We start from the raw sequence: 72,089 nt of genomic DNA, 5'->3' as shown, positions 1-72,089 counted from the left end.
GAAACCAAAATGTCCCTTGCATTTCAAATAGTTCCACATGGTGGCCCGGGTTGACTATTTGAAGTGCAATAATATACTGTACTCTCCAAGTAAAGATCACTTGCTGTGGCTGCAAGCTAAGTTTATCTCTCCAGTGTCAGGTTCTACACGCACATTATAATGTGGGCAAGCATATAGAATACAACAGGCTGGATTTTCGCAGATTCAGGAAACTCCACGGACCTGTAAAAATAGCGCCTGGGAGCCAATTCCGGCGCCCCCAATTTTCATTAACGGTGGAACAGGGTGCAGACTGGTGCAGATCATGAGGTAATGCCTTACATTCCTGGCCTGGCTGCCGCCATTGTAGGAAGGGGAGCCTAGCAGGTAATATGGTGGAAAAGCAATGGCAGAGGTTTTTGGGAGTATTCCGGAAACACAAGTTAGCCCAAGGAGGAGGAAGCATGCTAAGGGAGGACAAGGCAACCATGGCTGATAAGGGAAGTCAAGGACAGCCTAAAAGCAAAAGAAAAACCATACAACGTGGCGAGGAATGGTGAGAATCCAGAGGATTTAAAGGGAAGCCTTTAAAAGCAAGCAGAAAACAACTAAAAATGCAATAAGTGGGGGGGGGGGGGTGGAGAAGATGAAATATGAGTGTAAGCTAGCTAGTAATATAAAAGAAGATTGCAATAAATGTTTTTGATATATAAAAGGCAAGAGAAAGACAAGAAACAAAATTGGACCACTGGAAAATGAGGTTGGAGAAGTAGTAATGGGGAACAAAGAAATGGCAGAGGAACTACCTCAGGGTAATGTCCAAGACCCAACCATCTTCAGCTGCTTCATCAATGACCTCCCTTCCATCAGAAGGTCAGAAGTGGGGATTTTTGCGGATGACTGCACAATGTTCAGCACCATTCGCGACTCCTCAGATAATGAAACAGTCCGTGTCCAAATGCAGCAAGACCTGGACAATATCCAGGCTTGGTCTGACAAGTGGCAAGTTATATTCATGCCACACAAGTGTCAGGCAATGACCATCTCCTACAAGGGTGGATCTAACCCCCCTTCACATTCAATGGCAATACCATCGCTGAATTCCCCGCAATCAACATCCTGGGGGTTACCATTGATCAGAAACTGAACTGGACTAGACACATTAATACTGTCACCAGCAGGGCAGGTCAAATGCTAGGAATCCTACGGCAAGTAACTCACCTCCTGACCCCCCAAAGCCTGTCTACTATCTACAAGGCACAAGCCAGGAGTGTAATGGAATAGTCTCCACTTGCTTGGATGAGTGCAGCTCCAACAACACTCAAGAAGCTCGACACCATCCAGGACAAATCAGCCCACTCGATTGCTCCTCCTTCCCCAAATATGCAAACCCTCCACCACCGACGAACAGTGGCTGCCTTATGTACCATCTACAAGATGCACTGCAGTAACTCACCAAGGTTCCTGAGACAGCACTTTCCAAACCCACGACCACTACCATCTAGAGGGACAAGAGCAGCAGATACCTGTGAACCCCACCACCTAGAGGTTACCCTCCAAGTCACTCGCCATGCTGACTTGGAAATATATTGCCATTCCTTCGCTGTCACTGGAACAACATCCTGGAACACACGCCCTAACAGCACAGTGGGTGTACCTACAGCTGAAGGACTGCAGCAGTTCAAGAAGGCAACTCACCACCATCTTCTGAAGGGCGACTAGGGATGGACAATAAATGCTGGCCTAACCAGTGATGCCCACATCCCATAAATCAATTTTTTAAAACTGAAGTAATGCTTTGCATCAGTTTTATAGTGCAAGGCACCAGTGGAATACCAGAAGTTCAAGAGAGTCAGGGTAAAATGTGAATGTAGTGGCCATCACTTAAGGAGAAGGTTTTGGGGGAACTGAAAGGTCTGAAGGTGGATAAATCACATGGACCAGATGCCCACACCCCAGGGTTCTGAAGGAGATAGCTGAGGAGACTGTGAAGGCATTTGTGATGATCTTTCAGGAATCACTGGAGTCAGGGAAGGTCCCAGAGGACTGAAAAATGGCTAATGTAACACCACTGTTTAAGAAGGGAGAGAGGCAGAAGATGGGAAATTTTGAGGAGGTAATGAGGAAGCTAGAAAAAGGAGAGCTAGTAGATGTGATCTATTTGGATTTCCAGAAGGCCTTTGACAAGGTGCTGTACAGGAGGCGGCTAAATAAGATAAGAGCCCATGGAGTTAGGGGAAAGGTATTGGTATGTAGAGGATTGGCTGACTAGCAGAATGTAGAGAATGGGGAGAAAGGCACCTTTTTAAGGATGGCAGCTGGAGACTCGTGATGTTCCGCAGGGGTCAGTGTTGAGACCACAACTATTCACAATATTCATTAACGATCTGGATGAAGGAATTGAGGACATTGTTGCTAAGTTTGCAGATGATACAAATATATGTAGAGGGACATGTAATGTTGAGGAAGAGGGAAGGCTGCAGAAGGACTTGGACAGGCTAGGAGAGAGGACAAAGAAGTGGCATAGAATGCTTACAGTGCAGAATGAGGCCATTTGGCCCATCAAGTCGGTACCCTTTGAAAGAGCACCCTATCGAGGCCATCCTATCCCCGTAACCCAGTAACACCACCTAACCTTTCGGACAATTTAGCACCTAGTCCACCTAACCTGTACATCTTTGTACGGGCTACATGGAATACAATGTTCCAAAGTGTCAGGCAATGCACTTTGGAAGAATAGAGACGTAAACTATTTTCTAAATAGGGAAAGGCTTCGGAAATCAGAAGCACAAAAAGAATTAGGAGTCCTTGTTCAGGATTCTCTTACGGTTAATATGCAGGTTCAGTTGACAATTAGGAAAGCAAATGCAATGTTAACGTCATTTTGAGTGGGCTAGAACACAAGTGCAGGGATGTACTGCTGAGGCTGTAAAAGGCTCTAGTCAGACTCCATTTGGAATGTTGTGAGCAGTTTTGGGCCCCGTATCTAAGGGAGAATGTGCTGGCCCTGTAGGGGGTCCCAAGGAGGTTCAGAAGAATGATCCTGGGATTAAAGAGCTTGTCAGATGAGGAGCAATTGAGGACTCTGGGTCTGTACTGAGAGGCCTAGATCGAGTGGACGTGGAGAGGATGTTCCCACTGGTAGGAGAGACTAGAATCTAAGGGCACAGCCTCAGACTGAAGGGATGATCCTTAAACCTGAGATGAGGAGGCTTTTCTTCAGCCAGAAGGTGGTGAATCTGTGCGACTCATTTCTGCTTGGGGCTGTGGAGGCCAGGTCACTGAGTGTCTTTAAGAAAGAGACAGATAGGTTTTTGATTAATAAGGGGATCAGGGATTACGGGAGAAGGCAGGAAAATGGGAATGAGAAATGTATCAGCAATGATGATATGGCAGAGCAGACTCGACGGGCCAAATGGCCTAATTCTGCTCCTAAATCTTATGGTCTTATGGGATAGACATCTTGTTGCCCCCAGCAATTTTCATGGAGTCAGGCTGCTTTTCAAAGAGTGGTGGATTGCCTCAGAGGTGTTGTTAACTACATTCTGAATGAGGGAACATTTTGAAAGACAGTTTTGCCGTAGTGGAACTCCACAAATTCTGCGTCGGCATCGACACTTAGTGTCAGAGATGTGGGGTGGGATTCTCCCAAATCCCCCGATGGCCCGACGGCGGCATATAAAAATGGCGCACACCACTCCGGCGTCGGGCCAACCGGAAGTTGCAGAATCCTCTGCATTTCCGGGGGATAGGCGGCAGCAGAGGGGTTGGCACCACGCCAGCCGACGGCAAAGAGCCGTCGCGAGTTAGCGCATGCGCAGACCGGCGGGCGTATTCTTGCACATGCGCAGGGGGGTGTCTTCTCTGCGCCGGCCATGGCGAAGCCCTACAGAGGCCAGCACAGAAGGAAGGAGTGCCCCCATGGCACACACCCGCCCGCAGATCGGTGGGCCCCGATCGTAGGCCAGGCCTCCATGGGACCCCAGGACCGGATCCCCCCCGTGACACCCCGAGGACCGCAGCAGCCGGACTACTAGCCAGGTCCCGCCGTGTGGGACCATGTCCAATCCACACTGGCGGGACTGGCCAGAAACCGACGGCCACTCGGCCCATCGGGGCACGTAGAATTGCCGGGGGGGGGCGCTGCCAATGGCCCCCGACCGGCGTGGCATGATCCCCGCCCCCGTCTTAAAACCGGCGCCGGAGAATACGGCAGCCGGCATCGGAGCGGCAGGGCAGGATTCATGGCGCCCCCCCGGGGATTCTCCGACCCCACGGGGGGTCGGAGAATCCCACTGGTAGACTCCCGCCCTATGTACTCCCGCCAGAACTGAATTGTTGCTGGTTCTTCCTCATGCTAGGAGCGCTGCCCAAAAGCCATTCATTCTCCCCTGCCCTGCAAATTTATGCATGGCAGGGATGGCAAGGAATTTTGTCATGAATGGCAGCCCAATAGTGAGCCCCCCCCCGCAACCACGGGAATTCCCGGGTCATCGCCTCCCCCACCCCCACAGCTTGCATGCATGAGGTGGGGTGATCTGAGCCCTCACCACCAGAGACCTCCACCGGAGACCTCCGCAAGACCCCCCAACAGACCCACCATCAGAACCCATATCAGACCCCCCCAACCAGATCCACCTATTAGAGACTCTCACTAGAGCCCCCTCATCAGACCCCCCCCCCCCCCAACAGCAACCTCTACTAGTGATCCGCACCAGAGACCCCCATTTTTATAAACCGCAATGTTTATAAATATCATAGAATTTACAGTGCAGAAGGAGGCCATTCGGCCCATCGAGTCTGCACCGGCTCTTGGAAAGAGCACCCTACCCAAGGTCAACACTGCCACCCTATCCCCATAACCCAGTAGCCCCACCCAACACAAAGGGCAATTTTGGACACTAAGGGCAATTTATCATGGCCAATCCACCTAACCCGCACATCTTTGGACTGTGGGAGGAAACCGAAGCACCCGGAGGAAACCCACGCACACACGGGGAGGATGTGCAGACTCCGCACAGACAGTGACCCAAGCCGGAATCGAACCTGTCCAGCCATATCCAGCTATGATTGACAGGTCATGACCACATAAAACGTAGTTACGTGCTTTCTGCTGAGAAAAAGAGGAAGTGAAAACACTTAACTCCTAGATGTTTAAAAACATTGTTATAAGGTTCAAAGGCTATTTGAGATGCATTCAAGCGTGAAGGAACTAAAAATTACCAACCAGACATGTGGCTGTCTGGAAGCTGTTAATTAAAGTCGACTGAAAGCTATTTCTCTTTGAACTGAATAAAAGCCTTGCAGATCAAAGGATTTGTGATTTGGTTTTCTATGAAGTATCAGCAGCTGCTTTCTACATATCTGTCGGAGGCAGCACGTATAAGGACAGGTAAGTGAAAAAACTATGATTTCTCTTCACTGTTTCTGCCCCAACTGCTCTTTAGCTCCCAGGCAGGGGTGTCTGAAGGGGGGTAGGGTGGGGGAGTTTGTCCCAGTTAAGGGGGTCTCCATTATGGGGCTCTCTGTTGTGGGAGAGGTCTCTGTTATTAAGGTTAAGGTTCTCTGATATGGGGGGTTCTTTTATTGGGTGGGTTCTCTGTTATGGGGTGTTCTCTGATATGGAGGATCTCTGTTATGGGGGTCTCTAATATGGGGGCCTCTGGTGGGATCTCTGGTGGGAGATCTCTGGTGGGGGCCTTTGGTGGGGTCTCTTGTGCAGGGAGGATATCTAGTGGGGCCTCTCATCGACATCAATGGTGGGGTCTGTGGTGGGGGTTTCTGATGGGGGGACTGATGGGGAACTGATGGGTGGGAAGGATTTGCATTGTTAGGGAGCGAGGGTCCTCCGTTGGGACTTTGGAGGCACCTACCTTAAATACTTACCCCCTTGGCCCATCACGAGGTTCACCATGTCAAGCAAATGCTTGAATGAATCCATACCCACATGAATCCCGGCTCAGGGTGCCAGAGCATCATAGAGGCATGGAGAATCTGGTGGCCAGCCTGTTAATTGGATGTAAATCAATCATTTTGATCTTTTCTCAACCTCTTGCTTATGTGGGGCTTGAACCTTGATGCCACCATCAGCGGGGGACCTGAGTATCACAAGCGGTCACTGCCGACCCCATTTTTCCCCGATATGGGATTCTCCGCCCCATCGGGAACTGCGCTGCCGGTGGCGGGTGATGGAAAATCCAGCCCATAAAGAAGCAAATTTTCAAGGAAAATGCAGAGGGTGCATAAACTGCAGGGTACTTTTAATGGGAGCCTTTCATTAGCCAATATAAACTGGGATAGCAATGCTCTAAGGGATAGGGAAGGTGAGGAGTTTTTGAAGCGTGATCATATGAATTTTCATGATCAGTCTGCTTCGAGAATTACAAGGAAAGAGGCTTTGCTGAATCAGGTTCTTGTGAATGAGTGAGGTGAAGGGGTTCTGAGGTGAATATTGTTATGGGTCAGGGTTTAGAGAACCCCAAAGTGTATCATGGAGTTCACCTGACCCACAACTTTTAATAGATTGTGGTATGGGGAGCACACGGCCCACTCTAGAGGTGTTGTACAGCAGAAATGGAAAAGTATTTTTAAAAACAAAACAATGTTTATTCTATGAACTCAAGTTAACCTTTTTAAAACAAACAATGAATATCTTAGCAACCATTAATTCAAACATAACCCCCAAAGAATACAACACTAAGTAACCTGTATGCTGTTCTTTTAACATCCAAAAGATTTAACAACCTTTAAACAGAAGCACATCAGGGTTTACATTCAATGCTGAAAACATTTAAATTTCTGAATTCACCAAATGATCAAGAGATAGTCCTTCATGGCAGAGAGATCAACAGTACAGCTGCTTTGGCGGACTTCAGCTGCAACACACTGCAAAACGAAACCAAAAAGACAGACACACCCAAGCTTTTCTCTAAGTGGAACTAAAAAGCAGAACCAGAGCTCAGCTCCACCCACATTCTGACATTACTGCAGTAACATGAGCAGCTAACCATTTCTTAAAGCAACATTCTCATGACAATATATTGCCATGGAGTTCACCTTTGCACAAGTCAGAGATGAAACAGTGTGTATGGCCCAACATAGGTACATTTAGCTATAGAGACATCACGACAAGGACAAGTCTCTGTTATATTTTGCATTGCTCACCATTGATAAGTATATTGCGGGAGCTACTTACAACCCTGTCATTTTACGACCATATTCTCTCTGCTACGCCTTAGGAATCTTGAGTATTGATTCGGATGCCTATTTTTGGTTTCAGTAGGCCACAGGAAGCCTTCAGAAGGTACTGTCAATAACTATAAATGTGTTTCTTATTACTGTCAGCAACATAGATGATAATAGGACTTGAATTAGAAAAAAAGAGACTGGATTTGGAACTGTGAGTGGCCAAGGTTTAAATGGAGACTATTTTTGTTACAATTGAAGTCTCTAATGAGAATTATAAGCAGACTTTAATCATTGCATTTTTATTCTGTCCTCCATGCATTTAACAGATTTACTACAACTGGACATTAAGCAATTCCTTCAGATGTTTTCCCCTTAAATTGCACGATTAACAAGAATTACTGGCCAGATGTGGATTAGTGATTGGCTGCATTCCAAGAGAAAGGAGGGGAGGGGGGAGCCTAACCAACTCCTAAATTTACACATTAGTTACAATAGCTTAAAATTCTAAGCACTGAAAAACTTCTAGGTTGTCAAGTGAATCAAATTTCCAACACACTCCATAATGTTGCACAGAGCCACACAGAGTAGGAAGTTCAATTTTGATCCATGCTCCATGTAATCTCAGTCAGGGTGGTGAGATCGATGTTGTAATTCGTTTCATCACCATGGACTCGGGAGGGCAAAATAGCATGAGTGTTTTGATGGCCTTTGGCCCAGAAGCTGTAACAGTAAGGAAAAGCTGAATTATATTAAACGTTTGGAGAATTTGTAATTGTTTTTAAAAATATTTGGGAATTAAGGGGTGGGATTCTCCAATCCCCCCGCAGGGGCGGGAATCGCGCCGAGCCGGTCGGGGGCCGTTGGCAGCTGGCAGCGCCCACCCCCGGCGATTCGCCGGCACGCGATGGGCCGAGTGGCCGTCCGTCTCTGGCCGTTCCCGCCGGCATAAATCACAACAGGTCCTTACCGGCGGGACCTGGCTCCACGGGTGGCCTGCAGAGTCCTCGGGGGGGCGCGGGGGGATCTGGTCCCGGGGGGTGCCCCCACGGTGACCTGGCCCGCGATTGGGGCCCACCGATCCGCGGCCATCCTGTGCCGTGGGGGCACGCTTTCCCTCTGCACCATCTGCTGTCAACTTCCGCCTAGGCCGATGCGGAAAAGAACCCCCCTGCGCATGCGTTGGGATGATGCCAGCACATGCTGGCGCTCCCGCGCATGCGCCAACTCGAGCCGGCCGGCGGAGGCCCTACGCCGCCGGTTGGCGTGGCGCCAAGCCATTCCGCGCCAGCTGACACGGCGCCAAACACTCCGCCGCCGGCCTAGCCCCTCAAGGTGCTGAGGATTCCGCACCTTGGGGCGGCCCAACGCCGGAGTGCTTCACGCCACTCCTCGGCAGCGGAGTGGCCCGCCCCGCCGGTTTGCGGAGAATCCCGCCCAAGGACTTCTAAGAGTTTGTATCACTTGTAAAGGGATCAATTATAATTTTTCGGATAATAAGAAATACTTTGACCTGGTGACCCTTAACCTGGAAGCAGTGCCAACAGGAAGTAAGTTAAAATACAGAGGCCATGTGGTACGCGCAGACGGAAGTGCTGGGGAGAGGAGGCAGTTAACTAAGCCAAGTCAAAGAGCTGGATTCTTGAGTGATCTGAAAGCACGTTTAGAACCACTGCCGCACTTCTGAAAATGCACAAAGTCAGCCATACCATGTGAAGCTTTGCAGCAATTCTGGTAGATTCACATCACCATGACCATTGAGAGCTGGTTGTTGAGAAAGTTACAGAAAGAAGTGCTCAGTTGTGTGGGGGATTGGCCTACAAGAAGGCTGCTGCCTGCCGAGAATCTTCAAAGCCCTCGAAGGAAAGAGACAAATTATTTTGCATGAAGGACATCAGTATGGCATCACTAAAATGGAAATGTAGCTTGTGACCCAGTCTTAGTTTCACTTTTGCTTTGAGCAGAGCAAACACACTTGCTGTCTCTGATATTTTCAAGCGTTATGTCTATGTGTAATTCCTAGTCTTAATAAATAAACCCGCAACATGTTTGCCCAATCCCTTATGAGAGGTTGGTGCCTTGTGTTCCTCCCTAGGATGATCCGAATTTTGAAGAAATTTGTGGCTAAACATTTTAGCCACTTAGGTGGACTGCACTGCCTATAATTCTGTGAGATGATCTTTGTGATCTCTGCTATTCTGTGTGTAAGTTATAGTTCATACTGACTGTGATTTGCCTGTTAAATTATGTTTAATTTACATTGATCCTGATTTGTGTTGAAGTAAAAGTCTCAAAGGCTGAAATTTTGCTTGGGGACTTCTTCAATTGGGGGATAATTCAGTAAATTTGGTTTATGGATTCACACAGGGATCATGATCTTGTTGATGTGGAACAAGAACAAAATTAAACTCAGCTGCACTGCCTCACAGAGTTGAAAAGTCTGCCAAAACTCATAGTTGAGGCTGATCGATGAAAATGGATAAATGGTTGGGGCGTTTTGGGGGGGTGGGGAGGAGGAGGGGAGGTTGCAGTCTGAGCCTATCCCAGCAGTAGAAAGTACCTTTCAGAGAAAGGAGGGGAAAACTTGGGCTGGGGAGCAGTGGGGAACTATTAAATAGTTTAATTTTTAATTATTTGCATTTTTATAGGATCCTCGTGGGCAGCAGTTTTAAAGCAATTACATTGGAGGAGCCAACAGATAGCTGCGCGTTGTGGGTTTGTTCCTCAAACCTAGGAATGGAGTCAATTTCCATTGCGTGTCTATGCTGATGTAGCAATTATACTACTTTGTTTTCATCCACAAGCTGAAACTGTTTGAACTAAGCATTCAGTTTTTTTGCATTTCCAAAAATTACACTGTTCGAAGTTATGCCAACATAGAACAATTCACAGCACAATGCATACTATGTTATTGTCATCCGAAAGGCATTTATCTATTCAGTTTAGACTCCACAATATTCTTTCAAGGGCTCATGAGGTTAAAGCTACACCAGGAAAATGCCAGCATATTAACAGCCTGCCACCATCCAATTTCAAGCCCTGTATGTTCACTGTGATCCTCATAAGTGGGGTTGAAAGGAATTATTTTAATTATATTTTAAAGACCTCTGTCCTGAGTCTACCTGTTTGGAGCCTCTCCTCTCTACCCAGTCAGTGTAGCTCGGATACTATGATTGACATGGTGGCCACTGGACCCTCCGCCACATGTGCCTCACACTGTGGCTGAGCAGGAACTAGATGAGTACTGACATGAAACACATTGGGCTGCATTCGCCGTCGGGGGATATCCTCCGCTTCGCCGGCAGCGTACTCACACCCGCGGATTTTCCGACGGCACGGTGGTTCCCACAATCGGAAACTCTACTGGCCAGCTGCCGGGGCAGAGGATCCCACTGCCAGAGGGGGCGCGTCTCACCAGAAAACGGGTGCGGCGCGATGGAGAATCCAGGCGATTGTGTGCGGCAGCTTTAACCCATTTCCACAATTTCACTGACAATACATGGTGCATTGTATACAGCACAGCTTGACAAGTGGTGAGTGTTTGCGGAGGATTTGTATGGTGCTCTGGTCATTGATATTTACGGTTCCTCTGTTGACTTGAGACATAACTTTTTAAAGGCTCTTTGCCATTAGCAATAGATCAAGACTGTCTCGCAGTCCAATGTCAAGGGGTTGCAACTTTTCTCTAAATCATCCAAATTTGGCGCACAGTCTCCATTCAGACCAGTGAATGGGACTTTACTGCAGACATGCACTAGAAGGTAGTAAATGCCAGGAAATCTAAGGGTTTGCTCAGGCTTGGGAACATACAAATCGAAGAAATATACAGTGGATGCTGGAAATCTGAAGTAAAAGCAGAAAATGCTGGAAAAACACAGCAAGTCTCGCAGCATCGGTGGAGAGAGAAACCGAGTTAATGGTTTGGATTTGCTCCCCCTGCACAGTCTGTTCTGCAGGGGCGGGAGGTGGCTCACCAGTGGCCGGTGGCAGGATCTTCTGGCCCCGCGGGTTGTATACTTACCTGTGTACCCCAGCGGTTTCCCTTTACCTGGCTCCCATTTTTAAAAACCAATTGTAAACCTCGCCAATGTGACAGATGAATTACTTTTTTTTTTTAATTTAGAGGAGCCAATTTATTTTTTTCAATTCAGGGGCAATTTAGCATGGCCAATCCACCTACCCTGCATGTCTTTGGGTTGTGGGCGTGAAACCCACGCAAACACGTGGAGAATGTGCAAACTCCACATGGACAGTGACCCAGAGCTGGGATCGAACCTGGGACCTCGGCGCTGTGAGGCAGCATTGCTAACCACTATGCCACCTTGCTGCCTGACAGATGAATGCTGAATGTGGAGAGATGATACAGTGGAGAAGCCCCTGTATAATGTATCAATGTATCCTCCTGGGTGGGAACCTCATTACATCACTGGCCTGGAAGGATGAGGAGGGGGGAACATGAAATCGAGATCCTGCCAGCAACATTCTCATATTCCAGCTCTCCCTGAATCTTGCATCCTTGCTGCCATTTGTGTTGGCCTCAAACATGGGTGCAAATCCACCCCCCCTCCCGCCCCCGCCCCACTCCACCATTGCCTATGGGTGTATTATCAGGGTCCTTCCTGTGTATTCCCTTATTTCCCCTTTCTTGTACTTTTGCCATTACATTTTTTATCCATGGGTGATTAATGGCCATCATGGGCAGCACGGTAGCACAAGTGGATAGCAGGGTACCAGGTTTGATTCCCCGCTGGGTCGCTGCCTGTGCGGAGTCTGCACGTTCTCCCCGAGTCTGCGTGGGTTTCCTCTGGGTGCTCTAGGGTGGAAGTGAGGGCTTAAGTGGGTCGGTGCAGACACGATGGGCCGAATGGCTTCCTTCTGCACTGTATGTTCTATGTGTCTTTCTGGAAAACAGCCTGTACCTTTAATTCAAACAGAAGTACCTAAATGCAGGAGTCACTGTGCTAGTCTGCGCTTGTTTGAACAGGCGACCATTGACTTGCTGGCTCCAGTGAGTTAGATGGGCTGGGACTTGGTTTGATTGATTGGCTGGGGGCCAATGAATAGGCCCAAAAGGATGGATTTTGCCCGGTAATGGTTGGTGATTGGATCTTATCCCAGTGGAATGGATATGAGACCTCAGGAGGTTTCAGTTTTGTTCCTGACAACACGATGAACAGACCCAACTAATTCTCTCCAGATATATCCAGATAATTCTCTCTGGAAAGATCCAGCTAGACCGTTCCAGAAAACCTGCTCTGAGGAATGTCTCTCTCTCTCTCTCCAGTAGCCCGTGTGTGTTAGATTCCTGGAGCTACAGAGACCTGAAGACAAACCACGAACTGAAAGCATAGTTTGATGAAAAGTAAGGGGGTCTCTCCAGGTACGTTGTGAGTACTGTGGGGGCGATTCTCCGGGCCGGAGAATCGCCGCAACTGCGCCCCGACGACCCCACGCCGGTGCGCGATTCTCTGAGGTGCGGAGAATCGGCGCCATTTGGCGCGGCGCCGGCCACGGGCCGTTGGAATTGGTGGGGCCGCCGATTCTCCGGCCTGGATGGGCCGAGCGGCCGCGCCGATACGACAGAGTCCTGCCGGCGCCGTTCACCCCTGGTCGCTGCCGGCGGGAACTCTGCGGGAACGGTCCGGGGCAGCCTGTGGGGTGGGGAGGGGGCTCCTTCACCGGGGGGGGCTCCGATGGGGTCTGGCCCACGATCGGGGCCCACTGATTGGTGGACCGGACTCTCCCCCCCGGGGCCTACTGTCTGGCGCGGCCGGTCCCTGAACACCGACCCCATGTTGGGTCGGGGCCGGCGCGCGTAAGAGGTCCCCCGCGCATGCGCAGGTTGGCACGGCCCAACTGCGCATGTGCGGGTTGGTGCAGCGCCCATTTGGCACCGCGTGAGGAGGCTGGAGCGGTGTGAACTGTGGGGGCCAGAATCCGTCATACCCGGGCCCAGTTCGCACCGTCATGAAATGCAACGGCGTTCATGATGACGCGAACACTTGGGCTCAATATTGGAGAATCGCCCTCTGTATCTTTAAACTACAGATAACCTGACTGGATAAACGACAAAGAAGACTAGTACAGGCTGCAACAAAGACTTTAATCTGCAAGCTTGTTGTGAAGAAAAGTGTGCTCAGAACCATCACCTAAAACAAAGACTTCTCTTTTCACCTACGATTTTACCCCTTTCCAGCCCTGTGTGTGTGTCTGTCTTGTGTGTGTAGAGGGTGGGAGCAAGTTAAAGTGGGAATTAGGTATTAGTTAGTGGTTAACCAACTGTATCTGCTGTGTATTTCATTATCGTTCTTGTTATAAATAAGTAGTAATTGTGTTTACATTTACAAACCTGGTGACTGTAATTATCGGGCAGCCAAGGGCCAAAGACTTTGGGTATTTTTATACAAATTATTGGTTAATTCACTTGTGCCGTGACTCCGGGACAAGTGGGGCTGGAATTGACCGTGCACTTGCCCAGGGTTTCATAACAGTGTGTACATGTGTGTGTGCGTGTATGTGTATCCCCTAATGTGTGAGTAGGAACGAGTTATTACCTGAACTGCCTATGGTGGAGCTTCACATATAAACCGGTCAGAATAACACACACGAGTATGGCAGGATTTACCCGGTAACCCACCGCCTGTTTCGTAGCGGCAGAGGCGGCCTGACATTGGCCGGCAGTGGCGGGTTCTTCTGGTCCTGCTGTTGTCAACGGGGTTTCCTGTTGAATGCATCCCTCGTCGCTGGGCAACCCACTGTGGGGCGGCTCCTTCAGCAGGACTAGAAGTTCCTGTCGGACTGAACGGCAGGAAATCTCCAGCCAAAAATAAACACAGTTTTAAACATTTAATCAAATGGACAACAGGGGCGAAATTCTCCGGAAACGGCGCGATGTCCGCCGACTGGCGCCCAAAACGGCGCCAATCAGACGGGCATTGCGCCGCCCCAAAGGTGCGGAATGCTCCGCATCTTTGGGGCCGAGCCCCAACCTTGAGGGGCTAGGCCGACGCCGGAGGAATTTCCGCCCCGCCAGCTGGCGGAAACGGCCTTTGTTGCCCCGCCAGCTGGCGCGGAAATGACATCTCCGGGCGGCGCATGCGCGGGAGCGTCAGCAGCCGCTGACAGTTTCCCGCGCATGCGCAGTGGGGAGAGTCTCTTCCACCTCCGCCATGGTGGAGACCGTGGCGGAGGCGGAAGGGAAAGAGTGCCCCCACGGCACAGGACCGCCCGTGGATCGGTGGGCCCCGATCGCGGGCCAGGCCACCATGGGGGCACCCCCCCGGGGTCAGATCGCCCCGCGCCCCCCCCCCCCCCCAGGACCCCGGAGCCCACCCACGCCGCCTTGTCCCGCAGGTAAAGTAGGTGATTTAATTTACGCCGGCGGAATTGGCAATTTATCGGCGGGACTTAGGCCCATCCGGGCCGGAGAATCGAGGGGGGGGGCCCGCCAACCGGCACGGCGCGATTCCCGCCCCTGACGAATCTCCGGTGCCGGAGACTTCGGCAACCGGCGGGGGCGGGATTCACGCCAGCCCCCGGCGATTCTCCGACCCGGCGGGGGGTCGGAGAATGTCGCCCCATTTCTTTGTTACATGGAGCGTTAGCCATTAACAAACCTATACTTCAATGCTTTATTTATGCCGACGTTAGATTATTCACACTGAATAAAATGTTGCAACAGCAAAAAATTGTAGTGCAGCAGGTTGACGCTGTCCATATTTGCTGCTTTGAGAACAAACAGGTTTGTTTATGCTACCATTACCCTCAGAGTTAATGTGTTACCGAAGTGACACTGTCTGAAATGGCCTAGCTATATTAATACTGTGTCTACCACGGCAGGTCAAAGGTTGGAATCCAATGGCGGGTAACTCACCTCCTGACCCCATCAAAGCCTATCCACCAACTACAAGGCCCCAGCCAGGAGTGTAATGGAATACTCTCCACTTGCTTAGATGAGTACAGGTCGAACAACACTCAAAACGCTCAACACCATCCAGAACAGATCAGCCCGCTCAATTGCTCTCTTTCCACAAACATTGAAACCTTCCACCACCAACGAACAGTGGTAGCCATGTCTACCATCTCCAAGATGCACTGCAGTAACTCATCAAGGTTCCTTAGACTGCATCTTCCAAACCTACGACCACTACCATCTAGAGGGACAAGAGCAGCAGATACCTGGGAACCCCACTGCCTGGAGGTTCCCCTCCAAGTCACTCACCACCCTGACTTGGAAATATATCGCCGTTCCTTCACTGTCACTGACGCAACATTCTGGAACTCCCTCCCTAACAGCACAATGGGTGTACCCACGCCTCAAGGACTGCAGCGGTTCATAAAGGCAACTCACCACCACCGTCTGAAGCGTAATTTGGGATGGGCAGGAAATGCTGGCCTAACCTGTGTTGCCCACATCCCGTAAATGAATTTTTAAAATGTTTTAAATGCCCAGTGTCAGTCACCCATCTCCCCAGAGGGAGGGAAAGACATCCCTGTGCTCCAGCCCTGGCTCCTTGTATGTTCTATGTTCTATGTCCGTGGCCTATAAGAACAGCCATAGAGGTCAGAAAAGAACCACTGAACACGGTAGCACAAATGGAGGCCATGTTAGCCATCATGTCTATGAAAAGGAGAGAAATTCAATCAACAACTACACAAAGAAAAAGCTGACCAAAAATTGCACAATGCTTTTTGATAATGCTGAAGAATTTCCTGGCATGTTTGAAATACTATTTTGAAATAGAAACCATTATGGCACTACCTCCTAAATTGGTTGCTAAGTGTGTTTCCCTTCCTCTATTTCTTTGATACAGGTTTCTATTCTAACTTCAGCAATGCTGAATTCCGGCACCTTATGTTAAAGCAGTAATGATTGATCCAAATATACCTTTAAGTATTTATGATGCCCATAGTCATTACTAGTTATGATTTTGTTTGGAAAGAAAGACTCTTCATTCTGAAAGGAGAAACAGCTGACCAAATGGAATTTGTGTGACTCCATGGGGACGTTAGATGTATTCTCAGCCTCGCTAATCATTAAAGACTATATCAATGTTCCCCAGAGAATGGTACTTTAAGTCTTCACCAAGCTTTTATGTATATAATTTCATTGCCGGGATTCCATTCGTGTTTGTGATTGGGTGTAATATAGAGAGGAGTGGGGGAGGAAAAGCATTTGTTGTACATTATAGCTTCGAGACAGCTACTTGTGGGCGGGCCCTCACGAGCAACTACGTTGAATGATGAATGGAACAGGATTACTGTAAAATAATAATCTATCCAAAGCTGGCAACACATTAAGAAGCGGGAGCAAGTCACAAAATGTCGGCGATAAAAAGAAACACCGAGGGCAGCAAGATGGCACAGTGGTTAGCACTGCTGCCTCACGGCGCCGAGGTCCTAGGTTCGATCCCGGCTCTGGGTCACTGTCCGTGTTGAGTTTGTACATTCTCACCTCCGGTTGCTGCGATGCGGAGCTAAGCCGCACGATTCGGCAGCTCCCGCGATCACGGACTTTCGGGCTCTCCAGAGGAGCCCCAACAGGAATTTTTTGAAGACGTTCCGTGTGGGAAGGTGAGAGTGAGGTCCCCCTTCACTGTATATGGAACGGACAAGAAGTGAATCGGCTAAAAAAGCGGCGTTGGAGCAGCGAGAGAAGCGAGGGAAGAAAAACAGGATGGCGGCGGCCAGAGATAAAGTGGAAGGCGGGCCGGAGCTGCAAGAGTTCATTAAGCGCTGTTTTGAGGAGCTGCGGAAAGATATGCTGGCGCCTATGCTGTCGACCATTGAAGGATTAGGGATGACCCAGAAGGCCCACGAGGTAAAGATCCAGGAGGTGCAGAAAAAAGTTAATGAGAACGAGGATGAGATCTTGGGCCTGGCGGTGAAGGTGGAGGCGCACGAGGCGCTGCACAAAAGGTGGGCGGAAAGATTCGAAGACCTGGAGAACAGGTCGAGGAGAAAGAATCTTCGGATCCTGGGTCTCCCTGAACGAGTGGAGGGGCCAATGCCGGGGCATATGCGAGCACGATGCTCGAGTCGCTGATGGGTGCGGAGGCCCCTCCGAGACCTCTGGAGCTGGATGGGGCACATCGGGTGCTGGCGAGGAGGCCCAAGGCTAACGAGCCGCCAAGGGCGATTGTGGTGAGGTTTCACCATTTCACGGACAGAGAGAGGGTCTTGAAATGGGCCAAGAAAGAGCGGAGCAGCAGCTGGGAGAATGTGGAGATCCGAATCAACCCAGACTGGAGCACGGAAGTAGCAAAGAGGAGAGCGGGTTTCAACCGGGCCAAGGCTGTGCTGCATCGGAAAGGAGTGAGATTCGGAATGCTGCAGCCAGCGCGATTGTGGGTCACATTCAAGGATCAACATCACTATTTTGAAACGCCTGAGGAGGCTTGGACCTTTATTCAAACTGAAAGGTTGGACTCAAACTGAGGGTTTGTGAGGGTGGGGGGGATGTTCGATGTTTTTGTACATAGGGTGTTAATCACGCGCAGGAAATGTTCCACGGGTTGGGTGATGGATGGGGATGGGGAAAGGGACCGGGTGAGAAGACTGTACGAGATGTGGGGGCGCCGGTGCTGGAGGGAGGCGAGGCTCGGGGATGGGGGAAATGAGGCCGCGACAGGAGCTGCGCCAGAGGGGGCGGGGCAGGCTCAGGAAAGCGCGGGCTTTTTCCCGCGCGAGGGAAGGACGGGGGGCGGGGGGGCGGTGAATGGAGGAGTGCACACTGATTGGGAGATTCCCACATGGGGGGGTCAATGGGACGGCGGGGGAAGCCGGGGTCAGCAGGAGTCAGCTGACTTGCGGGAGTGCTATGGGGTGAGCAAAAGAGCTAGACATGGGTCTAGCGGGGGGGGTGGGGGGGGGAAATAGGGTTGCTGCTGCACTGGCCGAGGGGGAATTGGACACAGAAGAGGTGGTCGGGGCGGGGGTCCCCCGTCTGGGGGACTGGAGGGTGAGGGTGGCGCGGGCACGGGACTGGCCTAGAAAAGGGGATGGCTAGTCGGCAGGGGGGGGAGGCCCCCCAATCCGGCTGATAACATGGAATGCGAGGGGCCTGAATGGGCCGGTAAAGAAGGCCCAAATTTTCGCGCGCTTAAAGGGACTGAAGGCAGACGTGGTCATGCTTCAGGAGGCACATTTGAAGGTGGCAGACCAGGTCAGGTTAAGAAAGGGATGGGTAGGACAGGTATTCCATTCGGGGCTGGATGCGAAGAACAGAGGGGTGGCAATATTGGTGGGGAAGCTGGTGTCGTTTGAGGCCAAGAATATCGTAGTGGACAATGGAGGTCGATACGTGATGGTGAGCGGTAAGTTGCAGGGGACGTGGGTGGTATTGGTAAATGTATACGCCCCGAACTGGGATGATGCTGGATTCATGAAGCATATGTTGGGGCGCATTCCAGACCTGGAGGTAGGAAGCGTGATAATGGGTGGGGATTTTAATACGGTGTTGGACCCAGCACTGGATCGCTCCAGATCTAGGACCGGAAAGAGGCCGGCTGCGGCCAAGGTGCTTAGGGGGTTTACGGACCAGATGGGGGGAGTGGATCCGTGGAGGTTTGCCAGGGAGGTTTTTCTCCCACGTGCACAAAGCCTAGATAGATTTTTTTTTGTTCTGGGCAGGGCACTGATCCCGAAAGTGGAGGGAACGGGGTATTCGGCCATAGCCATTTCAGATCACGCCCCGCACTGGGTGGAACTGGAGTTGGGAGAGGAGAGGGACCAACGCCCGTTGTGGCGGTTGGATGTGGGACTGCTGGCAGATGAGGCGGTGTGTGGGAGAGTGAGGGGGTGCATTGAAAGGTACTTGGAGGCCAACGACAACGGGGAGGTGCAGGTGGGGGTAGTATGGCAGGCGCCGAAGGCGGTGATCAGGGGAGAGCTAATCTCCATCAGGGCTCAGAGGGAGAAGATAGAGGGAATGGAAAGGGAGAGGTTAGTGGGGGAGATTTTAAGAGTGGACAGGAGATACGCAGAGGCTCCGGAAGAGGGACTACTTAGGGAAAGGCGACATCTCCAGATGGCGTTCGACCTGTTGACCACAGGGAAGGCAGAGGCACAGTGGAGGCAAGTGCAGGGGGCGACGTATGAGTATGGGGAGAAGGCGAGCCGGATGCTGGCACACCAGCTCCGTAAGAGGATGGCAGCGAGGGAAATAGGTGGAGTCAAGGATGGAAGGGGAGCTGCGGTGCGGAGTGCGACGAAAGTAAATGAAGCATTCAAGGCCTTCTATGAGGAGCTGTAAAGATCCCAGCCCCCAGTGGGGGAAGAGGGGATGCGATGATTCTTGGACCAACTGAGGTTCCCGAGGGTGGAGGAGCAGGAGGTGGCTGGTTTGGGGGCACCAATTGGGTTGGAGGAGCTGATCAAAGGTCTGGGGAGTATGCAGGCAGAGAAGGCCCCAGGACCGGACGGGTTCCCGGTTGAGTTCTATAGGAAGTACGTAGACCTGTTAGCCCCGTTGCTAGTGAGGACTTTTAATGAGGCAAGGGAGGGAGGGACCCTGCCCCCGACAATGTCTGAGGCAACGATCTCTTTGATCCTGAAGCGGGACAAGGACCCACTGCAATGTGGGTCGTACAGGCCGATCTCGCTCCTCAACGTGGATGCTAAGTTGCTGGCAAAAGTGCTGGCTACGAGGATCGAGGACTGTGTCCCAGGGGTGATTCACGAGGACCAGACGGGATTTGTAAAGGGCAGGCAGCTAAACACCAATGTGCGGCGGCTCCTAAACGTGATAATGATGCCATCAGTGGAGGGAGAGGCGGAGATAGTGGTGGCTATGGACGCGGAGAAGGCCTTTGACCGAGTAGAGTGGGAGTACCTCTGGGAAGTGCTGCGGAGGTTTGGGTTCGGGGGAGGGTTTATTAGTTGGGTTAAGCTCCTATACAGAGCCCCGGTGGCGAGTGTGGTTACGAATCGGCAGAGGTCGGAGTATTTTCGGCTGTATCGTGGGACGAGGCAGGGGTGCCCCCTGTCCCCCCTGTTGTTTGCATTAGCAATTGAACCCTTGGCCATGTCATTAAGGGAGTCTAGGAAATGGAGGGGGTGGTCCGAAGGGGAGAGGAGCATCGAGTGTCGTTTTATGCAGACGACCTGTTGCTGTATGTGGCGGATCCAGTGGAGGGGATGGTGGAGGTCATGCAGACTCTAAGGGAGTTTGGGGATTTCTCGGGCCATAAGCTTAATGTAGGGAAGAGTGAGCTTTTTGTAGTACAGGCAGGGGACCAGGAAAGGGGGATAGACGATCTCCCGCTGAGGAGGGCGGAAAGGAGCTTTCGGTATTTGGGGATCCAAATAGCTAGGAGTTGGGGGGGCCCTACATAAACTTAATCTGACGAGGCTGGTGAGCAGATGGAGGAGGACTTCAAACGATGGGACATGTTGCCGCTCTCGCTAGCGGGTAGAGTGCAGTCGATCAAAATGGTGGTCCGCTCGAGGTTTCTTTTTGTGTTCCGGTGCCTTCCAATTGTAATCACCAAGGCCTTTTTTAAGAGGGTAGGCAGGAGTATTATGGGTTTTGTGTGGGCGAATAAGACCCCGAGGGTATGGAGAGAGTTTCTGGAGCGTAGTAGGGACAGAGGAGGGTTGGCGCTGCCGAATCTGGGTGGCTACTACTGGGCAGCAAATGTGGCGATGATCCATAAGTGGGTGATGGAGGGAGAGGGGGCGGCATGGAAGAGGTTGGAGATGGCGTCCTGCAAGGAAACGAGCCTGGGGGCACTGGTGACGGCACCGCTGCCGCTCTCGCCGACAAGGTACACCACGAGTCCGGTGGTGGCGGCAACGCTAAAGATCTGGGGCCAGTGGAGACGGCCTAGGGGCGCAATGGGAGCCTCGGTGTGGTCCCCGATCAGGGGTAACCGTCGGTTTGTCCCAGGGAGGATGGACGGGGGGGTTTCAGAGCTGGCATCGAGCAGGGATTAGAAGAATGGGGGACCTGTTCACTGATGGGACGTTTCCTAGCCTAGGGGCACTGGAGGAGAAGTTTGGGCTACCCCCGGGAAATGCTTTCAGATACATGCAGGTGAGGGTGTTTGAGGGGCGATAGGTGAGGGAATTCCCGTTGCTCCCGGCACAGGAGATTCAAGACAGGGTGATCTCGGGTGTATGGGTCGGAGAGGGCAAGGTGTCGGCGATATACTAGGAGATGAAAGAAGGGGGGGAGGCGTTGGTAGAGGAGCTGAAGGGTAAATGGGAAGAGGAGTTGGGGGAGGAGATTGAGGAGGGGCTATGGGCTGATGCCCTAAGTAGTGTTAATTCCTCTTCTTCGTGTGCCAGGCTTAGCCTGATTCAATTTAAGGTGGTTCATGGAGCGCATATGACGGGGTCGAGGCTGAGTAGGTTTTTTGGGGTAGAGGACAGATGCGGAAGGTGCTCAGGAAGTCCGGCGAACCATGTCCATATGTTTTGGTCATGTCCGGCACTGGAGGGGAGTGGCGGGAACAGTATCTAAGGTGGTGAAAGTCCGGGTCAAGCCAAGCTGGGGGCTAGCACTATTTGGAGTAGTGGACGAGCCGGGAGTGCAGGAGGCGAAAGAGGCCGGCATACTGGCCTTTGCGTCCCTAGTAGCCTGGCGAAGGATCTTGTTAATGTGGAAAGAGGCGAAGCCCCCCAGCGTGGAGGCCTGGATAAATGATATGGTTGGGATTATCAAATTGGAGTGGTGAAGTTTGCCTTGAGAGGGTCTGCGCAGGGGTTCTACAGGCGGTGGCAACCGTTCCTAGACTATCTCGCGGAGCGTTAGATGAAGTTCGGTCAGCATCAGCAACCCGGGGGGGGGGGGAAGGGGGGGAGGGAGGGGGGGATGTCTTGCGTGGAGGGGGGGGGGGGAAGGGGGGCTTGTTTGGGGGGTATTTGTGCAAGAAAATACATGAAGGATCTGGAAAACTGACATGTACGGGAGGAATCCAATGTACAAAGCTCTGTATCATATCGATTTACTATGTTCATGTCTTGCTATATGCGCTTTCTTTCTTTTTGTTACGTGGGGGGGGTTTGTTTGCAAGGGTGAAAAACTGTGTTAAAATTCTTAATAAATATATATTTTTTTTAAAAAGAGTTTGTACATTCTCCCCGTGATTGCGTGGGTTTTGCCCTCACAACCCAAAGATGTGCAGGGAAGGTGGATTGGCCATGTTAATTTGCCCCTTAATTGGAAAAAATGAACTGGGCACTCTAAATTTATTTTTAAAGAAAGAAACATCGTGAATGTTATTGACGTTGGAAGCATTCAAACGGGGCCGGGCCGGAGAATCCCCGCGATCGGCGCGAACCACGCCACGCCGCACTGATGCCGGAACGCGATTCCCTGCAGAGCCGGCGTGGTTGGAGGTTGGTGCAGCACCAGTCGGGGGCCGCTCTCCGCGGCTGGCCCGCAGATTCTCGGCCCGGGATGGGCCGAGCGGCCGGCGTAAAAACGGCGAGTCCCGCCGGCACCGTCCACACCTGCTCTCAGCCGGCGGGAACGCGGCCTGTGGGAGGGGGGGGGCTCCGATATGGCCTGGCACGCGATCGGGGCCCACCGATCGGCGGGCCGGCCTCTCTGGCTGGGAGCCTCCTTTCCTACATCCGAGCCGGACCCTGCAGCACTGTCCCATGTTGCGTCGGGGCCGGCACGTTGAAGGAGGCCACTGTGCATGCGCGTGTTGGCGCCGGCACAGCCGTGCATGCGCGGATCCCGCGGCGCCCAGTTCGGACCGGGATCAGCAGCTGGAGCGGCATGACCCATTCCAGTGCCGTGCTGGCCCCCTGTACGGGCCAGAATTAGTCCTTGGCTTTGCCCGTTCACGCCGTCGTAAAACGCAACAGCGTTTACGACGCCGTGGACACACTGCCGCGGGATTAGAGAATCTCGCCCAGTAAACCTGAACGAGAAGAGCAAGTAAAGCAAGTCTCTCAAAGGGTTCCTCCTTGAAATTCTCCTTGTCTTGTTGATTTTAAGACACCTTGTGATTTCAGTGGGTGCATGTTCAGCAAAAGGAATCTCGTCTTCCCTGTAATGCTGTCATTCATTTGACAGGATTCTGGTTGAGAGGTCGCAGGCTGCTGAAAACTGCAGGATCTGAACAGGAAGACAAACAGAAACAGTGCTGTGATCTTAGTGCCTCGGAGATATGCTGACAAGACTCTCACCAGGTTCTGTGTAGCTTTATTTCAATGCTTTTAAAATATCTGCCTTCTCTTGCTCACAGGCTTGATTCACAGCACAAGTGAGCAGTCAGCAGACACACCCAATCAAACATCAAACAATTGAACACAACGGCCTGGATTGTTGTGGCTCTATACAGATTAAAAGATAGCGGATGAAACCCGATTCTGGGACTTGCGGCCCAAATCCCATCGCCCGCAGTTTTCACCAACTTTCACATTGGATGGAGTCAGATGCGTATAAATGACTTTGATATTCTTGGAGCCGGGGGGGGGGGGGGGGGGGGGGGGAGGAGGTGCGGGAGGACTGGCTCTGCCAAACTTCTGCGGTTATTACTGGGCGGCCATGATCAGGAAATAGATGATGGAGGAGGGCGCGGCGTGGGGGCGGTTGGAGGCAGCGTCGTGTAGAGGCACCAGTCTAGGGGCACTTGTTATGGCTCCGCTGCCGTTCTCGCTGGCGCGATACACCACCAATCCAGTGGTGACGGCGGCACTGAGGATCTGGGGACAGTGGAGGAAACACAGGGCAGAGGAGGGGGCCTCGGTGTGGACCCCGATACGGAATAACCACAGTTTTGCTCCAGGTAGGTTGGATGGGGGATACCAAGGCTGGTATAGAGCAGGTATTAGGAGGATGGGGGACCTGTTTATGGACGGGACTTTCACTAGCATGCAGGCGCTGGAGGAGAGGTTCGGCCTACCCCCGGGGAATGCGTTCACGTACCTCCAGGTTCGGGACGTTCTTAGAAAACAGGTGGGGACATTTCCGCTGCTGCCCCCGTGTAGGATCCAGGACAGGGTGGTGTCTGGCATCTGTGTAGGGGAGGGGAAGGTGTCGGGCATATATCAGGAGCTGCAGGAGGTGGAGGAAGCCTCAGTGGGGGAGTTGAAGGGCAAGTGGGAGGAGGAGCTGGGTGAGGAGCTGGATGAGGGTCTGTGGGCCGACGCCCTGAGCAGGGTGAACTCCTCCTCATCATGTGCCAGGCTCAGTTTAATTCAGTTTAAAGTGGTGCACTGGGCGCATATAACGGTGGCAAGGATGAGTAAGTTTTTTGGGATGGAGGACAGGGGCCCGAGATGTGCCGGGAGTCCGGCGAACCATGCCCATGTGTTTTGGGCATGCCCGGCGCTTAAAGAATTCTGGCAGGGGTTTGCGAGGGTGATGTCTAGGATTTTGGACACTCGGGTGAAGGCGAGTCCAACAGTAGCGATATTTGGGGTGTCGGAGGATCCGGGAGTGCAGGAAGCGAAAGAGGCCGAGGTACTGGCCTTTGCCTCCCTGGTAACCCGGAGATCTTGCTAATGTGGAGCGACTCAAAATGGAGTATGGAGACCTGGGTTAGCGATATGGCGGGGTTCCTCAGCCTGGAGCAAATAAAGTTCGCCTTGAGAGGGTCCTTGATGGGGTTCTCCTGGCGGTGGCAACCTTTCCTTGACTTTCTAGGGGAGCAGTAAGTGTCAGCAGCAGCATCCTGCGGGGGGGGGGGGGGGTCAGGTGGGGGTACTGTTGATATAATGTGAGTTGGGCATGGAGACAAAACACACCTTGTTCTGTGTAAAAAAAAAAGGGAAAACTTTTCTGTTGTGTAAGTAGTTTCACTGTAAGCTTTGGGATATGTTGATTGTTATTTTTTATTATCTGTATTTCTATTTTTGTTATGTAAAAACACTCTTTGGAAAAACTTTAATAAAACATTTATTAAAATAAATAAATGACTTTTACGTTGTTATGTTTATGCTTCACTTCAGCTGCTGTCACTGTGTACCCTCAGAAAGCCAATCTCAGTTGCTGCAAATGTGCATTTGTCATTATTGAGTGTCAAATTGTGTTGTGTGAGTCGAGTGAGCGCAGCTGGTAACCACTGACCGTGATCTGCTTTGTTCCTTCAATCGGGGATGACGGCGTCAATTAGGTTCAGTTGACTGAAGAAATAATCTTCTGGAGTGCCCTTGATGCTGAACTTTGTCCACAGGACATTCTGAAACACACCCTTGTGAGTAGAAAAAGTTGTAAGGTATCAGCTTTGCTCCGTTAGTGGTATCAAAAAGTAGCTCTGGCACATGTTAAGTTTTCTGAGGTCGGTGGATTCATGAAATGATGCTGATTGTTCCTGGATCATTGAAAGTGGATACTTGTCTGTGCTGAAAACAGAAAAGCTGGGGGGGGGGGGGATTCAAAAGGTCTGGCAGCGTCTGTGGAGAGGGATGGAGGAGTGGGCCAGGGTATAATGGAGGAAGTGGTCCCGAATGGATGCTGACAGGGGTAGTGAAGGGAAGATGTGTTCGGTGGTGGCATCATGCTGGAGTTGGCAGAACTGGCAGAGGATGATTCTTTAAATATTGAGTCTGGCAGGGTGAAAAGTTAGGATCCAACCATGGTTCCGGGAAGGGTGAGGGCAGAAGTGCAGGAGATGGCTCGGACATAGCTGAGGGTCCTGTCAACCAAGCGGAGGGGTGGGGGGAGGGGGGGGGGGATGGGGGTGGGGGGGGTTGGGGGGAGTCTTCAGTTCAGTAAGTAGGAAGACATGTCTGAAATGTTGTTTTGGAAGGTAGCAACATCGCAGCAGATGCAATAGGGGCAGATAAACTAGGAGAACAGGACGGAGTCTTTACAGGAAGCAAGGTGTGAGGAGCTACAGTCGAGGTAGCTGTGGGCGTTGGTGGACTTGTACTGGCACCATAAATGGAGACGGACGTCAAGGAAGGTTTTGTGAGGGCCACGAAGAATCCAGCACGAGTTTCAAGGATACAAAGAAATAACATTTATTTACAATAACATATATATACACAACAGCAGCAACCTCGCTTGCTGCTTTCTCCTTCCTGCTGGTTCCAAACTGGCCAGCTTTATTTCTACAGGGAGTCTGCTAATGATTTCTCCGCCCCCCTCATTGGGGACGCTCATACTCCCACAGGATTGTGGGATTGTCATTAGTCCCCAGCCAATGGTAAGCAGGCAGGTGATAACAGAAGGGAAGTGAAGTGTCAGGGGTGGACCATGTGAAAGTGTGCGAGGAGTGGAAGTTGGAAGCAAAATTTATAAATTGACTTGAATGATTGCTTTGTTGATCACCTTAAGGTCAAAGTTTATTATGTTTGCGTTGTGCAATGACTAGGTACATTATTCATGGTAATGAGTTTATTCACTCAATGATACCATCTGTTTCTAGTTTTTTCAGTTTCTGTGATGCGGTGGCACAGGTCACAAACAGTAACCATCTCAAATTTTGAGGAATAAGTGGAATTGTGTAGCCACATCTTGCATGACAGTAGCCCTTAATCTTCCCAATCCGGTAAGTAATGTGTACAGTCAGGATCATCGATCACATTAATGGGCGCTCTAGTGGGGCCAAAAGGTTTACCTCATAAGGCCTTTGGCTGGGTGGAACAGGAATCTGTCTCAGGTTACACTTTTGAAGAGTATTAGAACTGTGAATGTTCCCAAAATCAGAATCAGAGAGTCATCGTAAACTTGCAGAGTGACTGTTGCAGAAGTGAGAGAAAGTCATGAAAAATAACATTGGTAGAGTTTGTCACTCAATATAGATCCTTTCAACCCAATGTCAATGAGGAACAACAATGAAATGTCTACAATCCTGTCTGTACAATTGTTAAAATGACCTGGTGCTTTACCTTGCATGCCATATGTCTCGGGAATAGATTCCTCAACATGATGATGCCTTCTTCTTCCATCACTTTGACAAAGTGATACATTTTTGAGCAGGAGTTTACATTTTTCCCCTGGACCTGGACAAGGTTTTGTGAATCAATGGTACCTCCCAAGGATTGGGCACAATTTTGAGGCTTCCTGACCAGGATGGGTAAAGTTTTCATGAGCCTGCTGAGGTTCTCTGGCCGTAACCCTTGCACTTGAGCTGGTTGGATAAGCTACATCTGCAACCCTGTGTCCGAGGGTGCGTTTCTGAGTAAGCTCTTTGACTGTAACATGGAGGATTCGATTTGAACTGCAAAGGATTCTCAATTGGTAGGCATTCCTAATTCCTGGAATTGAAGTTTTCTCAATCAATTGGTCACAGATTGGTTTGTTAGTCAGCGTGCGCAATTTGCATGTGGAAGCCAACTGCTACATTGCTGCCACGTATTGTTTTATGAGTTTACTGTTTCCTGCCACACGTGGAAAGTATATTGTTCGATCATCTCCCTTTTCTTTGATCTGAAATATTTCTCGAGAGCACTTACTCATCAAATGTAAAAGTATCTTCTGTGAGATGCTCAAATACACACTGGCCTTCTGCTCTGAGACAATGTACCAATAGAAACCTCTTGCAGTTTGCTGCTGCCTCCATATCTCCCATATGCATCGCGAGCATGTAGGCCTTGAACCCTGAAATCAAACAACTGTGTATGGATCTCCTGCAAAAGAAAGGAAAGGTGCTAAAGCTGGTAATATTTAAAATATTCTCCACCTTCATCAGAAGATTGTGTTTTGTGCTTCAGAGAAATGCAGGGATGACACTCACCAGCTTGTGTGTGTAAACAAGGGCTTTATTTCAGTGCTTTTAAAATGTCTACTTTCTCATACTTATGGCTTGCTATCAGTGTTGTGTATTTATGCTATTTCTAGTCTTACTCACGGACAGCCCTGCACTGGAACAGGGGCAATTTAAGAGATCAATCACATGACATTGGCCGTTTGCACGGGCAAGCAGGCAGTGTAAAATAGCAGCCTGCAGTGTTAACATCTCCTTGGTAAAGCTCTTTGTTTGTTTGAACCTCCAAGGGCTGTAGACTTTATGTTAAACCCACCACATAAAGAGACTTCCGGTGGCGGCTATGAAGGAGTAAGTCGCACATTTGGTGGCTCCCGCTCTGGTCGGACTTTTGGACCTTTCCCCCCAATTTTCTCCCGGACTTGAATTGTAAAACTGATGACAGAGGCATTTGTGTACTGAATTCCCACATCAGTGCATGGAGAGAAGGACTAGAAGTGCTCGTAAAGGCAGAAACAGAAAGACAGAGATGGCTTGACTGAAGCTGTAGCAGGAGACAGCATGGCAGAGGACCGGACCTCTGGTTTGTCAACCCAGCGGTCAATGGAGCAGCTGATGCAAGTTATTCAGGAAGGCTTTGCTAAGCAGAAACGGGACTGCTTGGACCCGATAAAAGAGTCGATTGAGCGGCTGGAGCTTAGATTGGACGCCCAAGATAGGGCGATCCAGAAGGTAGAGAAGGCGCTGGCTGACCAGGAGGAACATCAAACTGCAGTGGAGTTGGAGGTGGGGTTGCTGAGAGACCAGTAGAAGATGCTCCTGGAGAAGGTGGAGGACCTAGAGAATAGGTCCGGCCGGCAGAATTTGAGAATCATTGGGCTCCCGGAGGGGTCCGAAGAAGCGGACGCTGGGGCATACATCGCAGACATGTTTGAGAAGCTGCTGGGGGATGGGGCATTCTTCCGGCCCTTGGAGGTGGACAAGGCTCACAGAGCACTCGCGAGGAAGCCGCAACTGGGAGATCCCCCGAGGGCAATGGTGGTGAGATTCCACAGGTAGTTTGATAAGGAGCGCATTCTACAGTGAGCCAAGCAGACTCGGAGCTGTAAGTGGGCCAACAGTATCCCGCGGGTTTACCGAGTCCTGAGTGTGGAGGTGGCCAGGAGAAGAGCAGGCTTCAACCAGATTAGGTCGATCCTTTTTTAGAAAAAGGTGAAGTTCGGACTGTTGTATCCGGCCCGTCTCTGGGTCACGCATGAGGAACAGCACTTTAATTTCAAGTCGCCTGAGGACGCGCTGGACTTCGCGAAAAGGAAAGGCCTGGTGGTGGGCTGAGAACTTTTGAACTTTTCTGCAACGTTCTTGTTTTATTTTTTGTTTTTGTTTTTCTGATCTTTTTTTTAAAAAAAGTTTCTCATTTTTCGTTTTGTGGAAGCTGTTTGTAATGCCTTTTGCATTGATTTGGGACCAGCGTAGAGCTGAGTGAGTTAAGGTTTTCATTTGCACTGTTGGGGGATGGAGGTGTGTTTGTTTAGATCTTGGTGTTTTTCTGTTGGGCAATTGTGTGGGGATTGGTTGATGTTGGAGTATGTTTGTATGAGCCGAGGGAGGAGGGGGAGGAGGGGGGGGAGGGAACAATAGGTGGGAGACTATCCGGCAACAGGGATGGGGGCCATCAAGCCAGCTGGGCGGGCTAACTCACGGAAGAGCAGTGGGGGATGTGCATATGTTCGGTTTATTAAAGGGGTTGGTTTACAGAATGTTGTTACTAGGGGGGGAGGGGAGTAAATGGTCTGCTAATGAGGGAGGGACTTGGGCTATGGGACAGAGAGGAGGTTGGGGGCGGAGGCTGCCTGGGGGTGGACCGGTGGAGGCGCAGAGCATGGGCTGGAGGAGGGACCAAAAAAGGGGATGGCTGATCAGCAAAGGGGGGAGGCAATGAGCCCCCCAACTAGGCTGATCAACTGGAATGTTCGAGGGTTAAATGGTCCAGTCAAGAGAGCACGTGTGTTCGCGCATCTTAGGGGACTGAAGGCGGACATGGTGATGTTGCAGGAGATGCACCTTAGAGTAACTGACCAGATTAGATTGAGGAAAGGCTGGGTCAGTCAGGTCTTTCACTCGGGACTAGACTCAAAGACTAGAGAGGTTGCGATCCTGATCAATAAGCGGGTGATGTTTGAGGCGGGTAGAATAGTTTCGGAATTGGGAGGTCGGTACATTATGGTCAGTGGGAAACTGGAGGGGATGCAGGTGGTATTAGTAAATGTGTATGCGCCAAATTGGGATGATGTGGAGTTTATAAAGAGGATGCTGGGGAAGATACCAGACCTGGACTCGCACAGGTTGGTCATGGGAGGGGACTTCAACACAGTTATTGACCCTGGCTTGGCCCGGTCAAGCTCGAAAACGGGCAGGGTGCCAGCAATGGCAAAGGAACTAAAAGGGTTAATGGAGCAGGGGGGGTGGATCCATGGAGATTTGGGCAGCCATGGGTGAAGGAGTTCTCCTTCTACTCACACGTGACCATGCTCCGCACTGGGTTGACCTGCAGGTTAGTGAAGACAGTAACCAGCGCCCACAATGGAGGTTAGATGTGGGACTTTTGGCTGACAAAGGGGTGTGCAAGTGGCTGAGGTATTCAGAACTACCTGCAGGTCAACGACACGGGAGAAATTTCAGCAGCGGTGGTCTGGGAAGCACTGAAGGCGGTGGTCAGGGGGGAGCTGATCTCCATCCGGGCCCATAGGGAGAAGGTGGACAGGGCGGGGACAGACCGACTGGTAAAGGAGATACCACAGATCGATAGGAAGTATGCAGAGACCCCAGAGGCAGGGCTTTTAAAGGAACGGCGGAGGCTACTTGTTAACCACAGGGAGGGCGGTGGAGCAGCTGAGAAAGGCGAGGGGGGGGAATCTATGAGCATGGACAGAAGGCCAGCAGAATGCTTGCACAGCAGCTTAGCAAGAGGGAGGCAGCCAGGGAGATAGGGAAAGTAAATGACAGAGATGGGAACCAGGTTGGATATTCAGCAGGGGTGAATAAGGCGTTTAGGGATTTCTGCAGTAGGCTCCATAGGTCGGAACCCCCAACGGGGCCGGAGGGGATGAGACACTTCTTGAGTGGCTGAATTTCCCAAAGGTGGATGGGGAGCTGGTAGAACGGCTGGGGGCCCCGATCGCGGTTGGAAGAAATAGTGGAGGATCTGAAGGCCATGCAGTCGGGTAAAGCCCGGGGCCGGACGAGTACCCAGTGGAGTTTTATAAAACTTTCTCTGGGATATTGGGGCCAGTGTTGATGAGGATGTTCAATGAGGCAAGGGAAAGAGGGGTGCTGCCCCCGACAATGTCACAGGCCACGATTTCGCTGATTCTGAAGTGGGACAAGAACCCGGAGCTGTGTGGGTCCTACAGGCCGATCTCCCTGTTGAATGTGGATGCGAAATATCTGGCCAAAATTCTGTCCTCCAGGATTGAGGATTGTGTTCCGGACATTATTGGAAGGACCAGACGGGGTTTGTTAAGGGTAGGCAGTTGGTGGCCAATGTAAGAAGGCTGTTAAACGTGATCATGATGCCCCCGGAAGGTAGGGAGGTGAAGGTAGTGATCGCAATGGATGCAGAAAAGGCTTTTGATCGGGTAGAATGGGATTATCTGTGGGAGGTACTGGGACGGTTCAGATTTGGGCGGGGCTTTATTGACTGGGTCAGGTTGCTGTATCAGGCTCCTGTGGCAAGCGTACGGACGAATAGGACAACATCGGACTATTTTAGACTGCACCGGGGGACGAGACAGGGATGCCCCCTCTCCCTACTTTTGCTCGCGCTAGCTATAGAGCCGTTGGCAATTGCTCGGAGAGCCTCAAGGGGCCGGAAGGGGCTGGTCCGGAGTGGGGGGGGAGGGAGGGGAGGGGGGGAGGGAGGAGAGCGTGGAGCACAGAGTCTCGCTCTATGCAGACGACCTGCTTCTGTATGTATCGGACCCATTAGAGGGGATGGAAGAAATCATGAGGATTCGAGGGGAATTTGGCCGGTTTTCGGGGTATAAGCTAAATATGGGGAAAAGTGAGATGTTTGCAGTCCAGGCGAGGGGACAGGAGAGGCAATTGTGGGAGCTGCCGTTTAGATTAGTAGGGGGAAGCTTTAGGTACCTAGGCATTCAAGTGGCGCGGGAATGGGACCGGTGCATAAATTAAATCTGGCCCAACTAGTAGACCAAATGAAGGACGGTTTTCGGAGATGGGACGCGCTTCCTTTGTCACTGGTTGGGAGGGTACAGACGGTGAAGATGATGGTCCTCCTGAGATTCCTGTTTGTATTTCAGTGTCTCCCCATCTTTATTCCGCGGCCCTTGTTTTAAATGGGTCAACAAAGTGATCACTGGCTTCGTTCGGGCGGACAAGACCCCGCGAGTAAGGAAGGTAATGCTTGAGCCGAGTCGGGGAGAGGGCGGGCTGGCGCTGCCAAATTTTAGTAACTATCATTGGGTGGTGAATATAGCCATGATCAGGAAGTGGGTGGTGGGGACGGGGTTGGCATGGGTGCGCATGGAGGTGGCTTCATGCAAGGGCACCAGTCTGGAGGCATTGGTAACTGCGTCTCTGCCATTCCCGCTGGCGCGGTAGTCCACCAGCCCTGTGGTGGTGACGGCCCTGAGAGTCTGGGGGCAATGGAGGAGACATGTGGGAGCAGAGGGAGCATCGGTCTGGTCTCCAATCTGTAATAATCACTGGTTTGCCCCGGGAAATAATATAGGCGTTTCCGGATATGGCGGAGAGCAGGGATTGAAAGAATGGGGATATGTTTATAGAGGGGAGCTTTCCGAGTATGAGGGCTCTGGAGGAGATGTTTGGCTTGGCGAGCGGAAACAAATTCAGGAATCTGCAGGTGCGGGACTTCCTACGTAAACAGGTGTCAACCTTCTCGCTCCTACCACTAAGGGGGATTCAGGACAGGGTAGTTTCCAGAGGGTGGGTAGGAGAAGGGAGCATCTCTGACATTTACAAGGAACTTATGGGGTCAAAGGAGACGCAGATCGAGGAACTGAAGAGCAAGTGGGAGGAGGTGTGAGAGGAGAGATAGATGATGGTCTATAGGCGGACATGTTGAGTAGAGTCAACATGTCCACAACATGTGCCAGGCTCAGCCTGATACAATTCAAGGTCGTGCATCGGTCTCACATGACAGTGGCCCGGATGAGCTGATTCTTTGGGGTGGAAGACAGGTGTGCAAAATATGCGGGAGAACCAGCGAACCATGTCCACATGTTCTGGACATGTCCGAAGCTTAGTGGATTCTGGCAGGGGTTTGCAGATGTCATGTCCACGGTGTTAAAAACAAGGGTGGCACTGAGTCCAGACATGGCGATTTGCGGGGTGTCGGAAGACCCGGGAATCCAGGAGGAGAAAGAGGCAGATGTTCTGGCCTTTGCTTCCCTGGTAGCCCGGAGACGGATACTATTAGCTTGGAGAGACTCAAAGCCCCCGAAGTCGGAGACCTGGCTATCGGACATGGCTAGCTTTCTCTGTTTGAGAAAATCAAGTTCGCCTTGAGAGGGTCACTGTTAGGGTTCGCCCGAAGGTGGCAACCGTTCGTCGACTTCTTCGCGGAAAATTAATCATCAACAGAAGGTTAGTTTAGCTTAGAGTAGGGGGTTAATGAAGGTGGAACCTGTCAGGAAGGAAGACGGCTTTTGCACTATGTTTATAGTATCATGTACATTGTTTATTTTGTTGTTGTTACAATACCAAAAATACCTCATTGAATGTTTATTCAAAAAAAAACACCACATAAAAACTGGAGACGAGGTTGGCGAACAATGTTTTGAGGCACCCAAGAAGTAATAATAATTAAAATTGTCGCTACACTTTATTCATGGACGATCGTTTACTAACATTGATTCTTGAACCTCATACCAGGATTCCATGAATCGCAGCGAGCAGGATGCAGAAGTGGGCATTGCTCTTGTCGGCATGCACATACACGATCAGGTAATGTCAGTCAAGCCTTCGTGAGAATGAAGATGGACTCTCTCGACTACTCATAGCAAATAGTTTGTCGATGAGCAGTTCATTCGAAAACATTTTCTACTTTGAGCAAGTAGATAACACTCCTGTAATCACAGGACAAGTTAAGAAGCATACCAGAAATGATCCAGTACTGTCAGAGGACATGGACATGGTTCTTTGAGGGAGGACTTCAGGAGAAAACCCTGAGTTAAAGCCATATTCCACTCAAAGACTTGAATTATCCGTAGTGACAGGTTGTCTCCTCTGGGGAAAGAGAGTCATCATTCCAACACTATTAAGCAACATGTATTAAATCAATTACACCAAGGCCACTGTGGCATTGTAAGGATGAAGGAGATAGCCAGGAGCTTTTTTTGGTGGTTTAGGCTAGATACATGTTCCCATTGCCAGAAGAGGCCTGGCGATGGGTACACGTTGATTATGCCGGACCATTTGAAGGGCATACAGTTTTATTCTAGTCGATGTTTACTCAAAATGGCCTGAAATTGCCATCATGACCTGAACATCAGCAGACACAGTAATTGAGAGATTGGATGAAATCTTCAGCAGATTCAGTTGCCCTGAAGAAGACATGAGCGATAATGGACCGCAGTTCATTTTGTAAGAGCATGTATACTACTTGAAAGTTTGTCCAGTTGATGAAATATTCGTTAAAGATAACCAGAAAACAAGGTTCTTTGTCTAAACACTTGAGTCAATTCTGGCTCATGCACAGGAATGCTCACTCAACAACACCAGTTTCCCCGGCATTGCTAATGATTAAATTAGGGGCAGCACGGTAGCATTGTGGATAGCACAATTGCTTCACCAGGGTCCCAGGTTCGATTCCGGCTTGGATCACTGTCTGTGCGGAGTCTGCACATCCTCCCCGTGTGTGCATGGGTTTCCTCCGGGTGCTCCGGTTTCCTCCCACAGTCCAAAGATAGGCCGGTTAGGTGGATTGGCCATGGTAAATTGCCCTTAGTGTTCATAGAATCATAGAATAGAATCATAGAAGTTTACAGCATGGAAACAGGCCCTTCGGCCCAACCAGTCCATGCCGCCCAGTTTTTACCATTAAGCTAGTCCCAGTTGCCCGCACTTGGCCCATAGCCCTCTATACCCATCTTACCCATGTAACTATCTAAATGTTTTTTAAAAGACACAATTGTACCCGCCTCTACTACTACCTCTGGCAGCCCATTCCAGACACTCACTACCCTCTGAGTGAAGAAATTGCCCCTCTGGGCCCTTCTGAATCTCTCCCCTCTCACCTTAAACCTATGCCCTCTAGTTTTAGACTCCCCTACCTTTGGGAAAAGATGTTGACTATCTACCTTATCTATGCCCCTCATTATTTTATAGACCTCTATAAGATCACCCCTAAGCCTCCCAAGCTCCAGGGAAAAAAGTCCCAGTCTATCCAGCCTCTCCTTATAACTCAAACCATCAAGTCCCGGCAACATCCTAGTAAATCTTTTCTGCACTCTTTCCAGTTTAATAATATCCTTTCTATAATAGGGTGACCAGAACTGCACACAGTATTCCAAGTGTGGCCGTACCAATGTCTTGTACAACTTCAACAAGACGTCCCAACTCCTGTATTCAATGTTCTGACCAATGAAACCAAGCATGCCGAATGCCTTCTTCACCACCCTGTCCACCTGCGACTCCACCTTCAAGGAGCTATGAACCTGTACTCCTAGATCTCTTTGTTCTATAACTCTCCCCAACTCCATACCATTAACTGAGTAGGTCCTGGCCTGATTCGATCTGCCAAAATGCATCACCTCACATTTATCTAAATTAAACTCCATCTGCCATTCGTCGGCCCACTGGCCTAATTGATCAAGATCCCGTTGCAATCCTAGATAACCTTCTTCACTATCCTGTGCCACCAATCTTGGTGTCATCTGCAAACTTACTAACCATGCCTCCTAAATTCTCATCCAAATCATTAATATAAACCACAAATAACAGTGGACCCAGCACCGATCCCTGAGGCACACCACTGGTCACAGGCCTCCAGTTTGAAAAACAACCCTCTACAACCACCCTCTGTCTTCTGTCGTCCAGCCAATTTTGAATCCAATTGGCAACCTCACCCTGGATCCCGTGAGCTTTAACCTTCTGCAACAACCTACCATGCGGTACCTTGTCAAAGGCTTTGCTAAAGTCCATGTAGACAACGTCTACTGCACTGCCCTCATCTACCTTCTTGGTCACCCCCTCAAAAAACTCAATCAAATTTGTGAGACATGATTTTCCACGCACAAAGCCATGCTGACTGCCCCGAATCAGTCCTTGCCTCTCTAAATGCTTGTAGATCCTGTCTCTCAGAATACCTTCTAGCAACTTACCTACTACAGACGTTAGGCTCACCGGTCTGTAGCTCCCAGGCTTTTCCCTGCTGCCCTTCTTAAACAAGGGCACAACATTCGCCACTCTCCAATCTTCAGGCACCTCACCTGTGGCTGCCGATGATTCAAATATCTCTGTTAGGGGACCCGCAATTTCCTCCCTAGCCTCCCACAACATCCTGGGATACATTTCATCAGGTCCCGGGGATTTATCTACCATGATGCGCTTTAAGACTTCCAGCACCTCCTCCTCTGTAATATGCACACTTCTCAAGACATCACTATTTATTTCCCTTAGTTTCCTAACATCCATGCCTTTCTCCACCGTGAATACCGATGAGAAATATTCATTCAGGATCTCACCCAACTCTTGTGGCTCTGCACATAGATGTCCTTGTTGATCCTTAAGAGGCCCTACTCTGTCCCTAGTTACTCTTTTTCCATTTACGTATCTGTAGAAGCTCTTTGGATTCTCCTTTGCATTATTTGCCAAAGCAATTTCATGTCCCTGTCTATACTGTTCAAAATTGCCCTTCGTGTTGGGTGGGGTTACTGGGTTATGGGGATCGGGTGGAGGTGTTGACCTTGGGTAGGGTGCTCTTTCCAAGAGCCGGTGCAGTCTCGATGGGCCGAATGGCCTCCTTCTGCACTGTAAATTCTATGTTAAAAAAAAATGTCAACGAGACACAGCATTCCATTTGCTAAAACCACCCAGTACAAAATAAATGGCCGAGAAAAAGCAGCAGGTTCAGGTCATGCAGGAGAACCTGATGAAACTTCATGTTTCTTGCCAAGGTCAAGAAGTTCTCGCAAGGATCTATACTGCAAGTAAAGAGTGGATACCTGCCACCATTTTAGCAGTCAGGACTGGTCTCTTCCACCGTACAAACCCGAAATGATGTAATATGGAGGAGACACGCAGATCAACTTTTGGTGACAAGAAACAATCTGTCAGAGTCAGAACCGACAGAGTGTCCAAATCAAGCTGTGCTTCCCGAGAATCTGATGCTAATTGAACCAGCTGGGGAAACCAGTACCTCGGTTCAGAGCCAGACGCCGAATCAACCTCAGAACACTACGCCGACTCTGGTTAAGACAACCATGGACAACAGTAAAACAAAGACACCAGAGGTTGCAGCAAGCTCTAAAAGGCAGGCACCTGGAGTTCACCAACAACCACAGAGAGAAGAGCAGCCTTCAAAGCACCTGACATATTGACTGTTGTTGTTGTTTGTTCACGTTGCTAATTAATTGTTAATGTTATTCTGTTTATTGTGCCTCGGACCTTTGATTTAAAAGGAAGGGGGGGGGGCAGAAATGTGTATTCATGGTATTCCAAGTGTTTGTTCACTAGCCGCCTTGCAGTGGAACAGGGGCACTTTAGGAGGCCAATCACGTGACGTCAGTGGCAGGCAGACGAGCAGTGTAACATAGCAGCTGTAGTGTTAACGTCTCCCTAATAAAACTCTTTGTTTGTTTGAGCCTGCTCACTTAATTTCAAAACTACCCCAATCAGTTTCTCTGACCATACCCACAGGCCTGACCCACACAGTCAAACACCGAGCAATTTAACGCAATATTGTAGCTTCTTGTTTGAGCTTGAAGCCTATGCATTTTCCATTTCAAATTAAGTATCACAGAGGGCAAGATATTGTGGTAGAAGTAGCAGTGAGTACTGACCTGAGAATCACAGAAAAGATTCCAGTTTGTGCACGTGTTCTACATGACCCTGCTCCATCAGAAACTAAGCAATAGCAGTATCTTAGGATCTGACTCACCAAGCAAATACATTAAATGGCATTAAGTGCCTGTGCGAACCTCTTAAATATAGATTAAACACAACAGAAAAGGTTAGATCTTGTTCATTCCAGTAATGACCCTTTAAACAGTGTCATACATCTTAATTACCTCTTTGACACTAAAGATTAAAGATTAAGGGGCTGGTTTAGCACACTGGGCTAAATCGCTGGCTTTTAAAGCAGGCCAGCAGCTCGGTTCAATTCCCGTACCAGCCTCCCCGAACAGGCGCCGGAATGTGGCGACTAGGGGCTTTTCACAGTAACTTCATTGAAGCCTACTTGTGACAATAAGCGGTTTACATTTTTTTTCATTTTCAAAGTGTGGTCCTTCATTCCTGTGGATTTTAACTACCATTGCATTTTTAAAAACTTTTTTCTACCTTTCTCCTTTATCGCTCTCTTAATCCAAAATGTGTTTTCCTCTCTTCATTTTGCTTTCTGTTCCAGCATTCAAAAATTTCAACTGACATTTTTTAATTCAGTTTCTGCCCTGCTCATGAAGGAGGGTGGCACAGTTGTTAGCACTGCTGCCTCATAGCATCAGGGACCCGGGTTAAATTCCCGCCTCGGGTAACTGTCCGTGGGGAGTTTACACGTTCTCCCCGTGTCTACGTGGATTTCCTCCTGGTGTTCCAGTTTCCTCCCACAGTCCAAAGAGTGCAGGTTAGGTGGATTGGCCATGCTAAAATCGCTCCTTGGTGTCCAAAGGTGTGTAGGTTAGGTGGGTTACGGGGTTACAGGGGATTAGGCCTAGGTAGGGTGCTCTTCCAGATGGTCGGTACAAATTCGATGGGTTAAATGGCCTCTTGCTGTGCTGTAGGGATGATATCCTTCATGGATAGTTGGCTGAGTGGAATTTCTGGTTCCAGAGAAAATAAAAGAAAGATTTGCATTAGTTTGTGACTACTAGATGTCTCAGTCTCCTCACAGCCAATGAGGTGCTTTTTGAAGTGTACAGGAAGAAGTCTTACAACATCGGGTTAAGTCCAACAGGTTTGATGGAGTCACTAGCTTTTGGAGCGCAGCTCCTTCATCAAGTGAAGCGGTATTCCGAAAGCTAGTGACTCCAAACAAACCTGTTGCACTTTAATCTAGTGATGTAAGACTTCTTACTGTGCCCACCCCTGTCCAACGCTGGCATCTCTACATTTTGAAGTATAGCCATTATTGTAATGTAGGAAACATGGAAGCTAATTTGAGTTCAGCAAACACTCAAAAAGAACAATGTAATAATGACTGGATCATTTGTTTTTTGGGGATGTTGAGGGATAAAATCTTGGCCGGGACACCAGAGCCCAAAAAAAGTCCGTGGGGGAAAGGATCCAGTGTAATCTATAGTTAATGACATTAATTCAACACTGGTAACAAAGTCTGAGCCAATATTTTGAAGTGAAGGTCAGCAGACTCTTTTAGCCAAGTCAGGCTCAAAGTAATATTATTATTAAAATTTGCTGAATATTGGTTAGCTGCAATGGTGGACAGTTGGATCCCTGTTAAAAGTGCACCATTTGAATGTCAATACTCGCACTGCTACAGTTCTCTGAGAAAATCCATTTGTGATTTGAAAGAACTATTTTCAATAATTGTGATTCATTTTTAGAGTTAAAATTCTTGGAATAATTAGAGGATAATATTAACTAGATACTTTTTTAAAAATTCTATAATGAGTGACGGCTGTTGTGTGATATCAGAACGTTGGAGTGCAAAAGACAACCTTTCAGCTCATCGTGCCTTTGATGTATGAAATTTGTGTCTACTTGGTCCTTTCAAATAATTATCTTTCAAATATTTATCTTGTTCTTATTTAAAAACTATTAATCCTAAGCCTATTTTTTAAATTTCCTAAACTCTCCTGTTATTTTGTATCCCTATTGGTGGACGACACAGTGCCAGGGATCCGGGTTCGATTCCGACCTCTGTTGACTGTCTGTGTGGCGTTTGCACGTTCTCCTTGTGTCTGCGTGTGTTTCGTCCGGGTGCTCCAGTTTCCTCCCACAGTCCAAAAATGTGCAAGTTAGGTGGATTGGCTGTGCCAAAATGCCCCTTAGGATGGGGTGCAGAATAGGGATTGGGCCTAGGTGAAGTGGGCTTTCGAATGGTCGGTGCAGACTCAATGGCCACCTTCTGCACTCTAGGGATTCTATGATTCTATGATAAGCAGGGGTTTGCAAATGTTGATAGCGTTTTGATAGGGTAAGTCAGGAAAATTCTTTCCGCTGGTATATCAGATCTTTTAACCCCCTCTCTGGGATCATCTAATTCTGCAAAGCTTTATGGGCCGGATTTCACCCCCCTCTCCCCCGTCCTCCCTGCAACCCATGGCATTTGTTCCTGCAGATTGTCATCAGCTGCGGATGGGATCTTCCAGTCCCGCCAATGTCTATGGGGTTTTGCATGGCTCGCCTGCCACTCTGCTGGAGAACCTGCGCAAGAGGGGAGGGCGGGGAGTTGCCTTCAGAAGGACCAAAAGATGCCTTGGGTGGAAAGGCTGGAAAATCTCGCCCTTAGTTTCACCTAACTCTGCTAGATGATAGCAAAGAGCCTGGGACATCAGCAATGAGACTTTAGGACAAGTTTCCAGCTAATGGTAGTGGAGAAATCAATTCAAAAGATCATGGCTAATTAAAACCAGCTCATCTTTGTGTAAATACAGCATCACGATGCCTTTAGCGGATGGTACTGGCATACTGAATTTGTTCCTTAAAAAATATTTAATTGACTTCAAAGGCAGCATTGAGAGTATATTAATGAGTCAAGCATCTTTATCAACATATTAAGCAATGTTGGCTGAAAGAACAAAGAGCACATAATGAATCATGGGATCCCTACAGTGCAGGAGGAGGCCATTCAGCTCATTGAGTTTGCACTGGGGCTCTGAAAGAGCACTATACCCAGATCCACTCCCCCACCCACCCACGCTATCCCCATAACCTAACCTGCACATCACTGGACGCTAATGGGAAATTTGGCATGGCCAATCCACCTATTGTGCACATTTTTGGACTGTGGGAGGAAACCAGAGCATCGGGGGAAAACCACGCAGGCAAGAGGAGAATGTGCAAACTCCAAACAGACAGTCACTCAAGGCTAGAATTGAGCCTGGGACCCTGGTGCTGTGAGGCAGCAGTGCTAACCACTGTGCCACCCATAATGGATGACTTCATCACCAAGGTGTGGTAGTCACCACTGTTTGTATATATGACGTATATGAGAAGTAATACGGTAAGGCTCCTGTACTACAGGTACGGGGGTAGATCCCTGCCTGCTGGCTCCGCCCAGTAGATGGAGGATAAATGTGTCATTTCGGCAGCAGCTGTAGGAGGCAACACATCTCTGCTTAATAAAGCCTCGATTACTCTCCACTCTCGTCTCGTCGTAATTGATAGTGCATCAATTTATTAAGCAGAAATTTTACAGCGATGGACCTCCGCATCAAGCATCAGATTGCCTGCAGCTGCACCCTCAAGCAGACAACGCCACATCGGCCTTCGACCACTGGCTAGCTTGCTTTGAAGCCTACATCGGATCAGCGACAGAACAACCCTCAGAAGCACAGAAACTCCAGATCCTGTACACACGGCTGAGCTCCGATATTTTTCCCCTTATCCGGGACGCGCCCAACTACACTGAGGCCATGGCGCTTCTGAAAGAGAACTACACATGGCCGATCAACAAACTCTACGCCAGGCACCTCCTGTTCACGCGGCAACAACTCCCCGGTGAGTCATTGGAAGATTTCTGGCGTGCCCTGCAGTTTCGGCCGTTGAACATTCCGAACTCCTAATCAGGGAAGCTTTTATTACAGGCATAGGGGCGGCGTACATCCGGCAACGCCTCTTAGAAGGGGGTACCCCCGACTTCGCGCCGATCAAGAAATTCGCGACCTCACTAATGGTAGCCTCCCGTAATGTACAAGCTTACGCCCCCGACCGCACGGCATTCCCCTCCTGGACATCGTGGACCCCACCAGCGACCGCCCCCAGCCAACCCCAAGCCTGCGCCGCGCGGCAGCCAACCAACCCCGGGGGGGGGCCCAAGTGCTATTTCTGCGGGCAGACAAAGCACCCCCAGCTGCGCTGCCCGGCGCGGAGCGCAATCTGCAAGGCCTGCGGGAAGAAAGGACATTTCGCTGCGGTGTGCCAGGCCCGGTCAATCGCCGCTGTAACCAGCCCCATTGTTCCTGCACCCCCCACGTGCGACCCGTGGGTGCCGCCATTTTCGTCCCCGCAATCCACGTGCAGCCTTGGGCGCCACCATCTTCCTCGCATCAGAACACGTGTGGCACGTGGGCACCACCATCTTCCCCCCATCAGACCTCGTGCAGCCCGTGGGCGCCGCCATCTTTAACGGTACCCGCCATGTGCGCCCCATGGGCGCTGCCATCTTCGGTGCCATTTTAGACGGCGCCTCAGGACCTCTGCTCGTCGGGCACCTCATCGGGCCGCTCATAGCCCGCAACTGCCGCCGACCAGCCCGGGGCCCACCAACACCAGCCGCAGCTCGCCTCCATCATGCTCGACCAGTCCCGGCCACACAACTTCGCAACTGTGACATCGACGGTGAAAATCAATGGCCACAAGACACCTTGCCTTCTCGACTCCGGGAGCACGGAGAGCTTCATCCACCCCGATACGGTAAGGCGCTGCTCTCTCGCGGTGCACCCCATTACCCAACGAATCTCCCTGGCCTCCAGATCCCACTCCGTGGAGATCCGGGGGTACTGCACCGCCACCCTCACCGTCCAGGGCGTAGAGTTCAGCAACTTCCGGCTCTACGTCCTCCCCAATCTCTGCGCTGCCTTGCTACTCGGCCTGGACTTCCAGTGCAACCTCCAAAGTCTAACTCTGAAATTCGGTGGACCCCTACCACCCCTTACTGTATGCGTCCTCATGACCCTTAAGGTCGACCCACCTTCCCTGTTTGCAAACCTCACCCCGGATTGCAAACCCGTAATCACCAGGAGCAGACGGTACAGTGCCCAGGACAGGACCTTCATCAGGTCGGAGGTCCAGCGGCTACTGCAGGAAGGCATCATCGAGGCCAGCAACAGCCCCTGGAGAGCCCAAGTGGTAGTTGTAAAGGCTGGGGAGAAATACAGGATGGTCATTGACTACAGTCAGACCATCAATCGGTACACGCAGCTCGACCCCTACCCCCTCCCACGCATATCTGATAGGGTCAATTAGATTGCACAGTACCGGGTCTTCTCTACAGTGTACCTGAAATCTGCCTACCACCAGCTTCCCATCTGCAAGGCAGACCACCAATACACTGCGTTCGAAGCAGACGGCCACCTTTACCACTTCCTTAGGGTTCCCTTTCGCATCACTAATGGGGTCTCGGTCTTCCAACGGGAGATGGACCGAATAGTTGACCGGTACGGACTGCCGGCCACCTTCCCGTACCTCGGTAACGTCACCATCTGCGGCCACGACCAGCAGGACCTCGACCTTAACCTTTTCAAATTTCTCCACACCGCCAAATTCCTGCACCTAAAGTACAACAACGAGAAGTGCGTGTTCAGCACCAACCGCTTAGCCATCCTTGGCTATGTGGTGCAAAATGGAGTCCTAGGGCCCGACCCCGACCTCATGCGCCGCCTCATGGAATTCCCCCTCCCCCACTGCCCTCAGCGATGCCTGGGGTTCTTCCCATACTATGCCCAGTCTGTCCCTAACTATGCGGACAAGGCCCGCCCACTCATTCACTCCACAGTTTTCCCCCTGACAGCCGAGGCTCACCAGGCCTTCAACAGTATCAAGGCCGACATCGCCACGGTCGCGATGAACGCGGTCGACGAGACCCTCCACTTTCAAGTCGAGAGCGATGCATCAGGCGTTGCTCTGGCCGCCACCCTAAACCAGGCAGGCAGACCTGTGGCATTCATTTCCCGCACCCTCCATGCCTTCGAAATTCGGCACTCCTCCATCAAAAAGGAGGCCCAAGCCATCGTTGAAGCTGTGCAGCATTGGAGGCATTACCTGGCCGGCAGGAGATTCACTCTCCTCACTGACCAACAGTCGGTAGCCTTCATGTTTAACAACACACAGCGGGGCAAGATCAAGAACGATAAAATCTTGAGGTGGAGGATCGAGCTCTCCACCTACAATTACGAGATTTTGTATCGCCCTGGTAACTCAACGAGCCCCCCAATGCCCTATCCCGAGGTACATGCGCCAGCGCACAAGTGGACCGACTCCGGGCCCTACATGATGGTCTCTGTCACCCAGGGTTCACCCGGTTCTTTCACTTCATAAAGGCCCGCAACCTACCCTACTCCATTGCGGAAGTTAGGGCGGTCACCAAAGACTGCCAGGTCTGCGTGGAGTGCAAACCGCACTTCTACCGGCCAGACCGAGCGCACCTGGTGAAGGCCTCCCGTCCCTTTGAACGCCTCAGCATGGATTTCAAAGGGCCCCTCCCCTCCTCCGACCGAAACACGTATCTCCTTAACGTGGTCGACGAATACTCCAGATTCCCCTTCGCCATTCCATGCCCCAATATGACATCTGCCACAGTCATCAAAGCCCTCAATAGCATCTTCACTCTGTTCGGTTTCCCCGCTTACGTCCACAGCGACCGGGGATCCCCCTTTATGAGTGATGAGCTGCGTCAATTCCTGCTCAGCAAGGGCATTGCCTCGAGCAGGTCGACCAGCTACAACCCCCGGGGAAACGGGCAGGTGGAGAGGGAGAACGGGACGGTCTGGAAGGCCGTCCTGCTGGCCCTACGGTCTAAATATCTCCCGGTCTCCCGCTGGCAGGAGGTCCTCCCCGACACCCTCCACTCCATCCGATCGTTACTTTGCACTGCGACTAATGCAACTACCCAAGAACGTCTCCTTGTCTTCCCTAGGAAGTCCACCTCCGGGGTTCTGCTCCCAACGTGGCTGGCAGCTCCAGGACCTGTTCTCCTCCGCAAACACGTGCAGCTTCACGAGGCGGACCCGTTGGTCGAGAGGGTACAGCTACTCCATGCAAACCTGCAGTACACCAATGTGACGTACCCTGACGGCTGCCAAGACAGTCTCCCTCAGAGACCTGGCACCAGCTGGGTCCCCCCCCCAACTTCCTTGGCGCCACCCATCCTCCCCCCAGCGCACCTCACCACAGCCCCTGCTCCAGGACGATCCGTCCTCCCATTGGTTCCACCTGGGGGTGAAGATGAGGACTACATGCTCCTGGAGTCACCGGCGACCAAGCCGGCACCTGCATCGCCGGGACTGCGGCGCTCACAACGGAGGATCAAGGCATCCGACCGGCTAAATTTGTGAACTTTTCCCCAAACTGTACACTTTAAAAATGCTCACATACATGTAAATAGTTTTCCACCACCCCCGCTAAACTCTTTTTTAACAGGGGGTGAATGTGGTAGTCACCACTGTTTGTATATATAACGTATATGAGAAGTAATACGGTAAGGCTCCTGTAATACAGGAATGGGGGTAGATCCCTGCCTGCTGGCTCCGCCCAGTAGGCGGAGTATAAATGTGTGTGCTCACCGAGCTGCAGCCATTTCGGCAGCAGCTGTAGGAGGCTACACATCTCTGCATAATAAAGCCTCGATTACTCTCTACTCTCGTCTCATCGTAATTGATAGTGCGTCACAAGGAACAAAAAAGGATTGCATGGGGAGAAAGAAAGGTTATACGGGGAGACAATAGATGTTTGAGCAATAATTTGGATTTGGATTTGATTTCTTGTCATGTGTACCGAAGTACAGTGAAAAGTATTGTTCTGCATACACATTGTTCCGTACATGAAAAAAAACATAGGGCATGCACCAATACACAATGTAAATACATAGGCACAGCATCCGGTGAAGCATTCGGAGTGTAATACTGTTCAGTAGAGAAGGTGTGTGATGAGATCAGTTCATTTGAATAATTTGCAACCACCAGCTGATGTCTTAAAAAATTATGATTCCAGGAATAAGAGAAGGATCGTTACAAATAAACTCTGCACCCTTTAATATTTTCCCTTTTTTAAAGATTTATATAATGAGTAACAGCTGTAGGTGAATTGGACATTCTGAATTCTCCCTCTGTGTACCCGAACAGGCGCTGGAATGTGGTGACTGGAGTCTTTTCACAGTAACTTCATTGCAGTGTTAATGTAAGCCTACTTGTGACAATAAAGATTATTATTATGTGAAATGAAAAGCTGTGGATCACAGCAGGAAGTCATTTAGTCCACCTGGCATGGTGTACTACATATACAGACAAATATAACATAAACCAATTCATTCTCTATAAAAGTGCTCAATTGAGAGGTTTGGTATCCAACAAAGCCAATCAGTCTCCCAAACTAGCTGCAAGATGTGAATGAATGATTCACTCATTCTCCTACCGATAGTCACAAATGACTTGGCAGAAATCTCACCGCTGAATTTGAAAATTGTGAACTTAAATCCCATTCCAGACATGAATATAAAATCCAGTGGGATTTTTGAGCAATTACCGCCAACGGGGTCTTCCGGTGCCCCGCCACAGTTTCCCCGGCGGCGGAAACAGTGAAACTGAAGAGCAGCAATCATGCCCAGATGAAGGACACAAGAATGAGGGTGATCTCGAGTGTTGACTGTTCAGATGGCTGTGTGAGGAGATTCCTGAAGAGAGGGGGATGAGGGGAGCTGCAATGTGTGTTGGTCAATGAAGAATGAGAGAAAAGTCAGAATGTGGGTGTTTACTACTGAAACTGTTATGTCACTCACCTCACCTGCCCTCTTGAGGTTACTGAACCTCTTGAAGCACTGTCGCCGGCTTCAAGGGGCCACTCCTTTGCTTCCCGTTTCCTTGCCCACTTTCATTCATGTCTGCTTATTTTGAGAATCTGGGCTCTCCCTTTGCAAATGTCAAACTTACTTTTGTTCCTCAGATCTCACTGCAGCATCTCCAGGCAAGAGTCTGTGACCCTGAGAACAGCCTTCACATGTCTCCTTGCCATTCCAGTGGTCCCTTAAGCCCTAGGAATCAATGTGCAGTTCAGCCATTCTGACCCCTCCAGGGATCTCTTTGACAGATTGGCCACGTCACCTTGCCCAGCCTCTCGAGTGGATAGCAAACCAAATTTGGACGGCGATGGCATCACCAACGTCCTGTAAAACCCCTGCCATAAATCTGCACTTTAAAACATGTTTCACTTCTGGAAGAATGTCGTTTTTGTTTACTTCCTGACTGGTCCTTGCTGACTGATATCTGCCAGGGTCTGTGGGCACCCAGAGAGGGTTCATCATAAGAATCTGTGGAGTTTAAGGCTGAGAAAAGGTTCTATAATTGCTCCTCCTATACATTAACTCTCTCATCATAATAGAACCTTGACTATTTATGTTCAAATTCTTGCTTGCCAGGCAGAATGTTTGCAGAACATATTCTTACTTCACATTGTGACATTTGAACAAAGCATGTCACAGTTAACATCTTGTGCGCGATTCTCCCAAAAGGGAACAAAGACCCATAGCGATGCGTTGAGCCTCGTGTTTCCTGGCACTCGCAGTGCCGAGGATCACATGGCAATTCAACGTGACTCATGCTGAATAAGGGGCCTGAATGGGGAATGCTCAGTTGAGGCTGCACATAGCCCCGTTTTGTACAGTGTGGAGCTCAGGTCGCCGGAACTCCCCAGTGTCGTGAGAGTTTGCAACGCCATTTTCAAATGGCATCCCAATTTCCGAGGCCCCCGTGGTGATCCCTGACCTGCTCTGCAGCCTGAACGCACTGATACCCTGCCCCCCACACTCACACAGGGCACCCCCAGCTCGATTGTGCATGTGCAAAAATGGCAGCTTCACCGTGGCAGTGCAACATCTTGGATCTCACGAGGCAGGTTGGTCCCGGGGGCAGGGTCTCCCGAATTTTATCAGCCATGCTGCATCACGGCGAGCTGTTTTTCTGCCACAGCATGGCCATCTGAAAGAGGACTCCTTAGTACTACATTTTATTTAATTAGCACTTACATATCTGAAGTGGGATTTGAACACCTAACCTTTTGATTCTGAGGCAAGAGTGCTACTGTTGAACCACAGTTAACATAACGTACAGAAGCTTGCATTAATCCAGTAGTAGTAAAAACACCAATAAAACTGCTACTTTGCATTTGCTTAAAAGTAGTTCATCTGGAGAATCTTCCATCAGATGAAAGGTTACAGATCTCAAAGACTGACCCTGATCTTTTTTTTAAATATAAATTTAGAGTACCCAATTCATTTTTCCAATTAAGGGGCAATTTAGCGCGGCCAATCCACCTCGTCTGCACATCTTTGGGTTGTGGGGGCGAAACCCATGCAAACACGGGGAGAATGTGCAAACTCCACACGGACAGTGACCCAGAGCCAGGATCGAATCTGGGACCTCGGCGCCGTGAGGCAGCAGGGTTAACCCACTGCGCCACCATGCTGCCCCGACCCTGATCTTTACGGGGATGAGCTGCATTGCTGGTAGGGGTGGGATGCGAGGTAGAGTTTATGTCAGGAAGTCCAGGAATTTTGGACTCCCTCCATGCTTTTAACTCCACACCATGTGCAGTCTCTCTTTGACAGGGGATCCATGCCTGGAAGCCAGTCTGATTGGCAGGTCTAAGTTCCAGACTCTGGCAGGGACGATTCCGACAGGTTAAGCCACCTGCTGCGGCTATGGCAGCTTGGAGGGCGAAAAGAAGGTTTCAACCTCAACAGAGGGAGGGGGAGGGGAAACCTGGGATGGTTTTAATCAGGGTCTCTCAGTGCTTGAGGGGAAATATTTATCTTCCCTCTGAAGCTGCCCTCATGTCTCTTCAGCAACTGCGGTTCCTCAAATTCCTTCGAAATCCAGCTGGGTAGGGTTAAACCTGCTCAGGTTGGAGGTAGATTCGGGTCCAGTTTGAGATATTCAAAGTTTTAACAACTCACCAGACCACAAACTCACGTGCTTTGGGGGAGTCAAGAATATCTTAATTGACTCGGTTTCTCTCTCCAGAGACGCTGCCTGATTGGTTCAGTGTTTACTGCAATTTCTGTTTCTAATTCAGAGATACACAGTCGTTTGATTTTCTAAAATCCTTATGCTCCTGATGGCTCAATACCGAACCAGATGATGCATGTAATCAGTGAATTATCAGAGCTGAAGACTTGGTTATGGCTGTGAGTAATGTGTTCTGAACCACACAGTCCTCAGAGGGCTCTGTTAATCTGAATAGGTTAAACGTGGAGAAGTTAACTCTTTTTAACATCATAGTGTGCAGATGCAGAAACAAATCTTGATGCAATTGTGCCTCTGATAGGAACAACATGGACAGGTTAATTAGAGGCTTATTGATGGGAGTAAATGACCCAGCCTTTCATACTCTAATATATGCAGCATGTTAGATGCAATGCAACTGTGTCTATGCGCATATTCTAAAGTTATCAACTCCATATTTTGAAATAACAGTAGCTGCCCCTGGGCATCGTCAACTGAATAGTTGCCGTGTAGGCTGAAGTACTTCAAGTCTTTCAGAGAATCCACTGTGCATGAGCCAGTCCTGCGGGATTACTTCAATGATTTTTTTAAATATATGTTCAGGATGCTCAAGGAATTGCTTGACATTTGCCAAACACATGGCTGAAATCTCTCATGAACCATGTTAAGGGTAAATGCGGGTCACTTTTAATCCACCGACCAAATGATGGAACCTCTCCACCCTGGCATGGAATAACGTGACAAAGGTTATTATTAAATTTTGTACATTGAATAACAGTTACTCTGCCTTGAAAGTCTGGCTTCTATAAACATGTTATCAGCTGCACAGATGCTATAAATAGAACTACATGAATATTAGTCTCCTCCTCGGAAATTATGTTATGTGACCATAAAGTCAAATTTGAAGATCCATTGCCAGTCTTGGCAGGATTTCAATGATAAAACAGCACCAGGCGCTGGGAAAAATATCAAAGACGTGATCAAAGAAAGAAGTGCTCAGGAGGGTTCGGGGAGGTAGGCAAAGCGGTTTCTGAGAATGGAAGAGGGCAGGGGGTTAATATCAGATGATGAAGCAGAGAAGGCAGAGTACCAGCAGTAATATGTTAGCACATCCTTTCCTCTTCCCTTGGCGTATGGCCAGCACGTTAATCTTATTGCTATTGAGGGGCAGCACGGTGGCGCACTGTTAGCACTGCATTCCGCTGTGCCGAAGTCCCAGGTTCGATCCCAGCTCTGGGTCACTCGCCGTGTAGAGTTTGCACATTCTCCCCGTGTTTGCGTGGGTTTCGCCCCCACAACACAAAGATGTGCAAGGTAGGTGGTTTGGCCAAGCTAAATTGCCCCTTAATTGGAAAAAATGAATCAGGTACTCGAAATTTATTTTAAAAAAGAAAAAGAAAATATATATTATTGCTATTGAGAATTTTAGCAGAAGATGATATTGAGAAATGAGCAGGTTGATTATGTCCACGACAGAAGGTGTTGGCGGTGAGCAGTCATCTTCCAAATCCAAAGGTGATCCATAATTGATTGTGATGCCACTGAGTGCCTTATTTCATAGAATCCCCACAGCGCAGGAGGCCATTCGGCCCATCGAGTCTGCACTAACCCACCTGTGGTGTTGTGCATCAATGTAAATACATGTAGGCTAGCTAGACACTAGAGGGAGCACCAGAAACATCACACACACACACACACACACACACACACACTCAGCCAATAGATCAGTTAGATAGGAGACGACCAATGGACATTCACGATACACAAGGAAGTGACACGACCACAGGGGGGCACCTACAACGTAACAAATCACCACCGAAAGAGCATCTCACCTAGGCCTACGCCATATCCCCATAACCCCGCCTAATCATTTGGACACGAAGGGGCAATTTAGCATGGCCAATCCACCTAAGCTGCACATCTTTGGATTGTGGGAGGAAACCAGAGCACCCGGAGGAAACTCACACATACACAGGGAGAAAATGCAAACTCTACACACTCACCCAAGGCCGGAATTGAACCCGGGTCCCTGGCGCTGTGAGGCAGCAGTACTAACCACTGTGCCACCGTGCCACCTAACAGCCTTAATGGCCATGGTTACTCGGTTGTTTCAGAGGGAAGCTAAGAGTCAACCGCATGGCTGTGGAACTGAACTCACATCTAAGCCATCTGGATATAGGGAAGCAGAGTTCCTTTCCTGAAGGGATTTAGTAAACCAGTTAGGTTTTTATGTCAATCTGGTAGTATTACAGTCACTGTTACTGATACCAGTTAGTTTTGTATTCCAGATTTAATTTAATTTCCCCAGCTGCTGGTGAGCTTTAAACGCACATCTCTCATTCATAAACTCAGACCCCTGGATTACCAAACCGGCAACATAACCATTCTGCTAATATTTCATTAATGACAAACACATAAGAGGGCAGAGAACATTACAGCAGAGTTCTTGAAGTGACCAAGGATCTGTGTTGAGCATCTGAAGGGAATGCTTGCTATGAATTGTAATGAAGTATTCAGATATTCATACCAGTAATAGAACTATTGTCTACCACTGGCTTGTACAGCCCCGTGGTAAGCAGAATGGCAGGTTAGACATGGTGAAATGTCTTCTTTTTGATCTGCAAAGTGAATTTTCTCCAAGTATAAAAACAGCAGAGCAGAACATCAGAACAGGAAAAGGCTATTCAATCACTCCGTCATTCAATTTGGTTCTGTTCCTAGTGGGATAATAGAATAGTGGCATCTAGCTGGATTAGCAATCAAGGGACCTGCCAACCGAAGTCCAAATCCGAAACTGGCGCAATTTAAATTCAATTAATAAATCTGGAATAAATGCTGGTCTTATGAAAAGGGAGATGAAAATTATCATTAAAAACTAGCTGCCTCACTAAGGTCCTTCAGGGGAGAGAATCTGACTTGCTTAACTAACCTACTAACCATCTGCAATGGTTATAGTAAGCAATTCTGTTGTATCTAACCTCCCTGAGTAAGTAGTGTAGGTCTACTTACGCCACATAGACTACAGCTGCTTAAGGAAGTACAAGATAACTTTGAGTAGCCTGTGCTCATAATTTAACCCTTTTAGTCTGGATATAATTCTATTGAATCTGCACTGCACCCCTTCCAAAGGCATGGGACAGGATTCTCTAATCCCGTGGCAGAGTGTCCGCGCCGTCGTAAACGCCGTCGCGTTTTACGATGGCATGAACGGGCTGCTCCCATGCCTAATTCTGGCCCATACAGGGGGCCAGCACTGCGCTGGAGCGGTTCGTGCCGGTCCAGCTGTAGATCCCGGCGCAAACTGGGCGCAGCGGGACCCATGCATGCGCAGTTGCGACAGCGCCAACGAGGACATGCGCAGTGGCGCCGGCGCCAACATGTGCATGCGCAGTGGCCTCCTTCAATATGCCGGCCCCAACGCAACATGGCGCAGGGCTACAGGGGCCGGCCTGTACGAAAGGAGGCTCCCAGCCACAGAGGACGGCCCGCTGATCGGTGGGTCCCGATTGTGGGTCATGCCACATTGGAGGCCCCCCCCTGGGGTCGGAACCCCCCTCCCCCTCCACAGGCCGTCACCCGACCCTTACAGGCCGAGGTCCCAGTGGCCCAGAGCAGGTTATAATGGCACTGCCAGGACTCAACTCTTTTCCTATGGCCGCTCGGCCCATCCGGGCCAGAGAATCGGCATGCCGGCTACATAGAGTGGCCCGCGACTGGCGTCGCGCCAACCACGCTGGCACCAATGGCCAATCTCCGCGCACTCTGCGGTGAATCGTGTGCCGGCGTCGGGGCGGCGTGGCCCGTTCGCGTAGATTCTCCGGCCCGGCGCAGGGCTGGGAGAATCCTGCCCATGATATATTTCGGAAATCCAGTGCCCAAAACTGAATATCAAGGCCTGGATATTCATTGAGTCCGGTTGACTCAGGATCCCTTTAGAATGGCATTCGGGGCCCAATTTTGGGATTCCCAACCCCATTACAGACTCAGTGATTTTCGGAGTGAAAGGATGCAAGCTGGTTACAGTCAGAAGCCCACATCCCGACCTGGCTGACTCAATTGCAAAGATAGGCATTGCCCTAATCCTTCACATTTTTCATGGAGTCCTGTTGTAATATGTCTTTGAAGGATGGTCGTATGGCATCACTAGAAGGGAAGTGTGTCACGCAATCCTGTCTTAGTTTCACCTTTGCGTTTGAACAGAGCATAGATACATAGTTCGAAAGTAAAAGTAAAACGTAGACTGGGTCTCATGGCACACTTCCCTTCTAGTGATTTAATGCTGCTATCCTCTGTAGGTATATTACAACTGCGTTGGGCCAGGTAGTTAAAAGATGTGGTTCAAGGCCCTTCAGAGGGGTTCTAATCTCTAATCTTTTAAAGAGTAAATTCAAAATGTTTCCTTCATGCTCCCATGCTAATCTCTGCCATGCTACCATTCTCTATGTCCCATCATGTCCTCTTTACAGAGGGCAGAGGTTGGCACAAGAGGCATGAGGGGAGATTGGGTGGGTTAAAGAGCATAGCTTGTGACCTCCGGTGGCGGTTATGAGGGAGTAAGTCGCACATTTGGTGGCTCCCGCTCTGGCCGGACTTTTGGACCTTTCCCCCAACTTTTTGTGGTTCTGAATTTTGGTTTTGAAGGCGCAGACAATTTGGCTCTGGATCCACACATTGGTGCATGGAATGGAGAACCCCAAATAGAAAGATAAACAAGGGCTGGGTGGAAGTGGCGGCTGAAGACAACATGGCTGATGTTCGGACCCCTGCTGCCCAACCATCGATGGAGGAGCTGATGCAGGTCATCCAAGAGGGCTTTGCCAGACAGAAACGGGACTTGACCCGACAAAGGAGTCGGTCGATCGGCTGGAGCGCAGGCTGGATGCCCAGGATCGGATGATTCAGAAGCTGGAGAAAGCATTGGCGGACCAGGAGGAGCACCAAACAGTGGTCGAACTAGAGGTGGGAATGCTGAAGGATCAGCAAAAGAGACTGCTGGAGAAGGTGGAAGATCTGGAGAACAGAGCTCGCCGGCAGAACTTAAGAATTGTCGGTCTCCCTGAAGGGGCTAAGTTGGCTGACGCTGGCGCGTTTGTGGCGAGTATGTTTCAGAAGATTCTGGGGGAAGGGGCTTTTCCCCAACCGTTGGAGGTGGACAGGGCGTACAGGGCGATGGCAAGGAAACCGCAGCCGGGGGACCCCCCAAAGGCGATGGTGGTCCGGTTCCACAGAGTTTTGGATAAGGAGTGTGTTCTCCAGTGGGCCAAGCGTACGCGGAGCTGCAAATGGGATAATAGCGTATTACGTGTCTCTCAGGACCTGAGTGTGGAGGTGGCCAGAAGGAGGGCAGGCTTCAATAAAGTGAAGGCGATCCTGTTTAAGAAGAAGGTGAAATTTGGGCTGCTATCCGCGTCTTTGGGTTACGCACGAGGACCAGCACCATTATTTCGAGTCGCCCAAGGACATGATGGACTTTGCCAAGAGGAAAGGGCTGGTGCTGAACTGAGAACTTTTTGGTTTTAGGTTGTAACTTTTCTGAGTGATGTTTCTATGTTTTGATTGTCGTTTTTCTTCTGCTGTTAAGTTTGGGTGAAGATGGGGAAGTAAAAGTTATTTGGTTCTATGGGTTTTCAGTGTTTTGGTGGGGTGGCTGGTGGGGACTTTTCACTTTTTACTACTTTGATTTGCACGATTGGGAGGGTTCTTTGTGAGTTTTTTTTCTGTTTTGGGCTGTCTCTTATGATAATTGGGAGATTGTTCGGGGTTGGTTTGATGAGTGAAGTGGTTTCGATGGGCAGGGGGGAAGGGAGTAGGGAATGATAGGTGGGAGACTTATTGGCGTCAGAGGCGAGGGTCACCAGGCTAGCTGGGTGAGCTAGTCTACGGAAGCACAGTCGGGGGTGCGTATATGTTCAATATATGGCAGGGGTTAGGTTACAAAGTGGTGTTGCTAGGGGGGAGAGGGGGGGAGTTACTCTGCTGACGAGGGAGGGACTTCGATTTTGGGACAGAGAGGAGGTCGGGGATGGGGGCTGCCAGGAGGCGGGCCGATGGAGGCGTGGCGCATGGGCTGGAGGCAGGCCCAGGAAAGGGGATGGCTGATCGGTGGGGGGAGGGAGGGGGCGCGGTGCCCCCCAACCGGGCTGATCAGCTGGAATGTTAGAGGGTTGAATGGGCCGGTCATGAGGGCACGTGTGTTCGTGCATCTGAGGGCTCTGAAGGTGGACGTGGTGATGTTGGAGGAGACACACCTGAAAGTAACGGATCAAGTCAAGCTAAGGAAGGGTTGGGTCGGTCAGGTCTTTCATTCGGGGCTGGACACCAAGACTAGAGGGGTGGCGATTTTAATCAATAAGCGGGTGCAATTCCAGGTGGGCAGTATAGTCTCGGACGGGGAGGGCCGTTATGTCATGGTGAGCGGCAAGCTGGAGGGGAGGAAGGTAGTCTTGGTTAACGTGTACGCGCCAAACTGGGACGATGTAGAATTCATAAAGAGGGTACTGGGGAAGACACCTGACCTGGACTCTCACAAGTTGGTGATGGGAGGGGATTTCAATACGGTCATCGACCCCGGCCTGGATCAGTCATGTTCAAAAACGGGGAGGGTGCCAGCAATGGCAAAGGAACTGATAGGGTTCATGGAGCAGATTGGGGGGGGGGGGGTCGACCCATGGAGGTTTAGGCAGCCGACGGGGAGGGAGTTTTCTTTTTTTTCGCATGTGCATAAGGTTTATTCCCGGATTGATTTTTTCATTTTGAGCAGGGATTTGCTGGCGGGGGTGGTGGATACGGTGTATTCGGCCATCACTATTTCGGATCATACCCCACACTGGGTGGAACTGCAGGTTAGTGAGGAGAGCTTCCAGCGCCCGCAATGGAAATTGGACGTGGGCTTGTTGGCGGACAAGGCGGTGTGCGAGAGGCTGAGGAAGTGTATGCAGAACTACCTGCAGGTCAATGACACGGGGGAAGTCTCAGCAGCGGTGGTCTGGGAGGCGCTGAAGGCAGTGGTGAGAGGGGAGCTGATTTCGATCCGGGCTCATAGGGACAGGACGGATAGGGCAGAGATGGACCGACTAGTTAAGGAGATCCTACAGATAGACAAGAGGTATGCGGTGACCCCGGGTTTGGAGCTCTTAAGGGAAGGTCGGGGGCTGCAGGCTGAGTTTGGGGTGTTGTCCACAGGCAAAGCAGTGGTGCAGCTTAGAAAGGCGAGGGGTGCGTTTTACGAACATGGGGAGAAGGCCAGCAGAATGCTGGCACGGCAGCTTAGGAAGAGGGAGGCGGCCAGGGAAATAGAGAGGGTGGTTGATGGGGATGGGAACTTGGTAGGGGAGTCGGCAGGGCTAAACAGGGCGGTCAGGGACTTTTACAGTAGACTCTCTCGCTCGGAACTCCCCATGGGGCCCAAGGGGATGAGACGCTTTTTGGACGGACTGACCTTCCCAAGGGTGGGCAGGGAGCTGGTGCATGGGCTGGGGGCCCCGATTAGGGCCGAAGAAATAGCTGAGGGCTTGAAGGCAATGCAGTCGGGTAAGGCCCCGGGGCCGGACGGGTATCCGGTGGAATTCTACAAGAAATTCTCGGGGATATTAGGGCCGTTGTTGGTCAAGGTTTTTAATGAGGCGAGGGATAGAGGGGTGCTGCCCCCGACGATGTCGCAGGCCACTATTTTGTTAATATTGAAGCGGGACAAGAACCCGGAGCTATGCGGATCATATCGGCCAATCTCACTGCTTAATGTGGACACCAAGCTGCTGGCCAAAGGTTTGGCCTCCAGGATTGAAGTTTGTGTGCCGGATGTGATTATGGAGGATCAAACCGTGTTTGTCAAGGGCAGGCAGTTGGTGGCCAATATAAGGAGGCTGTTCAACGTGATTATGATGCCCCCGGAGAGTAGGGAGGTTGAGGTAGTTGTGGCCATGGATGTGGAGAAGAGGCATTCGACCAGGTGGAGTGGGACTATCTGTGGGAGGTGTAAGGACAATTTGGATTCGGTAGGGGCTTTATCGACTGGGTTAGGCTTTTGTACCAGGCTCCGGAGGCTAGTGTAAGGACGACTAGGATGACCTCGGACTATTTTAGACTGTACCGGGGGACAAGACAGGAATGCCCCTGTCCCCACTCGGGGGGGGGGGGGGGGGGGGGGTGGAACATAGGGTCTCGCTGAACGCGGATGACCTGCTCTTATATGTAGCAGATCCAAGGGCAGGGATGGGTGAGACCATGGCCATTTTGGGGGAATTTGGCCGGTTTTCGGGATATAAACTGAACATGACAAAGAGCGAGATGTTTGTAGTCCAGACAAGAGGTCAGGAGGGTCGGCTAGGGGAGCTACCGTTTCAGTTAGTGGGGGACAGTTTTAGGTACCTAGGTATACAAGTGGCGCGTGACTGGGGCCGGTTACACAAGTTGAACTTGTCCCGGTTGGTCGAGCAGATGAGGGGCGAGTTTCAGAGATGGGACGCGCTACCACTGTCGCTGGCTGGGAGGGTGCAGACGATTAAGATGACGGACCTACCGAGATTTTTATTTATATTCCAATGCCTCCCGATTTTCATCTCCTTTTTTAAGAGGATTAACAAAATCATTCTGGGTTTTGTTTAGGTGGGTAAGTCCCCGGGGGTGAAGAAGGCGATGCTCGAGAGGAATCAGGGGGAGGGGGGTTTGCCCTGCCAAATTTCAGTAATTACTACTGGGCGGCCAATATTGTTATGATAAGGAAGTGGGTGGTGGGGGTGGGGGCGGTTTGGGAGTGGATAGAGGCAGCTTCATGTAGGGGCACCAGCTTGGGGCGTTGATAATGGCACCTCTGCCGTTCCCGCCGGCGAGATATTCCACCAGCCCCGTGGTGGTGGCGACCTTGAGGATCTGAGGTCAGTGGAGGAGGTACGCTGGAGCAGTGGGAGCATCGGTCTGGTCCCCAATATGTGATAACCACCGGTGTGCCCCAGGGAGCTTGGATGGGGGGTTTCGAGTATGGCGAAGGGCGGGAATTGAGAGGATGGGGGACCTGTTCCTGGAAGGGAGCTTCCCTAGCTTAAGCGTGCTGGAGAAGAAGTTTGGGTTGGCAAGAGGGAACAAATTCAGATATTTACAGGTGCGGGACATCCTCCGCAGGCAGGTATCATCCTTCCCACTCCTGCCACTAAGGGGGATCCAGGATAGGGTAAGGTCTAGGGGATGGGTGGGAGAGGGGAGCGTCTCGGACATCTACAAAGAACTAATGGGGCGGAGGAGACGCAGACCGAGGAGCTGAAGCGTAAGTGGGAGGAGGAGCTTGGGGGAAAGATGGAGGACGGCTTATGGGCGGACGCGTTGAGAAAAGTCAATGCGACCGCTACATGCGCCAGGCTCAGCTTGATCCAATTCAAGGTGGTGCACCGGGCCCACATGACAGTGGCCCGGATGAGTAGATTCTTTGGGGTGGAGAACAGGTGTGTAAAATGTGCGGCAGGACCAGCGAACCATGTCCACATGTTCTGGGTGTGCCCAAAACATAGGGGATATTGGCAGGGGTTTGAAGACGTCATGTCCAGAGTATTGAAAACAAGGGTGGCAATGAGTCCAGAGGTGGCGATTTTTGGGGTGTCGAAAGATCCGGGAATCCAGGAGGAGAAAGAGGCAGATGTTCTGGCCTTTGCCTCCCTGGTAGCCCGGAGACGGATATTATTAGCTTGGAGGGACTCAAAGCCCTCGAACTCGGAGACCTGGTTAACCGACATGGCGAGCTTTCTCGGCCTAGAGAAGATTAAGTTTGCCTTGAGAGGATCAGTGTTAGGGTTCACCCGGAGGAGGCAACCATTCATTGACTTTTTCGTGGAGAATTAATCGTCAGCATGGGGGGGCGGCTAGAGTAGTGTAGAATAGGGGGTTAAATAGGCGGGTCTTGGCGGGATGGGAGTCGGTGATTGCACTATGTTTATTGTTTTTTGTACATTGTTTTTATACTGTTGTTGTTTGTAATGCCAAAAATACCTCATTAAAATTGTTTGTTAAAAAAAAGCGCATAGCTTGGAACAGGGGCATGAAGGAACATAGGAAGGTGTGTAAAGGGGCATAGAGGGTATGAGGAGCCATGAAGGTGAGTGGGGGGCGGGAGGGGGGCATGAGGTGCCATGGTTGAGGCAGAAAAAGTGTTTGGAAGGTGAAGGGGGTGTGTGGGCTTTTGTGTTTTCATGGGCAAAGACCCATGCCACTGAAGCGGATCGTTTAAAAAGCCCTCCTCTGTATCCGGTAACCCTTGTGGCTGCATCCGCACTTCTTCCCAAGTCAGCTGGCCTGATGCCAGCACACTTCCACCCGCACGGAAACATCAATCGTCAGTCCCTTAAGACAGCATGGCCATAGAATGTGCAACGTGCCTTATGCTTTCCCAGCATGGGCTCTTGTCCGAACTGTTCGAAGACAAGGTAAAAAGATCCTCAAGCTATCAGTAACCATGTACTAAAGTTCCACAAGATTTGATTTCCTTTTGCAAAAGTATTCATTCCAAAAAGAGAGGCTATCTCAGCTAATCCCAAATCTGCCCCGCTTTATATATCCACAGTTTTGAGCTGATAAACTGGACAATTATCCTATGAGGATCAAGAATGAGAGGGCACAGGTTGAAAGTGGTTTGTGAAAGAAGCAAATGTGGTGCGAGGTGGTGGCCAAGTGGAACTGTGACTGGGCTGGTAACTCAGAGGTCCAGTAATGTTCAGGGGCCCCGAGTTCAAATCCCCCACTCACGGCTGATGGTGGAAGTTTGAATTCAAGATATTAGGGTGGCACCGCTGCCTCACAGCACCAGGGACCCGGGTTCAATTCTGGCCTTGGATGACCATGTGCCCCGGTTTCCTCCCACTGCCCAAAGATGTTATGTATTAGGTGGATTGGCCACGCTGAATTGCCCCTTAGCAAAGGTTTGGGGGGGGGGGTTGCTGGGTTGTGGGTTGGGTGAGGGCCCAACCTGGGTGGGGTGCTCTTTCAGTGGGTCGGTACAGACCTTTTTTTAAAAATTTAAAGTACCCAATTCTTTTTTTTTTACCAATTAAGGGGCAATTTAGCATGGCCAATCCACCTATCCTGCACATCTTTGGATTGTGGGGTGAGACACATACAGACATGGGGAGAATGTGCAAACTCCACATGGACAGTGACCTGGGGTCGGGATTGAACCCGGGTCCTTGGCGCCACGACGCTGCAGTGCAAACCACTGTGCCACCGTGTCGCCACTGGGCGGTACAGACTTGATGGGCCAAGTGACTTCTTCCTGCTCTGTAGAGATTCTATGATTCTATGGTGTGAAACTTGCACACAGCGAGTAGCTCAGGTCTAGAATTCCTGGAAGTGTGGTGGAGGCAGGTTCAATCAAGGCATTCAAGGGGGCATTAGATGATTACTTGAAAGAAACAATGTGTAAGGGTTTGGGAAAAAAGTAGGGGAATGGCACGAAGACATGATAATCGTTTGGAGAGCCGGTGCAGACACGGTGGGCCAAATGGCTTCCTTCTGTATCGTAACAGTAGTGTGATTCTCTGAAGGTCATGGTCCCTACTATTCTCCACAACCAGCCCAGATATGCTGAGGAAAACTATAGCATCTCATCAATGAAATAGGCTGATTCATCACTGGCCAAGACTCTGATTAAACTTGGTATCTTTTTGGTCTATAACTTCAGTATGGTATGACTCAGCAATATTTTATCAGGGTTGCCTTCTTGTTTTTTAATGGTTCGTTATTCTTCTTTGTCATGTACACTGGTGCAAAATACGTTCCCGCTCGCTCGTTAGAAGAATGTGTAAACAAGTACTGTCTGCATCTTTGTTGAGCCCACTATATAACCATGACATCAACAGGAAGTCTATGAACATTTCTCTGCCTTTGGTTTTCCTTTGCTTCCTGAAGTTCTAATATCTTCCTTCCTATTACATGCAATTTACAAAAAGTGACAGCAGGTTCTCGGCAACCATCAGAAGGAGGTGCATTGGCAAAGTTTCATCAAGTAGGAATATATGATGTTCTTGATGCAAAAACAGTTATATATTCAGCCAGAGACATTTAAAATTAGAACTGTACTAGCCATTAAACATGGATCCCTTAGTATGTCATCCTAGCAGGCGCCCTCTGCTGGTACATTTGGTAATGGTAGACGCAAGTGACGAAATACACAATGTAACTTTCAATACGCTACAGAATGGAACCATGAGCGGGTGACACAGGTGTGTGGATAAAAGCAGACCGGTGATGAAAAGGTTATAATGGCTGAACATGCTGAAGACAGCAAAGAGGTCAAAGAAGGGGAACTTAGGGCAGCACGGTGGTGCAAGTGGTCAGCATTACTGCCTCACGGCGCCGAGGTCCCAGGTCCGACCCCAGCTCTGGTTCACTGTCTGTGTGGAGTTTGCACATTCTCCCCGTGTTTCCGTGCGTTTCGCCCCCACAACCCAAAAAGATGTGCAGGGTAGGTGGGATTGGCCACGCTAAATTGCCCCTTAATTGGTAAAAAATGCATTGGATACTCTAAATTTTTTTAAAGAAAAAAAATAAGGGTAACGTTTTATAAGATTACGTCTTTCAGTTTTGACTCTGTGGTTGCACTCTCTCCTTGATTCAAAGTTTCGGGGTTCAAGCCCCAATCCAGAGATTTGAGTACACAAGTTAGGATGACTCCTCAGTGAGGTCTGCACTGTTGGAGCTGTTGGCCGGGATTTTCCGGGGCCCCCTGCTGTGGCGTGTTTTCTGGCGATGGAGGCAGTTCGTCATCAGATGCCTGCGGGCGCTTCCAGTCGCCCCCCGAAGTCTGCGATGTTTTGCAAGTCTCGCCTTCCACGCTGCCAGGGAATCCGCTGCGGGGGCGACCTTCCGTGGGACCTGAAGTCCCGCTGGTGGGAAGGGCCAGAAAATCCGTCCTGTTGCCGTTTGGTTGAGGAGTTGAACTACACTGGTCAGCCATGCTCCACCCCTTCCAAACTGGCATCATCGTTACGCACACCACACATTGTTGCAACAGCGTTGGCGCGTCATTGGCCGGTCCGCCCACGATGCTCCGCCCCCGATGGGCCGAGTTCCGGATGGCGCAGACCCACATGTGGTCACACAAATCGTGAGCCCGGCGAGGCGGCAGCGGACTGTGTCCAGCGCCGCCACACTCGGCTGGGATCCATGCCGCTGGCCGGGGGGCTTCTGCGAGGGGTGGGGGGACTAGTCGGGGGTGGCCAGGGTGTGGGTTGGGTCCGCGCACCACCGGCACTATGTTGGACAGCACGACCACTGCAGGTCGTCAGCCGTGCGCAAGCGTGACCCGGGACCTGCCCATTCTCCAGCCGTTTTCGGTGCGGGAGGCGGTGGTTTCACTCGGCACAGGTGCTAGCTCCTCACCGGTCCCAGAATCGGTGAGGGTTTCACACCAATTTTTTGGTTGGAAAAGACTACACATGCTTCCCTGCTACTGGCATTTACTGCTGAAATGGAGAATCTAGTCCAGGACATCTCAGCTAATCCCACATCTGCCCTGCCTTTATATCCACAGTTTAGAGCGGACAATACTAGAGTTAAACTAAGGCAATATTTGCCCTGCTTTTAGACATTAAAAACTCGGATGGCACTATTTGAAAAAGAGCAGGGATTCATTTTCCACCTTGGTAAACATTTATATCTCAGCCAACACAACTAACACAAATTGTTTGGTCAGTTATGTCAAAGTTGATCATGGGACCATGCTGTATACAAAAAGGCCACTGTATTTTCCTGCTTTATGACAGTGATTATACTTTAAAAGTACATCAATGGCTATGAACCATTTTATGAGACCCTGAATTGATGAAAGGCATCATAAAATCTACAGTCATGAAGACTGTTGCATTGAATATTTTATATCGCCTATTGCAAACTGGTTGAGTGTCAACCTACAAATTTTGCCAACACACACATGCCAATGGCAGGCGGTAAGAGGGGGAGACATTCCCAATCAGGCATATGAGGGAAAGAACATTGGAGCCTCTACCATCACTTTTCATAGCTCCAGACTACAACCTGCACATAAAAGTACATGTCGCTCAGTCTGAATGAACTGGAACACAGCACCGCCGCTTGAAGGTGTACATTTGTGGACCTGAATTTAGGCAAGATTTGGCTCAATTAATTTGCCGACACTTTCTGGATGGGCGAATGTGAAGAATGGGGTTGGGGGGGAGCGGGTTGGCAGAGTTGGGGCAGCCAGCGGGAGGGGGTGTGGGGATGCTGGTTTCTGTGCAGTTGAGCCTCAGAAAGAGCTGAAAGAGAAGAAGGGAAGAAAATCTGATGAAAAAAATGCCATTTCCTTGTGCTACCGTGGGACAGCACGGTAGCACAATGGCTAGCACAGTTGCTTCACATCTCCAGGGTCACAGATTTGATTCCCGGCTTGGGTCACTGGCTGTGCAGAGTCTGCACCTTCTCCCCGTGGCTGCGTGGGTTTCCTCCGGCTGCTCCGGTTTCCTCCCACAGTGCAAGGATGTGCAGGTTAGGTGGATTGGCCATGCTAAAAATTTCCCTTAGTGTCCAAAAAAGCTGGGTGGGGTTACAGGGATAGGGTGGAGTCGTGGGCTTAAGTGGGGTGCTCTTTCCAAGGGCCAGTGCAGACTCGATGGGCCGAATGGCCTCCTTCTGCACTGTAAATTCTATGATTCCATGATTTTTAAGATGTCAACAATACATAACCAGTAGCGTGACAGTCAGGTCTAGGTCGGCCTTGAACTCTTGTAGTTTATGAGATCACTCTTTTTCAAAATATTAATACCAACCAAATACCTTCAGACTAGTGGAAAATAAAGGTCTGGATCCTCCGCACCCCGACGCCGTCATCGCGTTCAGTGATGGGGCGGAGAATCTGTTTTGATACACGAAATCGGGACCAGTGCCGGTTTCGCAATTCTCCGTCCCCCCAAAATCAGCCAACTCATGGAGTACGCTGCGCTGAGTATCCACCACCTCAGGCCATTGCCTGAGGCCTGCCCCGTGATTCTCTGTCCCCGACTGTCCGAATTCCCGACGGCGTGGTTCTAACATGCTCCCACCGTCCGTGATACACGCATGACGGCCGCAGACTCAGTCCGGGGCAGCCACAGTCGGGGGAGAACCGATTGGAGATCAGGGGGGGCTTAATTTGGGACAGGGGCCAATGTGTGTGGGCAGTCCGGGGTGGGCGAGCGGCTGATGCTGGGCACTATTTCGGCGATCCAGGTCTGCAGGCTGAGTCCGCCATGGAGCGCGGGGTGGCCGCTGGAGGCTGCCGCCGTGCGCATGTGTGGCCTCTGACCTGGACGTGCGGGGCCCGTATCGGCAGCTGGAGCTGCGAGCTCTACAACAGCTGCCTGCTAGCCCACTGCAAGGCCGTGAATCTGTGGCCTTTTGACGCCAGGTTTCCTGCCGTAAAAGATCACAGTTTTCACGACGGCGTGGGGGCATAGTGCCAAAAACGGAGAATTCAGCCCGAAGGCTTTGCAATTTAAGTCTACATTGGTCATTACAAGATCAAACAATGAAATGTAAATTGGTCATTCGGGGGGTCATTCAGGGCATTGAATGGGTCAAATTTTATGATTGGATAATATTCTATTATAATTGCTTCTGAAAGAAAAATAAACTTTAGCTGAATCAAACGAACCAAGGAATGTAGACACAGTTTGAGTTTGCGAGAATGTGTCATATAAACACACATATTTATCTTGTGTATAAGGGGGTGTTGCCCTGTTTTGAACACTGGCCACTAACATCCCAAACAAATTAGTTTGCATATCTTTATATCAAAGTTTAGTTGTTTTTGTCTAATAACTGAAACCACAAAATTTAGTTTAAACATATTTTAATTCATGCTAAACAGTATTGCTGAGCTCTTCCCGTGGCTTTGTGGGTAAAAACTCTGTTCAGTTCTCAGAGGGAAGGCTCCAGCTTTGATCCTTTGTCTGTGATGAGTTAGCTGATCACAGCTGGCCTGCAGTTGGAGATTGCAATTGTTTTCAGTACTCCCGGGCCAGCGAAGAACAATTATCAGTCAATATTGGCATTGCTAATCGGTGTCCAAGAACCTCGTCTGAGGTGTGTGTGTGTGTGTGTGTACGTGTACACATAACTAGTTTAGGGTGGCAGTAGCACAGTGGTTAGCACAGTTGCTTCACAGCGCCAGCGTCCCAGGTTTGATTCCCCACTTATGTCACTGTCTGTGCGGAGTCTGCACGTTCTCCCTGTGTCTGCGTGGGGTTCCTCCGGATGCTCCGGTTTCCTCCCACAATCCAAAGATGTGCAGGTTAGGTGGATTGGCCATGATAAATTGCCCTTAGTGTCAAAAGAAAAGGTGAGGTAGGGTTGCTGGGTTACGGGGATAGGGTGGAGGTGTGGGCTTAGGTAGGCTGCTCTTTCCAAGGGCCGGAGCAGACTCGATGGGCCGAAGTGCCCCCTTCTGCACTGTAAATTCTAGGATTATATGATGATTCCATGATTCTACTGTACAAGGGATTCCAAAACAGAGGAAAAGTGGAGGTATATGGCAATGCAGGACAAGACAGTTGGAGACACGTACGTTTGGGCAAACTGCAGGCACCAGCCATGTAGGCAGATGAGGAAATGCCAAAAGCAGCACAAGCCATTCTACAGACCGAAAATTTCCCCTTCTATCAGATTTTTAAAATTATTTTGCGGGATGTGGACTTCACTGACTAGGCCAGTATTTATTTCCCATTCCTAATTGTCCTTGAGAAAGTGGCCGTGAATCGGCTTTGTGAACCGCTATCGGCCATGTCATGTAGGTAAACCCACAGTGCTGTTCGAGAGATCGTGCTAGGATGTTGACCCAGCAAGTGAAGGAATGACAATGTTGTTCCAAGTCAGCTTGGTGTGAGGCTTGGAATGGGGGATGTTCAAGTTGTGGTGTTCCGATGCATCTGCAACGCTTGTCCTTCTGTGTGGTGGAGGCTGTGGGTTTGGAAGGATCTGTTGAAGGATCCCTGGTGAGTTGCTGCACTGCATCTTGTAAATTGTATACACTGCTGCCACTGTGTATCAGTAGTGGAAGGAGTGAATGGAAGGAGTGAATGTTGAAGGTGGTGAATGTAGTGCCTGGTGGGTTATGCTGCTTCGGATAACACAGGCTGCTACTTGATGCAGTCTTAACTGAAGGATGCTCCAGACTCTGAAATGAGTTCAACGTGTTTATTGAACTATTAACACAGTTCTCAAATTAGTTCGACTCTCTGCTAGTCTAACTGTAGTAACTCAGTCTAACTGTACCAGCTTGCTCTAAGCCACGTGCTGGGGTGTGATGCTGCTGATCAACCCTGTCTAACTCTCTAGATGTCTGCCTGTGGAAAGAGGCAGGGTGTGAGTGCCTCATCCCTTTTATCGTGTTTATGTCATGCCCCCTTGTGGTGATGCCACCTCTGAGTGTCCTGACTGCCCATTGGTTGTGTCCTATTCTGAGTGTTCATTGGTTGCATGTTTGCATAATCATGACATCTCCCCTTTACACTTTTAGATGTATATACATGTGGAATGTGTCTGTCTAATGTGACTGACTGAGGAATACAGAATAGAACAAACAAAACAAATGCTCATAAGTCCAGTCTCTGAGGCTTCCGTCTGATCCTCGTCGACCGCCCTAGAGGTGGTGGAGGGGATGATGGTGTCTTGACAGGCGAGTGGGAGGCACGACTGGTGGCCTTGTGGTTCGAGGTGTCTGGAGGTGGCAATTCGACATGTGGAAATGGAGGGGAAAGTGGTTGTGGGCAAGCAACTTTTCGCAGTGCCCTTCGATTCCTTCGCACAATGGAGCCATCAGCCATACGTATGACACAGGATCTGGGCGCGGCCTGAAGAACAACGACAGACGGAGCAAACCACCCACCATCCGGTATCTTGATCCTGACCGTGTCTTCTGGGGATAGCATGTCCAGATCGGTGGCAGGTGCGTCAAAGCCTTGCTTCTGGCTGTCGCCAAGCTGCTGCATCTTCTGCAGCACCGGGAAGGTTGGACAGGTGTATGGCTGGAAGCGTCGTCCGCAGATCCCTGTTCATCAGCAGTTGAGCTGGCGACATGCCAGTGGACAAGGGAGTCGCCCGGTACGCAAGTAGTGCAGGTGTGTGTCGGAAGCGGAGTCCAAGGCCTTACAGATGAGCTGCTTAACCATGTGCACCCCTTTTTCGATTTTGCCATTGGACTGCGGATAGCGCGGACTGGAGGTGACATGCCTGAAATTGTAGCTCTTGGCAAACGTAGACCATTCTCGACTATGGAAGCACGGGCCATTGTCGCTCATGGCGGTGTTCGGGATGCCATGCCGTGAGAATGTCTCTTTACACGCTTTGATGACGATCTGTGAGGTGAGGTCTGGCAGCTTCAGCACCTCAGGATAGTTTGAAAAGTAATCGATGCTTATGATATAGTCGCGACCATTCGCGTGGAATAGGTCAATACCAACCTTGGACCACAGAGAGGTCTCTAGGTCATGTGGTTGAAGCGTCTCCTTGCTCTACACTGGTTGGAACCTCTGACAGGTTTCGCAGTTCAAGGCCATGTCCGTGATGTCCTGGTTGATGCCGGGCCAGTAGACAGCTTGCCGGGCCCTGTGTCTGCACTTTTCTACGCCCAGGTGTCCCTCATGAATCTGCTGCAGCACCATGCTCTGGAGACGTAGCGGGATGACTATCCTGTCCAGCTTGAGCAGGATGCTGTTGATCAGCGTCAGGTCATCCTTGACGTTGTAGAATTGAGGGCATTGCCCTTTCTGCCAGCCATTGCTGACGTTGTGGGTGACTCGCTGCAACAGGGGGTCTTTGGCCGTCTCGTCTCGGATGAGAACGATCTTCTCATCTGTTGCCGGGAGAGTGCTTGCACACAGTTGTACCTGCAATTCAATGTGCTGTTTGATCTCCAGTGGTTCACTGGGTGAGTTGACGGAGCGGGACAATGCATCGGCGATGATGAGCTCCTTGCCATGTGTGTACACCAAATTGAAATCCTCTGGAGTTTGAGCAGAATTCTCTGCAAGCGAGGCATCATGTCATTCAGGTCCTTTTGGATGATGTGGACCAGAGGCCTATGATCCGTCTCAACAGTAAATGTTGGCAAGCCGTAGACATAATCATGAATTTGAGGATGCCGGTGAGAAGACCTTAACACTCCTTCTCAATCTGCGCATATCTGGCCTCAGTGGGTGTCATTGCCATGACGCGAATGCTACTGGTAGCCAGGATGATGTATCATCTCTTTGAAGCAACACCGCCCCAATACCATCCTGACTTGCATCTGTGGATATCTTGGTCTCTCGGTATGGGTCAAAGAATGCAAGGAAGGGTGCAGTGGTGAGCTTGGCTTTCAGCTCCAGCCACTCTGTTCGGTGCTCCGCCTTCCACTCAAAGGCGGTTGATTATTTCACCAGGCTACGTAGGGCCGTGGTGTGTGTGGCCAAATTCGGAATGAACTTGCCAAGGAAATTGACCATTCCCAGGAAGGGCAGTACTGCCTTCTTGTCCTCGGGGACTTTCATTGCCTCGGTGACTTTAATATTGTCTGTGTCCGGGTGCATACCGTGTCACAAAATCTCATCGCCCAGGAACTTCAGCGTGGATGTCCCAAAACAGCACTTGGGCCTGTTTATCTTGAGGCCATGTTCATGTATGTGTCGGAATACTTTCTTGAGTCGCAACACATGTTCCTCCGGGGTTGTGGACCAGATTATGAAATCGTCAACATAGACACAAACTCCTTCTATTCCCTCCATCATCTCTTCCATGATGCGATGGACAATCTCTGATGCCGAGATGATGCCAAATGGCATTCGGTTGTAGCAGAATCTATCAAAAGGTGCGTTGAAGGTGCAGAGCCTTCTGCTGGATTCTTCAGGTTGGATTTGCCAAAATCCTTAGGATGTGTCCAATTTTGTGAAGAAGCGCGCGTGTGCCATCTCACTCGTGATTTCTTCCCTCTTCGGGATGGGGCAATGTTCCCGCATAATGTTTTTGTTTAGACCCTTGGGGTCAATGCAGATGCAAAGGTCCCCCGAAGGCTTCGTTACGCACACCATCGAGCTGACCCAGTCGGTTGGTTCAGGGACCTTGGAGATGATGCCTTTTTGTTGTAGACTCGTGAGCTCTGCCTTCAGGCGGTCTCTCAGTGGAGCAGGGACTCATCGTGGTGCATGGACCACTGGTTTGGCATCAGGCCGCAGTCGAATCTTGTACTCGGGTGGCAGTGTGCCCATCCCGCTATATACATCTGGGTACTGGGTTAGGATGTTGTCGATGCTGGTCTGAAGATCCGAATGGGACGGCGCCGTGGTGTAGACCCTTTGAATGAGGTTCAGTTGCTTGCAGGCGTGTGCACCTAGCAGGGACGCCCTGTCTGGTTTAACAATCTCGAAGCGTAAGCTTGCTTGTGTGTGTCGGCTGGACACCTGCAGATGGCAGGACCCCAGTGCCTTGATTGCATTTCCATTGTAGTCCAGGTGTTTGCAGACAGCTGGAAGGATTATGGGGGACTTCTTGATTCTCTTGAAGTCCACCTTTGAAATCAGGTTGGCGGAGGCATCTGTGTCCAGTTTGAACTGGATGGGGCAGTGGTTGACCTTCATCACTGCATGTCATTCGTCCTCGGAATCCACAGCCAGGATTGATTGGGCTTGCGATGAGTCCGGTGTGGAGTATTCACACTTCGGAATAACACCCACTCGGTAAGTGTTGTCCAGGTATTCATCATCTGGATTCCTCGCACTGCCTGGATCAGAGTCATGAATTCGGTGTTGCACACTTCTGATGCGCCGCTGTCAGAATTGGGAGCGCTGGCTCCTGACTGGTGGTGCAGATCTGCACAGGGCTGCATAGTTGTTTGGTTTCCCTCAGTTTAAACAGCGTTTTTTAAAAAATGGGCGGTGCCGCAGTTCGCACATGTCATGACGTCGGCGTCATGACGCTCAATGCGTCGTTGCGCATGAGCGGTGCGGTTCTCAGACGTCTGCACCTGCCCAGTGCGGTTTTCGGGCGCTTCGTGTTCCTGATCACATCGCGCTGCGTCGGGCCCCGGGAAGAGCGCGTGAAATGGCCGCTTTCATCATTGTGGAGGCGCTGCATCCGGGAGGTGCCCTGAACACTCTCCACCTCGTGGTAGGCTGGTTTTTCACTTTCTGACGTTTTGTACTGTGAATCGCGATTTTTAGAGTGCTCATGCACAGTACACGTTTCAATCGCGACTGGCAGGGTCATGTGCTTGATTTTCAACAATTGCTCTCGCAGAGGATCAGAGTGGACTCCAAAAACGATTTGGTCTCTGATCATGGAGTCAGTGTTATCACCGAAGTTGCAGGATTGCGCTAGCAGTCGAAGGTTAGTTAGATAGGAGTTGAAGGATTTGTCTTTACCTTGCATCCTTTGCTTGAAGATGTAACGCCCGAAGATTCCGTTGGTGTCCAACTCACAGTGGCTGTCGAATTTGTCCAGGATGGTTTGGTACTTCGTTTAGACCTGCCCTTCGGAAAAGTGAAAGGAGTTGAAGATCGCTATCGCATGGCACCCGCAGTGGTGAGTAGAAGAGCTATCTTCCGAGCATTGGTCGCGCCATTGAGGTCGGATGCTTCCATGTATAGTTTAAATTTCTGCTTGAATGATCGTAAGTTGGCACGAAGATTGCCGGTGGTCCTGAGCTGATGAGGAGCCTGAATCTTGTCCATTGTGCCTGTATTCAGTAGCTGGTTGTCACGGATCTTGCTGAGTTGAACTAAATAGATTGAACAGTCACTCCTGACATCATGTTGTGTTATGCTGCTTCGGATAACACAGGCTGCTACTTGATGCAGTCTTAACTAAAGGATGCTCCAGACTCTGAAATGAGTTCAACGTGTTTATTGAACTATTAACACAGTTCTCAAATGAGTTCGACTCTCTGCTAATCTAACTGTAGTAACTCAGTCTAACTGTACCAGCTTGCTCCAAGCCACGTGCTGGGGTGTGCTGCTGCTGATCAACCCTGTCTAACTCTCTAGATGTCTGTCTGTGGAAAGAGGCCGGGTGTGAGTGACGAATGTGATATAAAATAGTTACTTTAGAGATATTAGTTAATGTAATGTAGAAATAAGCCACTTTGATTCTGGCAGGTAGAGACAAAGGGATTTGAGACCACATGGAAAAAGCAGGAAGAGGTGTGTCTATGAGAGTGATGCTGCATTGATAGGGGCCGGAGAAAGGGATTGGAAGTGAGCCAATCAGAATAGATCAAACAAGTCAGGGGGGACATAGGATGACCTATGGGTGTCGAGTATGTGAAACTTGATGCCATTTGAATGTATGAGTACTGATCTCTTTGTCTGGGACCTTCACTTAGTTCCCGGGACTGCAGACAGCACATGTTGTCTGTATCACTGTGGACTAGGTAGCTTGCAAGCTGAATAAAATAACTTCTTTTTACTTGCAAATCCATCTCGACTTTTATTGAGGCCAGACTGACGGAGAAAGAAATTTGGAAATCAACATTTGGTGCCAAAAACCGGGATTTCTCAGGGCGATCCTGATCCAACTGCGAAATCAGAATTAGACTGATTATGAACAGGAGGATGGGGAACAAAGGGTCCTCAATGTAGAACTGGAAAACGACCGCGCATTGATTGTTCCCCTCTTCTTATCGTCTGATTAGTCTGGTCACTCGCGGTTTTCACAGAAAGACCGCCTCGACGAAATCACAGGTCAGTCTGGGGATTAGCAATTTAATTGATGGGATTTCATATTGTTGTTTCGGCTTGGGTTAGGGTTTTGGGTTGATGTGACATCTCAAATGATGATTCAATTCCAAGTATATGGGTTCAGGGGCTGATGGGACTTCAGTACTGAAGGTTCAGTCCAGTATAACTGTTTTTAAATCTGAAGATGGTTCAACTCTATGTGTGAGTGTTTTAAATATATAGTTGATTAAGCTAAAATTGTCTCCTTGGACTGTATTGGCGAAAAACACAATTCCGAGGACTAGTTGAGATTGTGGGGAATGCTGCATATTGGTTGAAGCAGAAGTCTCTCAAAGGGTTAACAGCAGCAGGCAAAGTTAAAGACAGACAGTGCTTCTCACTCAGGCCTTGAGATAACAGCACCAGTCGCTAGTGTAATCGGATACCTTTCCTTTGAGTCAGTGAACACCAACAAAGTTACGTTTTGAATTAATTAAAGGAAACCAGTGGGTTTCTCCACCTCTTTGATAAAAGTTATTATTTTCGAAAGCAATTGA

The sequence above is a fragment of the Scyliorhinus torazame genome, chromosome 21 (genome assembly GCF_047496885.1).
Source record: "Scyliorhinus torazame isolate Kashiwa2021f chromosome 21, sScyTor2.1, whole genome shotgun sequence".
Classification (NCBI taxonomy): domain Eukaryota; kingdom Metazoa; phylum Chordata; class Chondrichthyes; order Carcharhiniformes; family Scyliorhinidae; genus Scyliorhinus; species Scyliorhinus torazame.
The sequence above is the reverse complement of the archived record's forward strand: the minus strand, read 5'-3'. Positions refer to the sequence as shown.